Source organism: Cervus elaphus, chromosome 4 (assembly GCF_910594005.1).
Source record: "Cervus elaphus chromosome 4, mCerEla1.1, whole genome shotgun sequence".
NCBI classification, from domain to species: domain Eukaryota; kingdom Metazoa; phylum Chordata; class Mammalia; order Artiodactyla; family Cervidae; genus Cervus; species Cervus elaphus.
The window spans coordinates 63,268,239-63,340,327 of record NC_057818.1 but is presented as its reverse complement, the minus strand read 5'-3'; the positions used below and the strand labels follow the sequence as shown (position 1 = coordinate 63,340,327).

The window sequence follows — 72,089 nt, the reverse complement described above, 5'->3', positions numbered from 1 at the left end:
TGGGAATTGCCAAGTGGCAAATTATTGGTACTGGAGGAGCTGGCACACACTCTGGTAAGCCAGACACACCAAGCGACCCACCTAGGCCATGCTGCCTGCTCACAGGTGAATGCTGCCTCTCGGGGATTCAGACAAAATCCTCCGGGTATTCAGCTGAAAGGCACGCTGCCCCTTGACCACCTGGGAGTGGACTTCACTGAAATGAAACCTCACTGACACTACCATTATCAGCTGGTCATGGTATGTACGTTCCCGAGATGGGTAAAAGCTTTTCCTACCTGGACTGAAAGAACATCAGAAGTAGGCTGGTGCCTGCTTAGGGAAATAGTTCCCAGATTTGGATTTCCTACCAGCATTGGATCAGGCAATGGCCTGGCTTTTGTAACTGAGTTAGTACAACAAATAAGCAAAACTTTAAACATCAAGTGGAAACTGCACACTGCATATAGGCCCAGAGTTCTGAGATGGTGGAATGAACCAACCGGACACTTAGAGACTCTCCAAGTGGATCATACAGACTGACTGCTCCTCGGTGGACTTGCTTCCGATGGCTCTGCTCAGACTAAGGATGACCCCACAGTCCCAAGGCTATTCTCCATACGAAATTGTGTATGGGAGGCCTCCTCCCATAATAAAACAGGTGTCAACAAATTTGCCTCAGGTAAGGGGGGATAGGATTTCACAGCAGATGGAACTGGGTAAGGTAATAAATCGGGTAACTAAGTTTGTACAAGAAAGGGTGCCGTTCCCCCTCGGGGAATAGAGTCATGAGTTCACACTTGGTGACCAAGTATGGGTCAAAGATTGGAAACATGATTTGCTAGCCCTTTGTTGAAAGGGCCGTTATGTTATTCTAACTACCCCTACTGCAGTTAAAGTTGCAGGTATTGTCCCTTGATCCATCATACGAGGGTGAAGAGAGCATACCACGCAGACCCAGAAAACGCTGAGTGGACTGCACAGAGGGACCACATTGATCCTCAAGAGACTAAGACCATCCTTAAGAAGAAGGAAAAGAAGATCCCAGACGAGCCCCTTCGGGATGAAGCCGCACAATCAACTCCTGCTGCTTGGCCTCATCAACGTGATTTTGAATTTATCTTCTGTCAACTCAGGACAACGTTTTCACCTCATGGGCACATTCCTACACGGACTTCCACAACACCTACAACTTCTGGGTATGTAGGACTATGCCTCTGTCTGTGAAGGATGGACTTCCTTGGTGGGTGTCACCGCTCCGCCAAGCAGATTTTAAACCACTCTGTTCTTTTCTGGGATGACAAAGAGACTTTCTCCTCTCTTGTCAATCATAACCGCTCCTTGCTCTCTTGGTGTAAGACCTACAGTCAATAGACTTGGGTCATGGGGTTACATTTGATATAAATGCCAGTGTAACAAAAGCCTAATCTACAACAAGCCCCAGTAAACCGACCTTATTTACATGCTAGGTGGACAAGATCTGTGTTTCAATGGTATGAGTATATTGCTGCCTTTTTCATGCCCTCTGTAGGGACAACAAATATATTATGATTAAAGTAGAGGCCTTGACTAATTTCACAAACAGGCCCTCCTAGATAGAACAGAAGCCATCCAAGCCTTAAATGAAGAGCAAATCTAAATGAGAAAAGCAGTAATTCATAATAAAAAGGCTTTGGACATACTCACAGATGCTCAAGGAGGGACCTGTGCTATAATTAAGGTTGAATGTTGTGTATACATTCCTGACTTATCTGACAATGTATCGACTACTTTAGATGACATGAAAAACCAGGTAAAAGCAATGTCAAATGAGAACATTCCTTTCTGGACTTCGGTCCTATCTTGGGTGAAGAGCAATTGGTGGAAAACTGTATTTACCCCTGTTATAGCTGCCTTGATAGTTCTGCTTTGTGGACCCTGAATTTTACAATGTATTATGAACTTTGTAACCCGAAGGTTGATGTCATTCTCCCTAATTGGCAGTTGGAGAGCCAGGGTGCAATATATCCCTATGAATGATGCTCATAATATGAGTTAAGAGCACCAAGAGGTGGGAATGAAGAAGGAATTCATAGGGCCTGGACTCCATCTCAGGCCTGTCTGTGCTGATCGTGCTAGGCCGCCTCTCCAGTGGACCCTGAACTCTCTGCTTATTGACTGTGGGAATGACAATGGAAGGATAAGACCCCCTCCAGACAGGGGAACCTTGAAGATCACATCCAGGTTACTCATCACCTAAGAGAAAACAGACACTAATCACCCCTGCCTCCAGACAGTATGTATCAGAATGTAAGTACAGGCTTATTGGTTATTAACTGGTTGGAATGTAACCACGGGCTTATTGATTATTAACTGTTTGAACACATAACACATGAATGATGGGGTTATTGTGATTGTATTTACCCTTGCTTTGTAAGCATCAAGGGATTGCGGTGGTGGGTTTGGAGAAGTACACATGGGGTACAAAAGATTTTCACAAATGCTGGTTGGGGTCCTTGGCTAAGAGGAGACTCTGCCTTGGGCCTACTGGTGTAATAAACTGTGCTCCACTATCTGTATTGTCCTTCTGAGTGAGTTTGTTTCCCGGAAAGCATGGCTATAACAAATTCTTCAGCGCTCAGCTTTCTTTATCGTCCAACTCTCACATCCATACATGACCACTGGAAAAACCATAGCCTTGACTGGATGGACCTTTGTTGGCAAAGTAATGTCTCGGCTTTTTAATATGCTGTCTAGGTTGGTCATAACTTTCCTTCCAAGGAGTAAGCGTCTTTTAATTTCATGGCTCCAATCACTATCTGCAGTGATTTTGGAGCCCAGAAAAATAAAGTCAGCCACTGTTTCCATCGTTTCCCCATCTATGTGGCATGATGTGATGGGACTGGATGCAATGATCTGAGTTTTCTGATTGTTGAGCTTTAAGCCAACTTTTTCACTCTCCTCTTTCATTTTCATCAAGACCATTCAGGTATTACCTAAATCAAATCCCTTATGACTATACAGTGGAAGTGAGAAATAGATTTAAGGGACTAGATCTGATAGACAGATTGCCTGATGAACTATGGACTGAGGTTTGTGACATTGTACATGAGACGGGAATCAAGACCATCCCCAAGAAAAAGAAATGCAAAAAAGCACAATGGCTGTCTGAGGAGGCCTTACAAATAGCTGTGAAAAGAAAACAAGCAAAAAGCAAAGGAGAAAAGGAAAGATAGACCCATTTGAATTCAGATTTCCAAAGAATAGCAGGGAGAGATAAGAAAGGCTTCCTCAGCAATCAATGCAAAGAAATAAAGGAAAACAATAGAATGGAAAAGACTAGAGATCTCTTGAAGAAATTTAGAGATACCAAGGGAACTTTTCAAGCAAAGATGGGCTCAACAAAGGACAGAAATGGTATGGACCTAACAGAAGCAGAAGATATTAAGAAGAGGTGGCAAGAATACACAGAAGAACTGTACAAAAAAGATCTTCATGACCCAGATAATCACGGTGGTGTGATCACTCACCTAGAGCCAGACATGCTGCAATGGGAAGGGGCCCTTAGCAAGCATCACTACAAACAAAGCTAGTGGGGGTGATGGAATTCCACTTGAGCTATTTCAAATCCTAAAAGATGATGCTATGAAAGTGCTGCGCTCACTCCAACTAATAAAAATAATTGAAAAAAAAAAAAGAAAGCGCTGCGCTCAATATGGCCCCAAATTTGGAAAACTCAGCAGAGACCACAGACCACAGGAAAAGGTGTTTTCATTCTAATTCCAAAGAGAGGCCATGCCAAAAATGATCAAACTACTGCACAATTGCACTCATCTCACACGCTAGTAAAGTGATGCTTAGAATTCTCCAAGCTAGGCTTCAGCAATACGTGAACCATGAACTTCCGAATGTTCAAGATGGCTTTAGAAAAGGCAAAGGAATCAGCAATCAAATTGCCAACACCTGCTGAATCATCGAAAAAGCAAGAGAGTTCCAGAAAAACATCTATTTCTGCTTTCTTGACTGTACCAAAGACTTTGACTCTGTGGATCACAATAAACTGTGGAAAATTCTGAAAGAGATGGGAATACCAGACCACCTGACCTGCCTCTGGAGAAACCTGTATGTAGGTCAGGAAGCGACAGTTAAAACTGAAGATGGAAGAACAGACTGGTTCCAAATAGGAAAAGGAGCACGTCAAGGCTGTATATTGTCACCGGGTTTATTCAACTTATATGCAGAGTACATCATGAGAAATGCTGGGTGGGAGGAAGCACAAGCTGGAATCAAGATGCCAAGAGAAATATCAATAACCTCAGGTATGCAGATGACACCACCCTTATGGCAGAAAGTGAAGAAGAACTAAAGAGCCTGTTGATGAAAGTGAAAGAGGAGAGTGAAAATGTTGGCTTAAAGCTCAACATTTCGAAAACCAAGATCATGGCCTCCAGTCCCATCACTTCATGGCAAATAGATGGGAAAACAGTGGAAACAGTGGCTGACTTGATTTATCTGGGCTCCCAAATCACTGCAGATAGTGATTGCAGCCATGAAACGAAAAGATGCTTACTCCTTTGAAGGAAAGTTATGACCAACCTAGATAGCATATTAAAAAGCAGAATTACTTTGTCAACAAAGGTCTGTCTCGTCAAGGCTATGGTTTCTTCAGTGGTCATGTATGGATGTGAGAGTTGGCCTATAAAGAAAGCTGAGCACAGAAGAATTGCTGATTTTGAACTGTGGTGTTGGAGAAGACTCTTGAGAGTCCCTTGGACTACACGGAGGTCCAAGCAGTCCATCCTAATGGAGATCAGTCCTGGGTGTTCATTGGTAGGACTGATGTTGAAGCTGAAACTCAAATTCTTTGGCCACCTGATGAGAGGAGCTGACTCATTGGAAAAGACCCTGAGGCTGGGAAAGATTGAAAGTGGGAGGAGAAGGGGACGACAGAGGATGAGATGGTTGGATGGCATCACCGACTCAATGGACATGCATTTGGGTGGACTCCGGGAGTTGTTGATGGACTGGGAGGCCTGGTGTGTTGCGGTTTATGGGGTCGCAAAGAGTCAGACACGACTGAGAGACTGAACCGACCTGAACTGAACTGATGGGGAGTGACTGCTTGGTGGGAATCACCTGGGGCCTTGGGTTGCTGGAAGGATTTTCTCTCAGAATTCTTCCCAAAGATACCCTGCCTGCTGCATGCTAAATTGTTCAGTAGTGTCCAGCTCTTTGGGAATCCATGGAGTGTGGCCCTCCCTGGCTTCTCTGCCCATGGGGAGTCTCCAGGAAAGAATAGTGGAGTGGGTTGCCATGCTCTTCTCCAGGGGATACTCCCAACCCAGGGATAAACCTGCATCTCTGACATCTCCCCACTGGGAGGTGGGTTATTTACCACTAGCGCCACCTGGAGAGCCCCATGATACCTTGAGTACTTAGTTTTTTTCACTCCCCTCTGCAGCCTGGGGGACACAGATTTTCATATAATGATTTGCATTGTGACCACCTGCCTGCAGGTGAGGGACCTCCAGCTTCAGAGACAAGGAGCCTGAAGGTATAGCCATCACAGCTTTCTTTGAAGATAAACCAGGGGCAGCAGTGAACACTGGATTAAAAATGTGTGTGCCTAGACGCTTAGTCATGTCTGAGTCTTTGTGACCCCTTGTACTGGAGTGCACCAGGCCTCTCTGTCCATGCGAATTCCCAGGCAAGAATACTGAAGTGGGGTGCCATTTCCTCCTCCAGGGGATCTTCCCGACCCAGGGATCAAGCCCAGGTCGTTGGGCCTCCTGCACTGACCAGCGGGTTCTTTAGTAGTAGTGCCACCTGGGAAGCCCAGAAGTGTGTATGGGAATGGAGAAATGTCTGCGAAAATGATGCCCTAATTGCATGTCTGATGACCGACAAAGGAAATAATGACCTGTGTTAAGTAATAAGTGACACAAGTCTCGGCTGAGAAAAAAAGACATGCGAGCTCAAAGTTGAGAATAAGGCTGTATTTGGTAGGAATGCTCGGTCTTGACCCCAGGAGACAGCATGTTAAGTGATTTTGAGACAGCTGGCTCTGAGGAGGCAGGGCAGGAGAGAGACTGTATACAAGTTTGCAGCAAGGGGCAGTTAATCTGATTATTAAAGGTTACAATAATTAAAAAAAAGATCCCTCACATGAAGAGATTTAGTGATCTTCTCTGTATGGTAAGAAGCAAGTGTCCAGGCGTATTGAAATAATTTCTTTCATATGCATCTAGCTATCCGGAAGTAATCCTCCTTCCTCGATTGTTCACATCCTAATTCCTTGTATACTATAAGAGATGGCAGATGAGGCAGTTGGACTCCTCTCACATCGCCCTTCTCCCCCCACCCCACCCCCACCAGCAGTTGGGGAGTAGGAAATAGCCCATGGCTTCTGAAGAGCTGGCTTTGTTTAACCCGGGCCCAGAGACTTGCATTTACAAAAGGCTTTTTAGTAGTAGGGCTTTCCTAGTGGCTCGCTTGATAAAGAATCTGCCTGCAATGCAGAGGACTGGGGTTCAATTCCTGGGTCAGGAAGATCCCTTGGAGAAGGGAATGACACCCTGCTCCAGTATTCTTGCCTGGAGAATCCCATGGACAGAGGAGCCTAGTGGGCTGCAGTCCATGGGGTTGCAAAGAGTGGGACAGGAGTGTGCAACCAACATTCACTTTCTTTAGTGGTGGAGTCAAGATTTCCTTGTCAAACATCAACAATCTCAGATATGCAGATGATACCACTTTAATGGCAGAAAGCAAAGAGGAAGTAAAGAAGCTCTTGATAGGGGTGCAAGAAGAAAGTGAAAAATTTGGCTTAAAACTCAACATTCAGAAAAACTAAGATCGTGGCCTTCAGTCCCATCACATCATGGCAAATAGATTGGGGAGAAGTGGAAACAGTGAAGGTATTACTTTCATAGGGCTCCAAAATAAGCTGTGAAAAACCTATGAAAAGCTATGAAAAACCTAGACAGCATATTAAAAAGCAGAAACATCACTTTGCCAGAAGCTATGGTTTTTCTCCTGGTCATGTATGCATGAAATAGTTAGACTATAAGTAAGGCTGAGCACCAAAGAATTGATTCTTTCTAATTGTGGTGCTGGAGAAGACTTCTGAAAGTCCCTTGGACTGCAAGGAGAGCAAACCAGTCAATCCTAAAGGAAATCATCCCTGAATATTCATTGGAGGGACCCATCCTGAGGCTGAAGCTCCAAACTTTGGCCATCTGACAATGAGCCAACTCACTGGAAAACAGTCTGATGCTAGTGTTGAGTAAAAAGATGCTCAACTTGAGATTTGCAAGTTAAGTTTTATTTGGGGCAAAATGCTTCCATTGTTTCCCCATCTTTTTTCCATGAAGTGATGGGACTGGATGCCATGACTTTAGGTTTCTGAATGTTGAGTTTTAAGCCAACTTTTTCACTCTTCTCTTACAGTTTCATCAAGAGGCTCTATAGTTCTTTTTCGCTTTCTTCTTGCTGAAGCTGAAACTCCAATACTTCGGCCACCTGTTGCAAACAAATGATTCATTGGAAAAGACCCTGATGCTGGGCAAGATTGAAGGCAGGATGAGATGGTTGGATGGCATCACCAAGTTGATGGACATGAGCTTGAAGAAGCTCTGGGAGTTGGTGATGGACAGGGAAGCCTGGCGTGCTGCAGTCCATGGGTCGCAAAGAGTGGGACATGACTGAGCGACTGGACTGAATTGGGGCAAAATGAGGACTACCACCCGGGAGGCAGAATTTCAGATAGCTCTGAGGGACTGCTCCAAACTGGCAATGGGGGAAGGTCAATGTATAAGGTTTTGGTGAAGGGGGAGTTCAATGCCATTAAGCACTCATTTTCCAAAAGGTTTCTTGCTAATCATGAGGATCTGATATAACCATGAAAAGATTTAGTGCTCCTCTAGCCATGAGGAGATGCAAGGATTGAGATCATAAAATATATTCCTCAGTCCAGTTCAGTCGCTCAGTTGTGTCTGACTCTTTGCGACCCCATGAATCGCAGCACGCCAGGCCTCCCTGTCCATCACAAACTCCCGGAGTTTACTCAAACTCATGCCCATTGAGTCAGTGATGCCATCGAGCCATCTCATCCTCTGTCGTCCCCTTCTCCTCCTGCTCCCAATCCCTCCCAGCATCAGGGCCTTTTCCAATGAATCAGCTCTTTGCATGAGGTGGCCAAACTATTGGAGTTTCAGCTTCAGCATCAGTCCTTCCAATGGACACCCAGGACTGATCTCCTTCAGGATGGACTGGTTGGATCTCCATGCAGTCCAAGGGACTCTCAAGAGTCTTCTCCAACACCACAGTTCAAAAGCATCAATTTTTCGGCACTCAGCTTTCTTCACAGTCCACCTCTCACATCCATACATGACCACTGGAAAAACCATAGCCTTGACCAGATGGACCTTTGTTGGCAAAGTAATGTCTCTGCTTTTTAGCATGCTATCTGGGTTGGTCATAACTTTCCTCCCAAAGAGTAAGTGTCTTTTAATTTCATGGCTGCAGTCACCATCTGCAGTGATTTTGAAGCCCCCCAAAAATAAAGTCTGACAGTGTTTCCACTGTCTCCCCATCTGTTCCTAAAAACATCCAACTCTCTAAAGACCTGTCCCATCAGATTCCCTGGGGGCAGAGTGCCTCACTCCACCCTGAGCTCCCTCTGGGGTTGTTGGAGGGCAAGAGCTATGCAGCATGGGGTTCAATCTCCATAGAGGCAGACAGCAAATGCCCTTGTGGTTCGGTCATTGGCAATGCTATTGGTAAGTGCCAATTTGTAGTTGACACTGGGAAAGAGTAAAGGCAAAAGGAGAAGGGACCAGCAGAAGACATGCTTGGTGGCATTATTGACTCAATGACCATGAGTTTGAACACACACTGGGAGTTGACCACAGATAGGGAAGCCTGGATTGGTGTATTCCATGGATCCCAATGTTTTGGACACAATTTAGCAACTTACCAACGATAAGAACGAAGAAGATATGTTACATTAGGATAGAAGGTCAGAATTATAAGGACTCATAATGAAATCTTTCTGTCAAATGTCATAAAAACCCATTTTTGCCTAGAAAGCAGGTATGTGAAAGTCTCTTGTAGGAAGCAAAAGATTTCAGGGGACATTCTAGAAATGCAGAAACCAAAACCCTGAGGGTAACTAACCGATTCTGCAAGGAATGATCATCACCCAAGGACAGGAATGAGCCTAAGATGGTGGAGTACAATTACGTGTGCTTTTCTTCTGCAAGAACTCCAAAATTACAACTCACTGCTGAACAACCATTGACAGGAGAATGTTGGATCCCACCAAAAAATGATACCCCATGTCCAAGGGCAAAGGAGAAGTCCCAGAAAGGTGGTGGAGGGGTGAAATCACATTTAGAATCAAACTCCATGCCCGCCAGAGAACCTCGGAGGGCTCAAACAAAACATTTTGCACACCAGGTCCAAACGACCCCAGAGAGACAGAACCAGAACTGTGTTTGGGTGCTCCCGCAGAGGTATGGGTCAGCAGTGGCCTCCCATTGGGGCAGGGGCTCTGGGTGCAGGAGACCTGGTCACACAGCCTGTGGCATAAGCCCTCTTGAAGGAGGTCGACATTAACCTCACCATAGAGCAGCCGAGCAGATGGCCCACAAACTGCAGAACAATTACACCAAAGAAATTCTCACACTGGTAAGAAAGTTTCAGGACTCACAACAGAATTCCCAACCTGGGGATCTGGCAAAGGGACTGAGAACCTCAGGGAATTTGACTTTGCAGGCCAGTGGGATTTGATTATAGAACTTTCACAGGACGGAAGACACAGACTCTTGGAGGACACAGGCAAGACCTTGTGTGCACCAGGACCTAGGAGAAAGGAGCAGTGACCCCACAAGAAACTGACCCAGACTTGCCTGTGAGTGTCCAGGAGTCTCCAGCGGAGATGTGGGTCGGGGGTGGCCTGCTGCAGAGTTGGGGGCACTGAGCGCAGCAGTGCTTGCACTGGACCTTTGGAAGGAGGCCCATTACCTCCAGCATCTTTGGTCTCAGGTCCAACAACAGGAAGGAAACACAGCCCTGCATCAACAGAACATTGATTTAAAGATTTACCGAGCATGGCTCACCTATCAGAACAAGACTCAGTTTCCCCCTCAGTCAGTCCCATGAATCGCAGCACGCCAGCCCTCCCTGTCCATCATCAATTCCCGGAGTTTACTCAAACTCATGTCCATCGAGTCGGTGATGCCATCTAACCATCTCATCTTCTGTCGTCCCCTTCTCCTCCTGCCCCCGATCCCTCCTAGCATCAGGGTCCACTCCAATGAGGTAACTCGTCGCACGAGGTGGCTAAAGTATTGGAATTTCAGCTTCTACGTCAGTCCTTCCAATGAACACCCAGGACTGATCTCTTTTAGAATGGACTGTTTGGAGCTCCTTGCAGTCCAAGGGACTCTCAAGAGCCTTCTCCAACACCACAGTTCAATAGCAGCAATTCTTCGTCGCTCAGTTTTCTTCACAGTACACATCTCACATCCACACATGACCACTGGAAAAACCATAGCCTTGACTAGATGGACCTTTGGTGGCAAAGTAATGTCTCTTCTTTTTAATACGCTACCTAGGTTGGTCATAACTTTGCTTCCAAGGAGTAAGTGTCTTTTAATTTCATGGCGTCCATCACCATCTGCAGTGATTTTGGAGCCCAAAAAAATAAGGTCTGACACTTTCTATTGTTTCCCCATCTATTTCCCATAAAGTGATGGGACCAGATGCCATGATCTTTGTTTTCTGAATGTTGAGCTTTAAGCCAACTTTTTCAATTTCATTAAGAGGGTTTTTAATTCCTCTTCACATACTGCCATAAGGGTGGTGTCATTTGCATATATGAGGTTATTTATATTTCTCCTGGCAATCTTGAATCCAGCTTGTGCTTCCTCCTGCCCAGCATTTCTCATGATGTACTCTTCATATAATTTAAATAAGCAGGGTGACGATATACAGCCTTGACGTACTCCTTTTCCTATTTGGAAGGAGTCTATTCTTCCATGTCCAGCCCTAAGTGTTGCTTCCTGACCTGCATATAGGTTTCTCAAGAGGCATGTCGGGTGGTCTGGTATTCCCATCTCTTTCAAATTTATCTACAGTTTATTGTGATCCACACAGTCAAAGGATTTGGCTTAGCCAATAAAGCAGAAATATATGTTTTTCCAGAACTCTCTTGCTTTTTCAATCATCCAGCGGGTTTGGCAATTTGATCTCTGGTTCGTCTGCTTTTTCTAAAAGCAGCTTCAACATCTGGAAGGTCACCGTTCATGTATTGCTGAAGCCTGTCTTGGAGAAGGTTGAGCATTACTTTGCTAGCGTGTGAGATGAGTGCAGTTGTGCGGTAGTTTGAGCCTTCTTTGGCATTGCCTTTCTTTGGAATTGGAATGAAAACTGACCTTTTCCAGTCCTGTGGCCACTGCAGAGCTCTCCAAATTTGCTGGCATATTGAGTGCAGCACTTTCACGGCATCATCTTTCAGGATTTGAAATAGCTCAACTGGATTGCCATGAGCTCCACTAGCTTTATTCGTAGTGATGCTTTCTAAGGCCCACGTGACTTCACATTCCAGGATATCTGGCTCTAGGTAAGTGATCACACCATCGTGATTATCTGGGTCGTGAGGATCTTTTTTGTACAGTTCTCCTGTGTATTCTTGCCACCTCTTCTTCATATCTTCTGCTTCTGTCAGGTCCATACCATTTCTGTCCTTTATCGAGCCCATCTTTGCATGAAATGTTCCCTGGCTATCTCTCATTTTCTTGAAGAGATCTCTAGTCTTTCCCATTCTGTTGTCTTCCTCTATTTCTTTGCATTGATTGCTGAGGAAGGCTTTCTTATCTCTCCTTACTCTTCTTTGGAACACTACATTCAGATGCTTATATCTTTTCTTTTCTCCTTTGCTTTTCGTTTCTCTTCTTTTCACAGCTATTTGTAAGACCTCCTCAGAGAGCCATTTTGCTTTTTTCCATTTTTTTCCATGGGGATGGTCTTGATCCCTGTCTCCTGTACAGTGTCACGAACCTCCATCCATAGTTCATCAGGCACTCTATCAGATCTAGTCCCTTAGATCTATTTCTCACTTCCACTGTATAATCATAAGGAATTTGATTTAGGTCATACCTCAATGGTCTACTGGTTTTCCGTACTTGCTTCAATTTAAGTCTGAATTTGGCAATAAGGAGTTCATGATCTGAGCCACAGCCAGGTCCTGGTCTTGTTTTTGCTGACTGTTTAGAGCTTCTCCATCTTTGACTGCAAAGAATATAATCAATCTGATGTTGGTGTTGACCATCTGATGATGTCCACGTGTAGAATCTTCTCTTGTGTTGTTGGAAGAGGGTGTTTGCTATAACCACTGCATTCTCTTGGGGAAACTCTATTCGCCTTTGCCATGTTTCATTCCATACCCCAAGGCCAAATTTGCCTGTTACTCCAGGTGTTTCTTGACTTCCTTCTTTTGCATTCCAGTCCCCATAATGAAAAGGACATCTTTCTTGGGTGTTAGTTCTAAAAGGCCTTTCAGGTCTTCATAGAACCATTCAACTTCAGCTTCTTCAGCGTTACTAGTTGGGGCACAGACTTGGATTACTGTGATATTGAGTGGTTTGCCTTGGAAACGAACAGACATCATTCTGTCGTTTTTGAGATTGCATCCAAGTACTGCATTTCAGACTCCTGTTGATCATGATGGTTACTCCATTTCTTCTAAGGGATTCCTGCCCACAGAAGTAGATATATTGGTCATCTGAGTTCAATTCACCCATTCCAGGCCATGTTAGTTCGCTGACTCCTAGAACGTCGACGCTCACTCTTGCCATCTCCTGTGTGACCACTTCCAGTTTGCCTTGATTCATAGACTTAACATTCCAGGTTCCTATGCAATATTGCTCTTTACAACATTGAACCTTGCTTCTATCATCAGTCCCATCCACAAATGGGTGTTGTTTTTACTTTGGCTCCATCCCTTCAATCTTTCTGGAGTTATTTCTCCTCTGATCTCCAGCAGCATATTGGGCACCTACCGACCTGGGGACTTCCTCTTTCAGTATCCTATCATTTTTCCTTATCATACTGTTCCCCTGTTTAGTATCCTCCTAATTCACTTAAATAGAAAGCGTTAGCATTAGAGAGGACAGGATCTCCTAGTTATCTTTTTATTTCTGAAACTTCTCTGAAAAATTCTGGACCACTGAGTCGACTCTATTTACAAGAGCATTTTCTCAGTCCTGTTTTAAAGAGCTGAATTGCATCCAGATGTAAATTCCTCAGGGCATTTCTCCAACTTCTCTGAAGATCCCAACATCGAACTACATCCCAGTGGGAATCTCAGATACCAGTGACTCCCCATGCTGATCTCTCACAAAGGGAGTATTTTCACCAGCAGAAAGTCACGAATTCATGCTGAGAATTCATCCTGCTCCATAGAAAGCCAGGAAGCAGAAAACAGAGGAAAGCTCTGGGACACAAGGGAGTAGTAGTCTAAAGAGCTGGTCTTCAATATTATAAGAAGAAAAGGAAAAAGTAAGTTGATAGCAAAGACCCCGGGCAGAAAAATTGAAGTAGAGAAGTAAAGGTTTGCAGATTCTCACCTCAGGCATTTCCTGAGGAAAAGCAGACACAGCCCCAGGCCTGGGACAGGATATTTACCTGAGAAGCTGCCATTTCGTCTTCTTCTTCCTGCTCTGCATCTTGTCTGGGGAAGTTATGCAGCAAACTCACACCTGCTTATTGAGAAGATACCTTCAAAGGCATCGACACAGCTCTTTAACATGCAACTAATGCACCTACAGACAGAGGACGTTGAAAACCTGAAAAGATCGACCTCTCCTGACCTCTGTCTCAGGAGAGATTCAGGAACAATCATTTCCGACCTGGAGACCAGCCTGTGAACTAATTTCTTGATTGTTCTCTCCTCAGAGAGAGCTCCTAACCCTCTGCTCACACAGACGATGCGACTTGACTGACTTCCCTGGTCCAAATCCATCTAGACCAACCTCTCCGCAGACTGAAGCCTGGTCTCAGCTCTCTCAAATGGATCAGGAGCCACGGCCTTAGGCCGGGCCTCCCCTTAGAATCCCCTGGAGCACATCTTACGAACCACACTGATGCTCCACAGGACCCATAAAGAACTCTGTGGGGAGGGCACTGGTGAAGTTACTGCTTAACACTGGTCATGTGAACTTGATGGGAAACCAGATGGAAACCACTTGGTTAAAGATTCTTGCTGAACCATTTCCGTGAATACAAAGCCCACCAGGTCAGGGTCCCACTCTGAAAGATTATGAATAGGCAGGTCTGAGGTGGGGCCATGAAAAGAGTCTTTCCAGTGGGAACTTCTATACACACAGAAGGCCAGCCTGACTCCCTGGGGAGGGGCTCTTTCTTGGATGGGTGCAGTCCTCCAGGGCCTGGTGCCCTAGGAGGAGGGGAGGTGGGAGGTGAGTGCTTGGTGGGAATTACCTGGTGACCTTGTTTTTGTGAAGGCTCTGGTCTCAGAATTCTGCAAAGATACCTCAAGTCCTTAGCTCTTTTCACTCCCTCCCAAGTCTGGGGCCACATGTTTTCACAAAATGATTTGCATTGTGATCACCTATCTGCAGGTAGGGGGCCTGCATCTTTTAGACCAGGAGTCTGAAGATGATTGCATCACAGCTTTCTTTGAACATAGACCAGGAGCAGCAGAAGACAATAGGTTAAACTTATTCAAACGAAGAAACTCAGACTTCGCAATTGGTGTCCTAAATGCATATTTAGACAATCAAAAGAATGATCTGAGATATAAAATGAGTGATATTGAAGAAAATGAACACATGAGTGTGTAGTTGTTGTTCTATTTAGTGTATGCATCTTTCTAGGGTTTTTTTTAAAATCATCTTGCTGCAGTTTCTTCTCTGCTCCATTTTTGGAGTTATATAACATTTTCTCATATCTTTAAAGGTAATGCTAAGAAAATTAGAAGAAGCATATTCATTTTATTATATTATATGACTTAACTGAATATTTTAAATATTCAGTACAGTACATTCAGTGTGCATGCACCGGGACCAATGACTTTTCTTTTTATTTTAGAGATTTTTTTTTTTTTTTTTTTCATGGATCCTTTCATTTCACAGCACCACTGAGAATAAGGTGCAGAGTTTTCCCTTATAGCTCATGCTCCGCCACATGGAGAGCATCTCTACTTATCTTTCCCTAATAGAGGAGACATTCGTCACCACCACTGAATGTACTAGCATTTAAGCGGGCCTCTGAAGTGGAACCTGGGGTTCAGAAAAACCACTGATCACAAGAAAGGTGGTCATCTACTGCAGGTGTTCAGAGGGCTGGCTGGTGTGAGTTTAACACCTGCAGGCTGCCTGCTCCACACACAGAGGCTGAGGCAGCAACAGCAAGGAGCAGTTCAGGTAAGCTCTCAACAGGACTCTGCATGATCCTTCTTATTAGAACTCTCACAGTGTCCAAGTAGTTACAAAATGGGAGCGGTGGTACAACAGGGATATGGTGGAAAATATATGAAAGTGTTAAAGGTTTAAAGCCAGTAAGGAACCAATTTCTACAGATACCAGCTCTCTGTGCTACCAGATAGTTTGTTATAATCTCTTCTCTATAATTTTAAATAAGGTGGGAGAGGTTAATGGTGGTGGGTTAACATTTAATTGATCACAATCAACCAAAATCCTAAACACCATTCATTTTGATTAACTGTGTGTGCTTAGTCGCTCACTTGTGTCCGAGTCTTTGCGACCCCATGGACTGTAGCCTGCCAGGCTCCTCTGTCCATGAGGATTCTCCAGGCAAAAATACTGGAGGAGGTTGCCATTTCCTTCTTCAGGGGATCTTCCCAACCCCGGAATCGAACCCAGGTTTTGCACACTGTGGGTTGATTCTTTCCTGTCTGAACCACCATGGAAGCCCATATATGTATTAATTTCACACATATTTGACATTTTACAGTTTCACAATTTCACACATTATAACCTTTTACAATCCACTGTGTGATCCGTAATTAAAATACAGAATACAAGCATAGAGAAAAACTTATTTTTCTGATATAATAATACGTAAATTGTGATTTCTGTGGTTTACACAACAGAGGATAGCAAACATTTAGGAAACATGGCCATACACTAATTAGAGGCCTTTTCTAGGAAGGGTTTCCCATACATTTCTCTTTTATCACAGAGGATATATTTCAACATTGTTAACTAATATTCATGACTTGTGTTGATGTTATCATGATACAACAATATTTTAGTGAACTGTCATTGTGTTATCTTCACAAATTAAGTGATATAACTATTGAAAATTTACAACCAACCTCTGTTGCACTTTACATGCAAAGAGTCCATGACCACTTACATCATGGTGACCTCTAGGGATATTTGACATCAAAGACGAACACCTGTGTTTAGATATTCATTGTACATTTTACATTCTGGTTCCATTTTGTAATGGAGAATAGATAGAAATGGTTGCAACACAATATAGAAGGGCTTCTCTTATCTCTAAAGTACAAACCATAGAAATAATCTACATTTGCATACACACTAAAAATGAAGCACAGTATGGATTTCACAGTTGAGTTACATTCATTCTCAAATAATCTCAAATCATGTCATTATAAACAGGATACATTGCTAATAGTTGTAACTTTCTAACCATCAACCCTTCATCTTGTGACCCCTACGAACATATTCACTTTCTATCTGTTGTAATTATGCATTACTCTCCATAGTAATTCTCCTTCAGAGGAAGTTCAGAAAACAGGATTGATGAAATCCTTACTAGTTTTCAGTCTCTGATATGTATTTAGATTTGCGTTTTGATGAAATACATGTGCACATATTGGTTACGTTATTTCCATATGTTTCTTGTATAAACTCTCGTGCTTTCTGATGTATGTTTAGGGCAAACCTCTTCCATCACTTGTTTCATTACTAGGGCTTCTCTCCAGTGTGTGCTCTCAGGTGTTGAGTGAGATCACTGCTCTGACTAAAGGCTTTGCCACATTGCTTACATTTGTAAGGTTTCTCTCCAGTATGAATTTGCTGATGTTTAGAAAAATTTGAGCTCTGGCTAAGGCTTTGCCACATTCTTTGCATTTGCATGGTTTCCCCCCAGTATGAATTCTCTGATGTTGGGAAAGACCTGAGCTATTGGTAAAGGCTTTGCCACATTTGGTACATTTCTAAGGTTTCTCCCAAGTATGAGTTCGCTGATGTTCAGTAAGATTCGAGCAACGGATAAAGGCTTTGCCACATTCTGTACATTTGTAAGGTGTATCTCCAGTATGAATTCACTGATGTTGAGTAAAACTTGACATCTGGTGAAAGCTTTTGCCGCAATCCTTACCTTTATAAGTTTTCTCTCCAGTATGAATTTGCTGATGTTAAGTGAGATTTGAGTTCTCAACAAAGGCTTTGCCACACTTTGTACATTTATAAGATTTCTCTCCAGTGTGAATTTGCTGATGTCGATTAAGATTTGAGCAATAGATAAACACTTTGCCACATTCTTTACATTTATAAGTTTAAAGATTTCTGGCCAGTATGCATTCACTGATGGTGACTAAGATGTGACCTCTTACTAAAGGCTTTGCCAACTATTGTAAATTTGAAGGGCTTCCCATCTGTATGAATTATCTACTTAGATTGGATGAGTGAGTAAAGACTTTTATACATTTCTTACACTTGTTTTCTTTTTGTGGATTCTGAAGAGTCTGCTGTTGTATAAGTTCTGAAGACTGATTAGAAACTTTACCATATTCACTGCAATTCTAAGTCTTCTCTCCAATAGGAGTATCTCTATAGAAAGACCTGATATTTGACAAATGGAACATCATAGTTACTCAGAAATGTGCGCAGTTTTATTAGGACTCTCAAGAAATGAAACAGCAACCAGATTCATGCAGGTTGTCACAAGCCAAGAAGAGCATTTTAGTTCTCACTGTGAGAGAGAAAGGTAATCACCAGACAAGATTTCATCATGGTTTAACAGGAAGAAGGCAGCAGGTGATAGCCGTCTATGACAGAAACAGAAATGAATCCAGACTTCTCCAAAATCGTTTCCAATGAAGCAGATCTTCCGAAAACACAGGATGAAGAATGACTTCCTCGCTGATGCTTGGACCTCTCACCTGAGCCATCGGCTCCATCCATTGACACACACCTGGGTACATGGCCATGTCTCCATTCTCCTTCTACTCCTGGGATCCTTCATTTGCTCCAGAAAAGTGACCAGGTCCACCTTAGAGACCATGAGACCTGTTCATCAGAGAATGGAATATTTGTTTTGCTAGAGATTCATCACTTTCCAATCTAATATGTATCCAGGTGAGAAGAGAACACATGGTAGAATGTTAAGACAGCCTAGAAAAAGATTTCCCCAAATACTTTATTGAAAGCACCTATACAATACTAACTAACACATAAAAATCAGATCCTGACATTCTGGTCACATACTACAAGGCAAAAGTAAGTAGTGGAAATTTGATTTGAAGAGGAGGGTGACACCATTTTATATCACAGAACTTATAGAATTAGCACTTACTTAGAAGAGGCAGATTACATCAAGGAAGAAAAAAAATTAAATCATCATGAAGTCTTTTTAAATTCACAGCTTCCCATTTTCCAATACAAAGCAGAGATCTGAAACGCTGTTAAAAGAAGCAGAAGACTCCAAGAGACATTCTAGAAATGCAGGAACCAAAACCCTGAGAGCAGATAAGAGATTCTGGAAGGAAGCTATCCTCAACCAAAGTGGCCAGGTTCCTATAGTGCTCTAACATCATGTCCCCGTACACTTCCCATTGACTGAGGTCCAGGTAACCCACTCCTCTTGAGTGAAATCTATGGTCATATCCTGGAACATCAGTTGTCCTGGAAATACAGAGTACAGATGACATGTGTCCATGAGAAGAATTCCTAATGCGCCCCAAGATGACAAAAGCAGCTCACAGAACTGCTTTTGATAAAGGAGAGCATTTGGGGTATACTTTTTCCACAGAAATATTTTCTACCGAATTCCTAACCCAAGAAATGATGAGAAGTGACTCACAAACCATTTCAGAAACTATTCTGATCTAGAAGAGAAATGATAAAATTATCAGAACTACATTGGCTTTTTTTTTTTTTTTTTTTTGGCCACACCACTTGGCTTGTGAGATCTTAGTTCCCTGACCAGGGAATGAACCTGGGACCCCGCAGTGAAAGTACCAAGTCCTAACCACTAGGCAACCTAGGAATTCCCAGCATATTTATTTTTGAGTGTTGTATTTGTATGACACAGGATGAATTGTCTATCAGGGAAACAGGTCATATTTTTAAAAAGCACACTCTGATCCAAGGGTTCCTTAGTGGGACAAATGTGCTGTTTATTTTAACAAGCTTAGTTTTTTCTTAGTATTTTTAACAAGCTTCTTTAAACTAGTAATGTTGAAAATTCTGCTCCATGAATGACCGTTTTGAACAGTAATGAAGTACGATAAGTACTTATAATAAGTACTTGTAATAATAAGTAATGTACGCATTCATACTGACTGTTGAAGTTCAAGTGTTTTACAAATTTTACAGTTCTAATAAGATAGCATCCTCAGTAGCAACAATCATTTTAACTATGTACTATATACTATATATCTTTCTGATAGCTTTTATAGAGTCTTGAATGTGCAACAGAAACAATTTAAAATCAATAATGTTGTTGTTCCACCTTTCTGCAAATATATAGCAAACATTCCTTAAACAGCTTAAATTTATTTCACTTCATGTACTCTAAACTTTACTAATAATACACAGACAATTCTGAAGAAAGTTCACAGAAGTTTTTCTAACTGTGAGGAATATAAAAAACAAGAAAAAGAATTGATCAAATAATTTGAACATTTTCGTGTATACATATACTAAAAAGGAACTATTTATTCATTTCGCTACAAGGAAACAATCTAAGGACATGGAAAATATGTAAGAACAATTTTTGAAGGTTGGAATAAATAAAAATATTCATGAAATGATGATGTCTTTTATATATACCCTAGGTTTCTGCCGGAACACACAGATGCACACATAAAGACACTTAAGGGAAAAGGAATCTTCCATAAGTAACAGATCTTTTGGAAGAAACATTCTTAATCTACCTTTTTTTTAAAACTCATGTGTATTTTTGCATTTATGGTAAAAAAAAAAAAAAAAAATCCTAAATTGTGCATGACTGCGTGCTAAGTCACATCAATCATGTCCAATTCTTTTTCACCCCATGGACTGTAGCCATGCAGACTTCTCTGTCCATGGGATTTCCCAGGCAAGAATACTGGAGTGGGTTGCCATTTCCTTTTCCAGGGGACCTTCCCAACCCAGGGATCAAACCCAGGTCTCCTGCATCGGTAGGCGGATTCTTTACCACTGAGCCACCTGGGTTCACTAAAAACAATTTTTCCTCTTTAGTAACAGTAATTAAAAACACAATATGAGAAACAGTCTACATTTTATGAGCAAATATACCATGACACCGATTTAGAACACATTTCCAGACGTATGTGAAGAAACTGTAAATCTTTACTGAAGCACATAAAGCCTGAAAATCACAAGCTTTACTTGGAAGATGTAGTGATCTAAAGACTTCAGTGACTGCAAATTCAAAACAATCAAACTCAAAGCAAACATGGATATTTCAAATATAAGTCTCAGCTGTATCTAGGGGAGCCAACATAATTTTGAATTTAAAAAACAAAAACACCTAAATAAAGGGAACCTGCCAAATTACAGGTGAAGCTATCACTGTATAGACTAGTTGAAATTTCAAAAGAAATGAAGCAAAATACCTTCCAAGGTAGCCAAAGAAGCCCACATAAAGAGAGACTTAGACATTATTTTGAACAATAAAATAGAAGTCTTAAACACAACATAATATTTGGTAATCATGCAACAGGTGAGGTATTCCAAGGTAACATCAAAAATAAGAGGGGGGAAAAAATCAAAGGGCAGAAAGGAAACATTAAGGTTTCAAGGTTGTGTAATAAAGAATTTAAGGACTTGCCTGATGCTCCAATGGGTAGAAATCTGCCTGTCAGTGCAGGGGACACGGGTTCCATCCCTGGTCAGGGGAGATTCCACAAACCTCGGAGCAACTAAGCTAGTGTGCCATAACTGCTGAAGCCTACATCCTCCAGAGCCTGCCAGGGATTAATACAACGACTGAACCCGGGCCTTAGAGCCAGAGCTCCACAACAAGATAGTAGCCCCTCCTAATCATAACAGAGAAAGCCCAAGACCATCAGCAAAATCCCAGTATAGCCAAAACTAAATAAATACTAAAAGTTAAAAAGAATCTCGAAGGCTTTGGTCCCCAGGGTCTGGAAGTTTTTAAACTACTCTTGGAATTTAAGTTTTCTCACTCTTGTAAATTCCTTAGTGACTGCAGTGGCTTTATTACTCTCCGTAGGCCCTGATAATTTATGCTAACAAGATGACTTACGGTGGGCCCCTAGTTTAATAATGGGATGACTCAGGTTGTGAGGCTGGGCATTTCACAAAGACCAATGGAGTGACTAGAGGTTTGGGGCTTTGAGCCAGGTGGCCTTATTAGTCCAATCTCTAAGGAGGGCAGAATGCTGGAGATGTTATCAACCATGGCTACCTGGCTAAACCCCAATAAAAACTCGGGACTTAAAAGCTTGAGTGAGCTTCTTTGGCTGACAATAGTGTTTTCTGTCACACTGATGTGCCAGGAGGGCAACGGGTCCCTTGGGATGATGACTATGGATAAGTCCAAACAAACCCATTCAGAAGTTAAGAAGTTTATCAAGTCCAAAGAAACAGCATTTCAGGAGAGACAAAAGAAACAAATATAGGTCTCTTACCTGGGAACGCGTCATTTTTGACTCCTTGCTTTCCTCTTCCTCTGGGCTTCCTTCTAAGGTAAGATCAGTCTTGCGAAGTGACCCCAGAAAACAGGCCGTTCAATGCTTGGAAAAACACAGCGACCTCCCTGTAACACAGCCTCACACAGAGGGAGGATCTCAGCAGGTACAAATCACAATCCTCTATGGCCACTGACACAGCAGGGATTCTGGAACACAGAATCAAATGAGGTGGTTTTAATTTCATTCTTTTCTTCAGAATCGCGGCCCCTCCTGTGAAAACCACATAATCTACGCTAAACCTCCCCTTCACACTATAGGCGAGGCCCTGACCAACCTGCATACAGAATAGAGCCTCGTTCAACTCTTCATGGATCAGAGACGGAGGGGTTGAGCAATGCAGGACTTTAAGCAGCGGCGTCTACACGTTAGAAGGTAGGACTGCCAGAGAAAGATATGGATCCTAGAACGATATTAACAGAAATGTGATGTGGGCCCCAGGGATCTGGCAGTTAAGATAAGGGATTTCAGAACTTCTCTCAGAGCGATGCTGGGACACACCGGGGGCGGGAAGGTGGGGACAGTAGTTTTAACCTCCACCAGTTCAGTTCAACCACTCAGTCGTGTCCCACACTTTGCGACCCTTGGATCGCAGCAAGTAAGGCTTCTCTGTCCATCACCAACTCCGGGAGCTAACTCAAACTCATGTCCATCCAGTCGGTAATACCATCCAACCGTCTACTCCTCGGTCGTTCTTCTCCTCCTGCCTTCAATCTTCCCCAGCATCAGGGTCTCTTCAAATGAGTCAGTTTTATGCGTCAGGTGGCCAAAATATTGAAGTTTCTGCTTCAGCATCAGTCCTTCCAGTGAATATTGAGGACTGATTTTCTTTAGGATTGACTGGCTGTATCTCCTTGTAGTCCAAGGGAAACTCAAGAGTCTTCTTTAACGTCCAAAGACACCCCGGAAACTCACGTGTGGAGGACAACAGGCTGTGGGACTACGAAATCCGGGTTTTAAACAAACAAAGAGAGTAAACTCACTGGAACTCCTCCATAGCTAGTCTACATTCACTTCCGGGTCTGCAGGCTACTGCGCCTGCGCAGGCGGAGGAAGTGGTACAGAGGGAGGTGATTGGGCTACGCCAGGGCCAATGAGACGGAAAATAAGGGCAGTGGGTGGGACCAGGCCTGAATCGCAATTGCGTAGGGGCGGGACCAGAGGGGGCGGAGCCTTATCTCCCCTCGCCCTGCCCCTGTCCATTTTGGGATCTGTTGATCCTTCTGTTGGGAGAAATATGCCTGAGAAATATCAATGACCTCAGATATGCAGATGACACCACCCTTATGGCAGGAAGTGAAGATGAACTAAACTTGGTGAACTCTTGATGAAAGTGAAAGAGGAGAGTGAAAAAGTTGGCTTAAAGCTCAGCATTCAGAAAACTAAGATCATGGCATCTGGTGCCATCACTTCATGGGAAATAGATGGGGAGACAGTGGAAACAGTGTCAGAATTAAACTTTTTGGGCTCCAAAATCACTGCACATGGTGCCTGCAGCTATGAAATGAAAAGACGCTTACTCCTTGGAAGGAAAGTTTTGAACAACCTAGATAGCATGGTGAAAAGCAGAGATATCACTTTGCCAAACAAAGGTCCGTCTGGTCAAGGCTACGGTTTTTCCAGTGGTCATGTATGGATGTGAGAGTTGGACTGTGATGAAAGCTGGGCACCGAAAAATTGATGCTTTTGAACTATGGTGTTGGAGAAGACTCCTGAGAGTCCCTTGGACTGCAAGGACATCCAACCAGTCCATCCTAAAGGAGATCAGTCCTGGATGTTCATTGGAAGGACTGATGTTGAAGCTGAAACTCCAATACTTTGGCCACCTCATGTGAAGAGTTGACTCATTGGAAAAGACCCTGATGCTGGGAGGGATTGGGGGCAGGAGGAGAAGGGGACGACAGAGAATGAGATAGCTGGATGGCATCACCGACTCGATGGGCATGAGTTTGAGTGAACTCCGGGAGTTGGTGATGGACAGGGAGGCCTGGCGTGCTTCCCTTCATGGGGTCACAAGGAGTCGGACAAGTCTGAGGGACTGAACTGAACTGAACTGATCCTTCTGTCCAACGGTGCTTCATTTCTCTGCTTTTTGATGCTTTTAAATCTCTTTGTTTTCCTCTGGAGCAGAGCACTTCCTGCCTGTTCTAAGTTAGTGTTTCACACAACTTAAGGCAAAAGAGAATTTTGAGAGCCGGCTCTATGGGAAGCCAAGATGCTTTCAGCTAGTTGAAAAAAGGCAAAATTCCTCTTGGTGTGAGTGTTTGAAGATGGGTGTCTCGTAAGTGATGAAAAGTAGAATGCAATCACTTAGATGATCCGTTGGGAGGAAGCCTCAGTAATTGTAACCAGAGACCGGGCTTACAAGAGTACAGCTGGCTTTTCCCTTAGGAAATGATTCCAGAAGGAAAGAGGCAGACTGGAATCCAGTGTCATCTATAACCTAACCACAGAAATGACATACTCCTTAGCCTCCAACTAATAATAAAAAAATTTTTAAAAAAATAAATAAATAAAGGTCAAAACACACACACACACACAAAAAGAAATGACATACTCCTGCCAGAATCTGTTGATACAGAGATTAGGTGCTACACCAGATATCAGTTCCCAATGCCTCCTAATATATCTTACTAATTCTTTTTGAAAAAATATTTACTAATTTGGCTGTACCTGAATCTTAGTTGTGGCATATGGGATCTAGTTCCCTGATGCGGGCTCAAACCTAGGCCTCCAAACTCTTCCACTCCCAACACACATTGGGAATGAGGCATCTTAGTCACTGGACCACCAAGGAAGTTGCAGTATAGTTTTTGTGACAGTGACTGGTATTGTTGAATCCAAGTGATATGGAACCTGATTTATAATGTAACTAATGACTGGAATTGCAGAGCTCTCTCTGAAATCATGAAATCATACATTTTTAGGGTTACTATATGTATGCCAATAGCACCTCCATGATTAATAAAAATAAATTAAATCTATAGAAATGATCTCTTATAGAAACAGCGTATAGAGTTGACAATTGTGTTCTTAGTCCATCAGTCGTGTCTGACTCTTTGCAGTGCCACGGACTGTAGCCCACCAGGCTCCTCTGTCCAAGGAAGGTTCCAGGCAAGAATACTGAAGTGGTAGCCATTTCCTTCTCCAGGGGACCTTCTTGACTCACGGATCGGACCCTGGTCTCCTGCATTGTAGGCATAGTCTTTACCATCTGGGCTTCCAGGAAGCAGTAGAAACACCTTCTCTAACGCTGGAATTTATAAAGTGCTTAACAAAGACATTGTTTTGTACTGAAAACTTCCATACTTGACTGATTTGGGTCAGACCATTTCCCAAAAGTAACTTCAAAAATGGGTTTCAGAGAGCAGCTATCAGACATAAAAGCATAATGTGTCCTATTCTCTGATTTGAAAATATTCTCAAAATTTATAGTTGTATAACTTCATTTTATAAAACAAAAAGACATCACTTTTTAAAAATGGCATTTTCTATAAATGTGATATAATGTTTCTTAATACTTAAAGTGTGACTTAATACTTTTCATGTCACATTAATTAACAGATCACTTTATGATTTACAGTTAGTCACTTTTATTTTCAATGTCATACCAGTTTATCACACTGTTATTTCCAGTATCATAGTTTAGGTTATAGTCTTCCATGATTCCTGATAAAGGTTTATTCAATACCTTTCAAAAAACCAATTAGTATTTCTGTTGCCAAGCAAGTAAAGAGCTTAGAGTGCCTTTGAAAAACAAAATTTGTCAAACAAAATATTTTTTAATTTTAAAAAAATTGTTTATATTTATTTGAAAGAGAATAGGTTTAAAGAATTTTATTGTTTACTGTCAAACCTCAACATGAATTAGCCGTGGGTATACATATATCCCGTCCCTCCTGAACTACCATCCCATCTCCTTCCCCCATCCCACCCCTCTAAGTTGATAAAGTGAAAAGTGAAAGTGAAGTCACTCAGTCGTGTCCGACTCTTTGCGACCCCATGGACTGCAGCCCACCAGGCTCCACCTTCCATGGGATTTTCCAGGCAAGAGTACTGGAGTGGGTTGCCATTTCCTTCTCCAGGGGCTCTTCCCAACCCAGAGATCGAACCCGGGTCTCCCGCATTGCGGGCAGACGCTTTACCGTCTGAGCCACCAAAGGAGCCCCTATTTGAGTTTCCTGAGACATACAACAAATTCCCACTGGCTACCTATTTTACCTGTGGTAATGTAAGTTTCCATGTTACTCTCTGCATAGATCTCACCCTCTCCTCTCCACTTCCCATGTCCATGAATCGGTTCTCTGTCTGTTTCTTCAATGCTGCCCTGCTAATAAATTTCTTGGTACCATTGTTCTAGATTCCATATATATGCATTGGTATATGATATTTATATTTCTCTTTCTGACATACTGCACTCTGTATAATTTATAATATTTTTCATTTGCATATAAATTATATGTACCTACATAATTTATATTTAAGGTTATATAATTGTATAACTTTTAATAAAAAATAAAATTTGTCATAGAAATGTGAAAGTCAATCAGTCATTTCAGGCACTTTTCAACCCCATGGACGACACAGTCCATGGAGCTCTCCAGGCCAGAATACTGGAGTGGGTAGCCTTTCCCTGCTCTAGGGGATCTTCACAAGCCAGAAATCGAACCGGGATCTCCTGCATTGCAGGTGGATTCTTTATCAACTGAGCTATCTGGAAGCCCTGTCATAGAGCAGGCCTCTAAAGCAGACTACAATGAGGGCTTCCCTGGCAGTTCAGACAGTAAACAATCTAACCGTGGTCCAGGAGACCCACGTTCAACCCCTGGGTCAGGAAGAGCCCCTGGAGTAGAAATGGCAACCCACTCGAGTATTCTTCTCTAGAGAATTCCATGGACAGAGGAACCCAGCGGATTACAGTCCATGGGGTCACAAACAGCTGGACACGACTGAACACGGCTGAATGGCTAATACTTTCTACTTCTTTCAATATACCTACATTTGATTAGATGCAAAAAATTTATTCTTACTCCCTATTGACTTAATAGCAAGAGTTTCAAGATAAAGAGAAACTTGCTACCCAAATAATACATTTAGAAATGCTACCAAACTTAAAATTAAATGACAAGGCATGATATGTTTTATTTTAAAACATAACTACTTTTGTAAAATACATTAATATCATCATTATTAAATACAATTATTTTATAAATCAAGTAACGTTCACAATAAAGGACAGAAACGGTGTGGACCTAACAGAAGCAGATGATTTTAAGAAGAGGTGGCAAGAATACACCAAAGAACTATACAAAAAAGATCTTAATGACCCTGATAACCACGATGGGTATGATCATGCACCTAGATCCAGACATTCTGAAGTGCAAAGTCAAGTGATCCTTAAGAAGGATCACTTACAAACAAAGCTAGTGGAGGTGACGGAATTCCAGCTGAGCTATTTCAAACCCTAAAATATGATGCTGTTAAAGTGCTGCACTCAATATGGCAGCAAACTTGGAAAACAGCCCTGGCTGCAGGACTGGAAAAGGTCAGTTTTCATTCGAATCCCAAAGAAAGGCTATGCCAAAGAATGCTCAAACTGAGACACAGTTTTGCACTCATCTCACATGCTAGGAAAGTCGTGCTCAAAATTCTCCAAGCCAGGCTTCAATAGTATGTGAACCAAGGACTTCCAGATATACAAGCTGGATTTAGAAAAGGTAGAGGAACCAGAGATCAAATTGCCAACATCCCTTGGATCATAGAAAAAGAAAGACCATTCCAGGAAAACATCTATTTCTGTTCCATTAATTATGCTAAAGCCTTTGTGTGGATCACAAGAAACTGTGGAAAATTCTTAAAGAGATGGGAATACCTGACCACCTGACCTGCCTCCTGAGAAATCTGTATGCAGGTCAAGAAACAACAGTTAGAGCTGGACATGGCACTACAGACCGGTTCCAAATTGGGAACGGAGTACATCAAGTCTGCATGTTCTCACATTGCTTATTTAACTGAAATGCATGGAAGGTCATGTGAAATGCTGGGCTGGGTGAAGCACAAGCTGGAATCAAGATTGCTGGGAGAAATATCAATAACCTCAGATATGCTCTCCCATCAGAAAGGTTCCATAAGCCTCTAACCCTTCTCCATCAGAGGGCAGACAGAATAAAAACCACAATCACAGAAAACTAGCCAATCTGATCACATGGACCACAGCCTTGTCTAACTCAATGAAACTATCATGTTTGTCATGTTTGGCCAAAGTCATGTTTCTCATGACTTTGACATACATTGAATGCAATATATAAATATCTGAAAGAATATGTGTTATATAATTTATGTAACACACATTGAATACAATAAATATATATCTGAAGATATACAGGCAGTGAGAACATGTGAGTGTGTGAGTATTCATACATATTTTCTTAAAGAATTTAAAAATTCTAGTTCATAGCTGGTCATTTCAGAATTGCAGATGATTTACTAAAAACTGCAAATCTTATAAATTTGTCAATTAATCTATTTTGTCTACTATTCTGGGAATTCATTTCCTTTAATGTCAGGAGGTTATATTTTTTAAGGAACTTCCACACTGTCCTCCCAAGTGACTGCACCTGCTTATATTCCCTCCAGCCATTCAGGAGGTTCCCTGATCTCCAAGCCTCTTCCGCGTTTATGACATTATTAGTGGGCTTTCTGCTAGTTGTTATTCTGACTGTCAGGAGGTGATGTATCACTGTCGTTTTGTTCTGCATTTCTTATTATTTAACGATGCTGAGCATCTCTCTTTTGGCTCCTGCCCATCTGAAGGATCAAGATGCCCCCCCCACCCAGCCTCAGCAGCTGAGGCGCACAGGCTGTCTCCCCAGAGCGCGTGGAGTATTCCTGGACCAGGGACGAGGCCCGAGGGCCCCGCACTGTCAGGGGGGTTCCTAAGCACTGCGTTATGTCTGGTTTTTCTTTTTTCTTTTGAGATGAATATATATTTTTTGGAATATAATTGCTTTACAATGTTGTGTTAGATTCTGCTGGACAATTTCATCAATCATCCATAGGTATATGTACACCCACTCTGTCTTGAACCTCCCTCCCACGATCTCCGTCTCCCCCCTCTAGCCAACACAGAGCCCCACGCTGAGCTGTCTGTGCTATGGAGCAGCTTCCCACCTGCTACCTGTTTTACACATTGTGGTGAATATATGTCAAGGCTCTTCTCTCAATTGGGCCCCCTCTCATTCTCCCACTGTGTCCACAGGTCTATGCTCTATATTTGTGAAAATAAGTTTTAACATATATACATATGGAATCTAGAAAATGTTATTGATGATATTATTTAAAAAGCAGGACTAGTCGTGCTGACATCGATTTTAAACATTTTTATATTAAGCTTTCAAGGTATAAAATACATGGACAATCGTTACATGCATTTTACTATGTGAAGGAAGCCCATCTGAAAATGCTACAAAAAGGAAGATTTTTACAACATGGCATTTTGATGTAGGTCAATGTTCTTATGTGCTGCATTGTGTCTGAGTCTTTGGGACCGAATGGATTGTACCTGCCAGGTACCTGTGTCCCTGAGATTTCCCAGGAAAGAACACTGGAGTGGGTGGCCATTTCTTCTTTCAAAGTATCTTCCTTACTCAAGGATTGAACCCACATCACTCGGATCACCTGCATTGCCAGGTGCATTCTGTACCACGGAGCCACATGAGAATCTACTCGGAAATGTAGAAGAGATTAAAATGGTCAGTGGTTGCCATGGGTTGCAAAGGAGGGGCTATGAATATCCTGAGTTCAGGACCATGAACTGTTTTAATGGTCCTGAGTTCAGGACCATGAACTGAAATTGTTTTAATGCACACAAGTCATTAAACATTTGCCCAGATCCTTAGAGTGAACACCCCCACAAGAGAAACATAAGGTGAAACTAGAAACTTTGTTTAATGTCTATGTATATTCATCAGTGGTAACAAATGTATACCCTGGTGGGGACATAAGTAGGGAGATTGGCCTCGTGAGGGAACAAAAGGTATATGGGAAAGCTCTGCACCTTACTGTCAATTCTGCTGTGAAACTAAATTGTCTAAGATAGTGGTACTGGTGCATGCACAGTGATTATTTCTTAGAATATATACCACTAGAAAAACGGATATGCTATCTTTAATTTTTCCTTAGTCAATTATCCTTTAAAGATATGAAAAATAGAACTCTCCATAAAGAGCAGAGAACAAACTGTAGCAGATGATTCATAAAGCCTGGAAATACAAACAAGAAGTAGAGCAGCAACATTTTTCTGTGTTGAAAGTGCAGATGAAGTCGCTCAGACCATGTCTGATTCCTTGGGACTCCATGGACTGTAGCCCATGGGATTTTCCAGGCAAGAATACTGGAAAGGGTTGCCATTTTCTTCTCCAGGGGATCTTTCTGACCCAAGGATCAAACTGGGGTCTCCCTATTGCAGGCAGACTCTCCTGTCTGAGCCACCAGAGAATCTGTTTCATGTGTTAATTTATGGGTAAGTTCACTTATGACTTAACGTTGATCATTATGTCCTTGGTTGGTCACCGGATAGATTTTAGGGCATCATTTTCAAATGCATCGGTCCCTGCACATACACACAGTTAACCCGACGTCCACTGCTGCCCCTGGTTTATTCTCAAAGAAAGCTGTGATGGAAACACCTCCCGGATCCTGGTCTTGCTGTATGTAGCAGACCCCCCACCTGCAGAGAGGTGGTCACAGTGCAAATCATTTTGTGCAAACCTGTGTCCCAGGTTACAGAGGGGAGTAACAAACAAACCAAAATTAAGGACTCAGGCCATCTTTCCTAGAATTCTGAGAGCAAAGCCTTGCAGGAACCCAGGGTCCCCAGGTGATCCCCACCAAACACTCACCCCTCCCCCAAGGGCACAGGCACAGACCTTGCAGGGCCACATCCATCTGAGAAAGAGCCCCTCCTCAGGAATCAGGCTGAGGTTCTTTGTTTCTAGAAGATCCCGAACTAAACCCTCGCTCCAGAGCTCTGGGGCAGGCAGAGCTGAGGGCTCAAGCTCAGGGCTCCTGGAAGCGGGTCTTCCTGCTGCATTGTTTCAAAGACTGTCAGAGGCAGAGTCAGGTAGCCCAGAAGCTGGGTTCCTTGTCTCTTGTGAATTTTTCTGAGGCTTGATCTCTCTATTGCGGAAAGAAAGAGAACTCTCGGGGTGGTCTGCAAAGAGAGTGGGGAAAGTGAGCACCAAACCCAGGATGTGATTAGCATATCAGCTTAATCTTGATTACCCACTACAGCTCTGGGACAGACGAAGCCAGAAAAGAGCTCAGAAAAGGGAGATAGACAGAAGAAGTCATTCTCTTCTTTATCACGGCAGCAGTTGAAGGTGAAAGAGCTGTGTGGATACCTTTAAAGATATTTTCTTAGCATGTATATGAGTTTGGGACATAATATCCCCAAAGAAGATGCAGAACAGGAGGCAGAAGAGGAGGGAATGGCAGCTTCTCAGGTAAACGTCCTGCCCGGGTCGGGGGCTGTGTCTGCTTTTCCTCCTGAAACGGCCGGAGTGAGAAGCTGCACACCTTTACTCTCTGATTCTAATTTTTCTCCTGGGGGGTTTGTTGTTGTCAACATCTCTTTTTCCTTTATTTCTTATAATGGTGAAGACCGGCTCTTAGCCTGCTTCTCCCTTGTGTCCCACAGCCTTTTCTTCACACTCTCCTGGCTTTCTGTAGACCATGATGAATTCTCAAGAAGAATTAGTGACTTCCCTTTGTGAGAAATGAACATGGGGGGGGTCACTGGTATCTGAGATTCCCAATGGAAATGTTTTAGCCATGCGTTCCAGGAAACAAACTCACTCAGAAGGACAATGCAGATAGTGGAGTGCACTTTATTACACAGCGGGGGGCCCAAGACAAAGTCTCCTCTTAGACAAGGACCCCGACCAGCATTTGTGAAAATCTTTTATACTCCATGTGTACGTGTCCAAACCCACTGCCCCAAATTCCTTGAGACTTACATAAATTAGGGAAGGGTAAATATAATCTCAATAACCCCATCACTCATGTGCCATGTGCTCAGACAGTGAAACAATTAGCCAATAATCAATAAGCATGAGTTTATACTGGACAGTTACAGAAAAATGTATGGCCTGTCTGGAGGAAGGGGTGATTAGTGTATGTGTTCTCTTAGGCGAGGAGTAACCTGGATACATATTATTAGGTTACAGGTCATGGGAGGAATATATGCAGCGGAATAGCATAATTATTATTTTTCATAGTAGATTGAGATAATGGCTTTCATAATGTTGCCAAAATACCTGGCATTTCCCCATGTACTTCTTACACCATGACCTCAGATGTTCATTGGTTCCTGTGCTTCTGTGTGATTCCCACGCTATGAAGTTCTTTTTTGTTTTCTTTCTTCAGAAAAGGTCCCTGGAGAAGGGAATGGCTACCCATTCCAGTATTCTTGCCTGGAGAATCCCATGGAAGGAGGAGCCTGGCAGGCTACAGTTCCCGAGGTTGCAAAGAATAGGAAAGGACTGAGTGACTAACATGTTTCTTGCTTTTAGTATTATTTAGGAATACAGAATTTTCTGTAAACTTTCAGCAGAGTTGTCTCTGTATATTTGTCTGTGTTTTATTACTGTCTAGAGTCCATAAACTGATGTAAAATTTCAGCTCTGCCATTTTAAAAAAATGTTTGTTAAAATATCTTCTAGAGGATGCAAGAGCAACATTATTGATTTTAAATTATTTCTGTTGCACATTGAAGATTCTGAAAAACTGTCAGAAATATAGTTCAGTTCAGTCTCTCAGTCGAGTCTGACTCTTTGCGACCCCTTGAATCGCAGCACGCCAGGCCTTCCTGTCCATCAGCAACTCCCAGAGTTTATTCAAACTCAAGTCCATAGGGAGTTGGTGATGCCATCCAGCCATCTCATCATCTGCTGTCCCCTTCTGCTCCTGCCCCCAATCCCTCCCAGCCTCAGGGTCTTTTCCAATGAGTCAACTCTTCGCATGAGGTGGCCAAAGTATTGGAGAGTCAGCTACAGCATCAGTCCTTCCAATGAACACCCAGGACCGATCTCCCTTAGGATGGACTGACTGGATCTCCTTGCAGTCCAAGGGACTCAGGAGTCTTCTCCAACACCACAGTTCAAAAGCATCAATGCTTCGGCACTCAGCTTTCTTCACAGTCCAACTCTCACATCCATATATGACCACTGGAAAAACCATAGCCTTGATTAGATGGGCCTTTGTTGATAAAGTATTGTCTCTGTTTTTTAATATGGTATCTAGGTTGCTCATAACTTTCCTTCCAAGGAGTAAGCGTCTTTTAATATCATGGCTGCAATCACCATCTTCAGTGATTTTGGAGCCCCAAAAATTAAAGTCTGACACTGTTTCCACTGTTTCCCCATCTATTTCCCATGAAGTGATGTTAGCAGATGGCATTATCTTAATTTTCTGAATGTTGAGCTTTAAGCCCACTTTTTCACTCTCTTTCACTTTCATCAAGAGGCTTTTAAGTTCCTCTTCACTTTCTGCCATAAGGTTAGTGTCATCTGCATATCTGAGGTTATTGATATTTCCCCTGGCAGTCTGGATTCCAGCTTGTCCTTCCTCCAGCCCAGCCTTTCTCATGATGTACTCTGCATATAAGTTAAATAAGCAGGGTGACAATATACAGCCTAGACGTACTCCTTTTTTCTATTTGGAACCAGTCTGTTGTTCCATGTCCAGTTCTAATTGTTGCTTCCTGACCTGCATATATAGTAGGTGCTAAATAGTTAAAATGATTCTTGCCACCAAGGTTACTACTCTGAGACCTGTAAAATCTGTAGAAAACTTGAAGTTCAAAGTTAAGGATCAATTCTTTCCTTACTATTCTACCTAATAGCTCTTCAAATTGGTCATTCATGGAGCAGAATTTTAAACGTTACTAGCTCAAGTAAGCTTGTTAAAAATGTGGCACATTGGTCCCACTCCAGAATGTTTGGAATGGAATGTGTTTTTTAAAAAATATTTCCAGTTTTTTTGTTTTTGTTTTTGTTTTTTGTGGTTTTTTTTGATAGACAGTTTATCCTGTGTCACATGAGTACAACAGTCAAAAATAAGTATGCCAATATTTACTTTATAATTCCTCTTCCTAGTCATGCTACTTTCTGTAGTAGTTTGTGGATCATATCTCATCCCCTTTTCTTGGGGTTAAAAATACGGTGAAAATATCACTGTGTAAATGCTATATTCTTGTGTAAGAGCAGGAACTCTCCTAAAGGAAAACCAGTTCTCTGAATTTGCTGTTTCCAACTTGGGTCACATAAGGAAGTCTTCCTACGGCCCCATGCCCTCTGTACTTTGTATTCCAGGGACGGCTGACCTTCCGGGATGTGGCCATAGACTTCACTCAAGAGGAGTGGGAATGCCTGGACCTCGGTCAGCGGGACTTGCACAGGGAGGTGATGTTAGAGAACTATGGGAACCTGGCCTCCTTGGGTGAGGAGAACTTCCTTCCAGAATCGCTTACCTACCCACGAGGTTTTGGTTCCTTCATTTCTAGAATGTCTTCTGAAATTATCTGCTTCCCACAGTGGTTTCAGATCTCTGCTTTCTAGGGTAAGTGAGTGTCTGTGAGTTTAGAGAGGAAGGCTTCATGATGGTTTGCTATGCTGGTAAGCTTTTTATTCCCTGATGTACTCTGCCTGCTTCATTCTAGCTGAGTGGTAATTGTATACGTTCTGTGGTATTAAACAGTTGCACGCTCTGTTAATTTCACGTTTACACACTTACTTTTGCCTTAGCAGCATGTGACCAAAATCTCAGGATTTGATTGTTACCTATTTATTAGTGTTGTAGAGGTGCCTTGAATATAGTATTTGGGGAAATAATTTTCTAGGCTTTATCAACATTCTCCAATGCATTCCCGTCTCACTTGAATACATACAGGATTGGACACGGATGAATCTCTAAGAACACAAATATTCCTTTCTCTGATGAACAGGTCTTGTGGCCTCTAAGCCGAACCTGGTCACCTTTCTGGAGGAATTGAACGACCCCAGGAGTATAAGGAGAATGGACACAGCAGCCATACACCCAGGTAGGTGTGAGTGGACTCAGATGAGAGGTCCAAGGAGCAGAGAGGAAGTCAGCCTTTGTCACGTGGTTTAGGAAGATGTGCCTCAGTGGAAATGATTTTGGAAAACCTGGCTTTATTTTTACTACTGTGAAAGAAATGGATCACCTGCCCCATTCTCTCTCTTAAATCATGCATGAATTCATCTCGTGATTACTTTTCTCCATCACAGTGCAAACTAAAAGTCTTCTCTTAGCTTGTCACAAACTGCATTCATTGGTCGTTCTTCCATTTCTTGGGGATCCTAGGAAAATTGTGCCATTTATGAGTAACTGTATGACTGTTCTTTGAAAGTTTCTTTCTACCTCTAGAGAAAAATGTGTGAGTAAAGTGGTAGAGAAACTGCTAAACTTCTAGGAATACTGGGGACAGGTTCTTGTTGTCTGATTTATAACTTCCTATCCACTGGGAGCTAGAGATAGGACCTTCTAAATAAATTTCAAATTCAATTAATTTTTTCACTGCAGAAAGCAAAACCTTCTGAAAATCAAAGAATGCACATCTCAGGTTTACTTCCAAGCTTCTCTTTTCCCTTTATGATTTCATATTAAATATCTGAAGTGTATCAGGCCTGATTCTAAAATGCTAAACTACTTTATTTTTATTTTTTAAACCACTTTAATATATTTATTTACCTCATAGAATTTTAAAATAAATTGGCATAAAAGCCTAGCACACACACACACACAAAAGCCTAGCACATTTTCCACCCATATGATTAATGGTTGATTGAAACTATAAGAATTTCTAGATTATACAAAGAAATCTTTTGAAAAAGTTCCAATTGGAATACAGCTGATTTATAATTTTGTACTACTGTACACCAAAAAGAATCAATTATACCTATCAGTCAGTTCATTCAGTCTCTCAGTTGTGTCCCATTTTTGCAAACCCATTGACTGCAGCACACCAGGCTTCTCTCTCCATCACCAACACCTGGAACCCGGTCAAACTGATGTCCATCAAGTCAGTGATGCATACAACAATCTCATCCTGTGTTATCCCCTTCTTCTCCTGCCCTCAATGTCCCCCAGCATCAGGGTCTTTTCTGGTGAGTCAGTTCTTTGCCTGAGGTGGCCAAATTATTAGAGCCTCGGCTCCAGCATCAGTCTTTCCAATGAATATTCAGGACTGATTTCCTTTGGGATGTAGTGATGTGATCTCCTTGCACTCCAAGGGACTCAGAGTCTTCTCCAACACCTCAGTTCAAAAGCGTCAGGTTTTCGGGACTCAGCTCTCTTTATGGTCCAACTCTCACATCCATACATGACTAGTGGAAAAACCATAGCTTTGACTAGACAGACATTTTTTCAGCAAAGTAATGTCTCTGCTTTTTAATATGCTGTCTAGGTTGCTCATACTTTTCCTCCCAAGTGAAAGGCTGTTGCTGAATCATGCAAAGACGCCAGGGTTCTTGGCGTCCGGAGGAGAAAAATTCAATCTGGGGTCAGAGAGAGGCTTGATCGCTCAGAGCTTCTGTGTAATAAAATTTTATTAAAGTATAAAGGAGATAGAGAAAGCTTCTGACATAGACATCAGAAGAGGGCAGCAAGGGTACCCACTTGGTATTGTTAGCAATGGAGTTATATACTCTTCAATGAATCCAAAGAATATCTGGAGCTTGTAAAGGCCTCACCAAACCTATTCCCATAATTTACATTTTAAAATATCAGAATTAGCCACATGGTTTAATGTGGAGACTGTCCTCAGGCAGGGCACATTGTTATATAATCCTTGTAAAGACTAGACCTACTCCCATAATTTACATTGTAAAATAACAGGACTAGCCAGAAGGTTTAATCCAGAGACTGTCCTCAGGCAGGATACATTACTGTTATATAATCCTAAGGAATGTAGAGGAAAAGAATTAAAAAGTCTGTCCTTTCTTCCTCCTTGAGTATTCCAGACCTCTCTCTCCTTGGGGACGCCTAGATTTCTTATCAACCTACCTAGGAAATGGCTCTCACACAAGGAGCAAGTATCTTTTAATTTCATGGCTGAAGTCAACATCTGCAGTTATTTTGGAGACCTGAAAAATAAAGTATGTCAGTGTTTCCATTGTTTCCCCAACTATTTTCCATGAAGTGATGGGACTGGATGCCGTGATCTTGGTTTTCTGAATGTTGAGTTTGAAGGCAGCTTTTCACTCTCCTCTTTCAGTTTCATCAGGAGACTCCTCAGTTTCTCGTTGCTTTCTGCCATGAGCATGGTGTCATCTGTATATCTGACGTTGTTGATATTTTCCCTGTATCTTGATTCCAGCTTGTGCTTCTTCCAGTCCACCATTTAGCATGATGAAAAGTGAAAGTGAACGGTGCTCAGCCATGTACGACTCTTTGCGACCCCACAGACTATGCCGTCCATGGAATTCTCTAGGCCAGAATCCTGGAGTGGGTAGCCTTTCCCTTCTCCAGGGAATCTTCCCAACCCAGGGCTCATTCATCATGTACTCTGCATATAAGTTAAATAAGCAGAGTGACTATATACAGTCGTGACATACTCCTTTCCCAATTTGGAACCAGTCCGTTGTTCCATGTCTGGTTCTCACTCTCTTTTCTTGACCTGTATAGCGATTTGTCAGGAGGCCGGTAAGGTGGTCTTGTATCGCCATCTCTTTCAGAATTTTCCAGTTTGTTGTGATCCACACAGTAAAAGGCATTGATATAGTCAATAAAACCAAAGCAGATGTTTTTCTGGAACTCTATTGCTTTTTCAATAATCCAAGGGATGTTGGCAATTTGATCACCGGTTCCTCTACCTTTCCTAAATACAGCTTGAACATCTGGCATTTCTCAGTTCACATTCTGTTGAAGCCTTACTTGGACAATTTTGAGCCTGCCTTTGCTAGTGTGTGAAATTAGTGTAACTGTGTGGTCATTTTAACATTTTTGTGCATTGCCTTTCTTTGAGTTTTGAATGAAAACTGACGTTTCCAGTCCTGTGGCCACTACTGAGTTTTCCAAATTTGCTGGCATATTGAGTGCAGCATGTTCATAGCATCATCTTTTAGATTTGAGATAGCTCAGCTGGAATTCCATCACCTCCACTAGCTCTGCTGGTAGTGATGCTTCTTTAGACCCACTTGATTTCAGACTCCAGGATGTCTGTCTCTAGGTGAGTGATCACACCATCCTGGTTATCACGGTCATTAAGATATTTTTGTATAGCTCTTCCACGTATTCCTGATACCTTTTGTTAAGAACTTCTGCTTCTGTTAAGCCCATAACATTTATGTCCTTTATTGTGCCCATCTTTGCATGAAATGTTCCCCTGGTATCTTTAATTTTCTTGAAAAGATCTCTAGTCTTTCCCATTCTATTTCCTTCCCATTTAGGTAATGGGAAGAGTAATGAGCAGAATTTCCAGTGTTCCAAGGATATTTTCAAAGTCTCTCTTTCATTTAATTTCTTAAGAAATTATTTTTTAAAAAAGAAATTAATAATTTATCTTATGTGTAATGAGCTTCCTCAGATATTTTCCTATGTGTCTTCACTTTATGATTAGTTCTCTGTCAATATCATGTGTTATTTTTAGGTTGAAGCATCTAGTAGAACATTCTTTGAAACATGTTGGACAAGAAGTGGACTAAAGAATTATTAGGCAGCTAGGATTTGTGAAAATGTTTGGTGTCTCCACTTTGGATGACTAAAATCAAGAAGTAATCTTTAAATTGCCCATTTCCTCTTCATTTAGTGGTTCCTGTAGGTTCTTAGCCTGCTTCTCCCTCTGTCACACATTCCTTTGCCATCTCATTTTGTCCAGTTTTCTGCTTGTAGTCTCTGTTTTGAAGGCTACGGGCACCTCGTTAGTCATCCTTCTGGTGCCTACACCTTGGTGCAGAGATTGGTCCAGAGATTTGTGCTCTGCTCTGTGGTGGTTCAGGCTTCCTCCACAAGCATCCCGTTTACAGAGCCCTCCCTCACTCCCGTCCCCTCAGGATGTCTCCTCACTGCCAACCGCAGTCCTCTGCCTGGGTCTGCTGTCCGAACCCCACATTTCAGTGCCCAGCCCTTGTCTGCAGCAGTGGACATGCCGCTCAGGCTGGGTGGGCAGGGCAGGGGTCAGCACCCCATGTGCAGGTCTAACTCTGTCCTGCTGCCACACGCGGGTTGCCATGTTCTCTCCCACAGAGAATGAGGCTCTCCTCCTCTCCAAACTGAGCTCCCCAACGAGGGCCTTCCCTGGATGTGCAGACCGCTCCTCACTTTCATGTCCCCCCAGGGCTGCAGGCCCCATCCCACTTCTCTCCTCTTCCTTTTCCTTCTTCTTTCTCTTGTCCTACCTGGCTCAGCAGGAATGTAACTGTCCTTTTAGATTTCCAAGGGCCTCTGCTAGTGTCCAGCTTGGCTCTGTGAGAAGAGTTCCATTTCTGATGTATTCTTGATGATTTTGGGGAAAGAAAAGTCTGTGTCCTCCTAATACTCTGGCATCTTGATCCTCCCTTCTCTATTTTATTTTTGAGCTAGTAAAGGGTTCATCAGTTTTCTCTAAATCTTTAAGGATATTCACTGAGGATAGCAGGCAAAATTACTTATTATTTGTTATCTTTCAGCTATGTCTCCACAAGACACCTGGGATTTGATGCCACCAAAATCAAGGATAAAAGATTTGTTTCCAAAAGCAAACCTAGGAATATATGAAAGACTACACCTCAGAAATGTCAATTTAAGAAAACACTTAGAATATATGAGGGCATATGAAAGACAGAGAAGATGTTTATATGGACATAAAGAAATTGAGACAGTTACACATAAGGCAAACCTTACTGCAAAAAGAAATGAGGAACATGATCCAAACTGGGAGAAACATGAATATCAGTCTTCAACATCTGCTGAGAAGTGTAAGTTTTCTAAAAAAGATTTACATCACCTTTTGAAACATACATGTTCTCTGAAAGGAAACGTGATATATTTGGAAGGTGATTTAGTCTCTACTGCAAATACTCATGCAAACAATTCTGAATGTAGCCTTCATTTAAGCATACATTCAAGCATGTCTGAACACCTGAAATTTAAAAGTGAGGGGCAAAACTCACATTATACTCAATTTCAGGGATCTGTGAGCAGGAAATCATTATTTTTCCAGCAAAAGATATTTCCTCTCCTTTCCACAGTGTATAATGTTGATGATAATGGAAGATATGTAGTCCAACTGTCATTGTTCAATACACATCATGATATTGCTAATACGGAACTGCTTTCCACATGTAATAAAATTAGTCAGGCCTTCATTATGAGTTCCAGCCCCAGTAATTACAAGAGTATTTATGGTGGAGTGAGAAGGTATTCAAGCAATGAAACTGGGTATAAGGTTGAAGGAGACTCAAACCTTATGAAACATCAGGTACCTGAATCATCATACAGGGATTCTAAAAGTAATAAATGTAGAAATATCTTTTATAAGATGTCATTTCATTCTGTAAAGAGTTTTCCCACTGGAGAGAATACTTATAATTGTAGTGAATATGGTAAAGCTTCTAATCAGTCTTCAGAACTTGTACAACAGCAAACTATTCAAAATTCACAGAAAGGACACCAATGTAAGATACATGGGAAAGTCTTTAGTACCTCATTCAATCTAAGTAGACGTAGGAAAATTCATACAGGAAGGAAATCTTTCAAATGTACAGAATGTGGCAAAACATTTGTCCGTCGCTCACTTCTTACCCAACATCAGCTTACTCACACTGGAGAGAAATGTTATAAATGTTCAGAATGTGGCAAAGCCTTTATTGCGAGTTCAAATCTTAGTAAACATCACCGAATTCATATGGGGGAGAAGCGTTATAAGTGTCCAGAATGTGGGAAGACCTTCATAAACAGTTCTGCACTTACTAGACATCAGCGAATTCATACTGGGGAGAGACCGTATAAGTGTATAGAATGTGGCAAAGGCTTTAATCAGAAGATCCATCTTACTACACATCTGCGAGTTCATACTGGAGAGAAACCTTATAAATGTACAGAATGTGGCAAAGGCTTTAATCAGAAGATCAATCTTACTGAACATCTGCGAGTGCATACTGGGGAGAAACCATATAAATGTACAGAATGTGGCAAAACCTTTAATCAGAAATCAATTCTCACTAAACATCTGCGAGTTCATTCTGGAGAGAAACCTTATAAATGTACAGAATGTGGCAAAGCCTTTAATCAGAACTTCAATCTTACAACACATCTGCGAGTTCATACTGGAGAGAGACCGTATAAATGTACAGAATGTGGCAAAGCCTTTAGTCAGAAATCAGGTCTCACTAGACATTTGCGAGTGCATACTAGAGAGAAATCATATAAATGTACAGAATGTGGCAAAGCCTTTAGTCATTACTCAACTCTTACCCATTATCAACGAATTCATACTGGGGAGAAACCTTAAAATGTAAGGAATGTGAAAAAGCCTTTATCAGTTGTTCAGAGCTTACTTGACATCAGCGAATTCATAGTGAACAGCGACCTTATCACTGTACAGAGTGTGGCTGAGCCTTTTTTCAGAGTTCAAATTTAATTGCACATCATCGAATCCACACTGGGGAGAAAGCATGCCAATGTACAGAATGTGGCAAAGCCTTTAATCACAAATCAGTTCTCAGTAATCATCTGCGAGTGCATACTGGAGAGAAACCGTATAAATGTACAGAATGTGGCAAAGCCTTTAATCAGAAATCAATTCTTACTACACATCTGCGAGTTCATATTGAAGAGAAACCTTAAAAACATGAACATTGTGGCAAAGGTTTTAGTCATCGTCGTCATCTCACTAAACAGCTGAGAACACACACCGGGGAAAAACGGTAGTAATGGAACAAGTGATGAAACGTTTATCATAAATATGCTTCAGAAAACTTGAGAGTTTATACACAAAACCTATGGGAATAATGTAATAAATATGAAGAAAAGTATTTAATCAAAAGTCAGATATAAAGAAACATAAGAGACTGCCTATTAAAAAGTATTTCATCAATCCTCTTTTCCAAAGTTTCTCTGAAGGAAAATTACTATAGGGAGTACTCCATAGTTAAAACTCACAGAAAATGGATATATTAGCATGGATCATGCGATGAAGATTGACGTTTAGAAAGTTAGAATTATTAGCAATGTATGCTTGTTTATAATGACATGATTTGGGATTATTAGAAGTGAATGTAATTCAATGCTCAAATAATCCATACTATGCTTCACTTCTATAGTGTGTATGCAAACATAGGTTTTGGATGGTTTATGCTTGAAAGATTAGCCTTTTCATATTGTGTTGCAACCATTTCTATCTATTATCCATTAGAAGATGAAGGATACCATAATGTAAAATGGACAATGAACATCTAAACGGAGGTGCTTGGCATTGATGTGAAATATCGGGAGGTTGCCATGATGTAAGTGATCATGGAATGTTTTCATGTATTAAAGTAAGACAGAAGTTGGTTATAAATTTTCAATAGTTATATGAGTTGATTTGAAAGAGGAACACCATCACAGTTCACTACAATACTGATGTACCTTTATAATTTCAGCACGTCATGAATATTACTTGACAGTGCTGGAAGAGACAGCTTCTGTGATAACCTAGAAATGTATTGGAAACCCTTCTGGGAAAGGCAGGCAATTAGTATATATCATGTTTACTAATTGTTTTGCTAGGCTTTGTTTAACACACCATAAAAATCAGAAAAATGATATCTTTCTCTGTACTTTTGAAATGTATTTAATCATGCATCATTCCATGGATTATTAAGGTTTTATTTCAACTATGTATGAAATTCATACAAGACCATTAGTAGAAGTGAATGGTTTTAAGTGTTTTAGTTGGTTGTAATGAATGAAGTATTAACCCACAACCAACAGTAACCTTCACCAGAAACTGTGGAAAATTCTTAGAAAAATGGGAATACCAGATCACCTGATCTGCCTCTTGAGAAATCTGTATGAAGGTCAGGAAGCAACAGTTAGAACTGGCCATGGAACCACAGACTGGTTCCAAATAGGGAAAGGAGTACCTCAGGGCTGTATAGTGTCACCCTACTTATTGAACGTATATGCAGAGTACATACTGAGAAATGCTGGGCTGGAAGAAGTACAAGCTGGAATCAAGATCGCTGGGAGAAATAAAATAACCTCAGCTATGCAGATGACACCACCCTTATGGCAGAAAGAGAAGAAGAACTAAAAAGCCTCTTGATGAAAGTAAAAGAGTAGAGTCAAAATTTGGCTTAAAGCCCAACCTTCAGGAAACTAAGATCATGGCATCTGTTCCCATCACTTCATGGCAAATAGATGGGAAAACAGTGGAAACAGTGGCAGAGTTAATTTTTTTGGGCTCCAAAATCAGTGCAGATCGTGACTGCAGCCATGAAATTAGAAGAGACTTACTCCTGGGAAGAATAGTTATGACCAACCTAGACAGTGTATTAAAAAGCAGAGATATTACTTTGCCAACAAAGGTATGTCTAGTCAAGACTATGGTTTATCCAGTAGTCATGTATGGATTTGAGAGTTGATCTATGAAGAAAGCTGAGCCCCGAAGAATTGATGCTTTTGAACTGTGGTTGTTGGAGAAGACTCTTGAAAGTCCGTTGTACTACAAGGAGATTCAACCAGTCCACCCTAAAGGGAATCAGCCCTAAATATTCATTGGAAGGACTAATGTTGAAGTTGAATCTCCCAATACTTTGGCCACCTAATGGAAAGAAGTGACTTATTTGAGAAGACCCTGATCCTGGGAAAGATTGAGGGTAGCAGGAGATGGAACAACAGAGGATGAGATGGTTGGATGGCATCATGACTCAATGGACATGAGTTTGAATAGACATTGGGAGTTGGTGATGGACAGGGAGGCCTGACGTGCTGCAGTCCATGGGGTTGTAAAGAGTTGGACATGACTGAGCAACTGAACTGAACTGAACTGAATGAAGAAAGAGATTATTCTTGCCTGGAGACTTCCACGGACAGAGGAGCCTGGCAGGCTACAGTGCATGGCGTTGCCAAGAGTCAGACACGATTCAAAGACTAAGCACAGAATTGTCAACTGTATACACTGTTTCTATTAAAGACAGATCATTCCTATAGTTTTAATTTACTTTTATTAATCATGGAGCTGCTATTGGCACACGTACAGTAACCCTAAAGATGCATGTTTTCTGTAAGGTACTCCATGATTTCAGATCTATCTATGCAATTCCAGTCACTAGTTACATTAAACATCAGGTTTCATATGGCTTGGATTCAACAGTAAAAATCACTGTCACAAAAATTACACTGTGACTTCCTTGGTGGCCCAGTGACTAAGACTCCTCCTTCCCAATGTGGGTGGCGGGTGGGGGAGGTTGGGTTTGGAGACCTAGGTTTGATCCCTAGTCAGGGAACTAGATCCCATATGCCACAAGTAAGATCCCGTACAGCCAAATAAATATTTTTTCAAAAAGAATTACACTAAGATACATTAAGAGGCATTGGGAACTGATATCTGGTGTAGCACCCAATCTCTCTTTAATAGCTCCATTTAATTTTTTGAATTATTCTTCCTTCCCATGTTGCTTTGGCGCTGGATTACTTTGAGTCAGAACACTTCCTTTTTCCTGTATGGTCACCAACCAAGACTCCCCGAAGCACCTGTTTCTTGCAGATTCTTGCCCTCAGGCTGAAACAGAAACTACTCACTTGACGTCCTCCCATTTCCCGGATAGTGGGTCTGGTCACAGTAAGCTGCTCCTGTGGCAGGGAGGGAGGCAGCCAGACCCCTAGATAAGGGCTTGTCATCCTGTGATTCATGTCCCCTCAGAACAGCAATTATCTTTTCACCTGTAGTTTCGATGTGACACAGGCTTGGGGAACTGAGATTGTTTCTGAAAACCTTTATTGCTCAGTTGCTAGTGATAAAACAATTAAAAGTTTATGCCGATCATCTCCAAAGAGACTATCGAAATGCTTGCGGAAGGTTTTACTCCCCTTGGTCCCTGGAGACAGACAGGGACTCAAATGGAAGCAGTAGGAAATACTGAGGCCTAAGAAAGGAAGGGAGTTTCATGTGTCTGCTTGTATAGTTTGTCACCATGAGAAGTGTTTCTACCAAAAATTAGTTGACTACTGAACTGTGCCTCCCTTCAGATTATGAGTAGTGACATGGAGCCAAAGTACCTGAGAAGGATTTTCAATTTGAGGGAATTTCAAAATGAGAGGGAATTTCTCCATCTGCCATTTTACAGAGGTGAAATTTTCATACCGCATTGCCTGAAATGTCATAGAACTTCTCAAAAAGTCTCGAGGCAAATACTCCCTGTGTATACTGTTAGGATTCAAAGTCTGTTAGACATAAATTCCCGCATGATTCTCACTGTAGTCTGCAAGAGCAGGTACACCTTAGTGCCAACTCCCTAGAGAATGTTCTCCTAGTTCTTAGTGACCAAAGTCATATTCAGAACCAGAGGTTCCAGCAAGGAACCAAGAGATTTGAGCTACTGATACTTTAATCATGAAAATCAGTATCAATACGACCAACTTAGAATTTGTCCCCACTCACAAATACTTCAGAAACATATTTTCATTTTTGTTCACAGCCCAAAGCGTTTGGGATTGTAGTTCCCCTGCTAGGGAAGGAACCACAATCACTGCATCAGAAGGTGGGGTCTTAACCATTGGAACACCTAAACACATTTTATTTAATAAGTAATTGATTAACTTGATATATATTTTCCGTTATATTATACTGATTAATGCTTTCTGTGTAAGAAATGATTAAATCTTCAACTCTGAGATCTTAGGTCCCCCACCAGGGATTGAACCCACATAACCTTCAGTGGAAAAAAGCACAGCATCTTAACCACTGGACCACCAGGGAAGTTGCTAATCTCACATTTAAAGAGAAAGGTGTACTCTCTTTGGACACAGTTGTCTGTGGCACTCTCTTTCCTGTCTTGTTAGCTCTTCTCCAGAATATCCTTTCAGGGACTGCGTGAGGAGATTAGGAAAGAAAGCCAGCAGTGGGGAGGGTGTTTGGGAAGCAAACTGACTGAAGAGCAGTTTAAGTGTTCGACCCACCCCACTGGGCTAGTTTCCTGCTCAGCTTTAGCATAAAAGGTCCTGCTTCTTGGAAACTTGTTCAGTCCTGGTTGAAGGAGGGCAATTGGTTACTTCAGCACCAGCAGCAACAAGAATTACCAGAATAGTCTTTATGTCAGCAGAATGTGGCAGGGGTAATGGCATATCATTTCTGTGATTGTTACAGATGACACTGGATTCCGGTCTTCCTCTTTCTTTCTAGAATCACTTCCTAAGGGAAAAGCCAGCTGCCTCATTGTAAGCAGGTCTCTGGTTACAATTACTGAGGTTTCCTCCCAACGGATCATCTGAGGGATTATATTCAACTTTTCAGCACTTACGAGACACCCATCTTCACACACTTGCACAAAGAGCTGTTGAATTTTGCCTTTTTTCAACTTGTTGAAAACATCTCGGCTTCCCATCGAGGCAGCTCTCAAAATTCTCTTTTGCCGGGACTTCCCTGGTGTTCCAGTGGCTAAAGCATTGGTCCAGTTCCCAATGCCCAGGGCCCAGGTTCAATCCCTGGTCAGGGAACTAGATCCCACATGCTGCAACAAAAGACCCCACACAGCTAAATAAATAGCTGTGTATAAGGAAAAAGAAAAAAGAAATTATCTTTTGCCTTAAGTTGTGTGACACACTTACAACAGGCAAGAAACAGCTCTGCTCCAGAAGAAATCAAAGAGATTTAAAGGCAGCGAAAAGCAGAGAAAGGAAGCACAGTTGGGCAGAAGGACCAACAGAGCCCCAAACAGAAAGGGGTGGGGTGAGAGGAGGCGAGGCTCCACCCCCACTGGCCATTCTGACCGATGTGAGGTGATATCTCCTTGTAGCTTTGATTTGCATTTCTCTAGTCATGAGTGAGGTTGAGAATCTTCACGCGTTTGTTAGCCATCTGTAAGTCTTCTTTGGAAAAATGTCTGCTTAGGTCTCTTTCCCACTTTTTGATTGGGTTGTATGTTTTTCTGGTATTGAGTTGTATCAGCTGTTTGTATATCTTGGAAATTAATCCTTTGTCAATTGTTTCAGTTGCTATTCTTTTCTCCCACTCTGAGGATTGTCTTTCCCCCCTGTTTATAGTTTTCTTTGCCAAGAAAGGTACATCTAGTGAAGGCTATGGGTTTTCCAGTGGTCGTGTATGGATGTGAGAGTTGGACTGTGAAGAATGCTGTGTGCCGAAAAATTGATGCTTTTGAAGTGTGGTGTTGGGTAAGACTCTTGAGAGTTCCTTGGACTGCAAGGAGACCCAAGCAGTCCATTCTAAATAGATCAGTCCTGGGTTTTCACTGGAAGGATTGATGTTGAAGCTGAAACTCCAATACTTTGGCCACCTGATGCAAAGAGCTGACTCATTGGGAAAGACCCTGATGCTGGGAAAGACTGAGGGCAGGAGGAGAAGGGGACAACAGGGGATGAGATGGTTAGATGGCATCACCAACTCAATGGACATGGGTTTGGCTGGACTCCAGGAGTTGGTGATGGACAGGGAGGCCTGGTGTGCTGCGATTCATGGGGTTGTAAAGAGTCGGACATGACTGAGCAACTGAACTGAACTGAACTGAATGAATGCATAGGAAAAAATAAAACTTTTGTCCTTTCTTCCTCCTTGAGAATTCCAGACCCCTCTCTCCTTGGGGACCCCTGGACTTATCAACCTCCCTAAAAATTAACTCTCTCAGTGTGATTGACGGGGGGCCTAAAAAGTAGGCCCTGGGGTTCTGCAAGACTGCTGAATCACAGATCCCTCAAATTGATTAGATTGTGAGTTTTCCCACCCACAATTTTAAATTGTTAAATTTTAGGTGTTCAGATATGCTTGAATGAATGGTTACTTGAAGCTTACATTCAGAATGAGTATTTGCATTAGAGACTAGATTACCTTCCAGATTTTCCACGTTTCCTTTTAGAGAATATGGAAACCTTTTCATAAACACTTACACTTCTCTGCAGATGTTGAAGACTGAAGTTGGTGTTTTTCCCATTTGACTCATGTTGCTGATTTTTTGCAGTAATTTTAGCATTATGTGTAACTGTCTCCATTTCTTTACGTCCGTATGAGCATCCTCTCTGTCTTCACATACCCTCGTATATTCCCAGTTTTTCATTAAATTTAAATTTCTGAGGTGAAATATTTGATATATTCCTAGGTTTGCTTTTGGGAATACATCTTCTGGAAGATGACGCTGTGAAAGTGCTGCACTCAATATGCCAGCAAATTTGGAAAGCTCAGCAGTGGCCACAGGACTGGAAAAGGTCAGTTTTCATTCCAATCCCTAAGAAAGGCAATCCCAAAGAATGCTCAAACTATCACACAACTGCACTCATCTCACACGCTAGTAAAGTAATGCTCAAAATTCTCCAAGCCAGGCTTCAGCAATATGTGAACCTAGAACTTCCAGATGTTCAAGCTGTTTTTAGAAAAGGCAGAGGGAAAAAAAAAAAAAAAGAAAAGAAAAGGCAGAGGAACCAGAGATCAAATTGGCAACACCCGCTGGATCATCAAAAAAGCAAGAGAGTTCCAGAAAAACATCTATTTCTGCTTTACTGAGTATGCCAAAGCCTTCAAAAGTGTGGATCACAATAAACTGTGGAAAATTCTGAAAGAGATGGGAATACCAGACCACCTGACCTGCCTCTTGAGAAACCTGTATGCAGGTCAGGAAGCAAGAGTTAGAACTGGACATGGAACAACAGACTGGTTCCAAATAGGAAAAGGAGTACGTCAAGGCTGTATATCGTCACTCTGCTTATTTAACTTACATGCAGAGTACATCATGAGAAAGCCTGGGCTGGAAGAAGCACAAGCTGGAATCAAGATTGCTGGGAGAAATATCAATAACCTCAGATATGCAGATATGCAGACAGCACCCTTATGGCAGAGAATGAAGAGGAACTGAAAAGCCTCTTGATGAAAGTGAAAGAGAAGAGTGAAAAAGTTGGCTTAAAGTTTAACATTCAGAAAACAAAGATCATGGCATCTGGTCCCATCACCTCATGGGAAATAGATGGAGAGACAGTGGAAACAGTGTCAGACTTTTTTTTTTTTGGGGGGGGGGTTGCAAAATCAGTGCAGATGGTGACTGCAGCCATGAAATGAAAAGACGCTTACTCCTTGGAAGGAAAATTATGACCAACTTAGAGAGCTTATTAAAAAGCAGAGCCATTACTTTGCCAACAAAGGTCCATCTGGTAAAGGCTATGGTTTTTCCAGTGGTCATGTATGGATGTGAGAGTTGGACTGTGAAGAAAGCTGAGCACCGAAAAATTGATGCTTTTGAACTGTGGTGTTGGAAAAGATTCCTGAGAGTCCCTTGGGCTGCAAGGAGATCAGTCCTGGGTGTTCATTGGAAGGACTGATGTTGAAGCTGAAACTCCAATACTTTGGCTACCTATTGCGAAGAGTTGACTCATTGGAAAAGACCCTGATGCTGGGAGGGATTGGGGGCAGGAGGAGAAGGGGACGACAGATGATGAGATGGTTGGATGGCATCACCGACACGATGGGCATGAGTTTGAGTAAACTCTGGGAGTTGGTGATGGACAGGGAGGCCTGGTGTGCTACAATTCATGGGGTCGCAAAGAGTCGGACATGACTGAGTGACTGAACTGAACTGAACTGAAGAGGAACTGAGGAGTCTCTTGATGAAACTGAAAGAAAAGGCTGAAAAAGCTGGCTTCATACTCAACATTCAAACAGCTGGTGACAGCTCTCTATGACAACAACAGAAATAAATCCTGACTTCTCCATGATTTCCAATGAAGCAGACCTTCCCAAACCACACGACAAAGAATGACCTCCTCACTGATACTTGGACCTCTCACCTGAGCCATCGGCTCCATCCACTCACACACACCTGGGTATACGGCCACTGTCTTCGTTCTCCTTATACTCCTGGGCTCCTTCATTTTCTCCAGAAAAGCGACAAGGTTTGGCTGAGAAACCACAAGACCTGTTTATCAGTAAGGAATATTGGTTTTGCCAGAGATTCATCACTTTCCAATCTAGTACGTATCTAGGTCAGGAGAGCATGCATGATAGAATGTTAAGACAACCTAGAAAATTATTTCCTCACAACACTAGGGAGATGGAAATGGCAACCCACTCCAGTGTTCTTACCTGGAGACTCCTACAGACGGGGGAGCCTGGTGGGCTGCTATCTATAGTGTTGCACAAAGTCAGTCACGACTGAAGTGACTTAACAGCAGCAGCAGCATACAACACTCACTACATAAAAATCAAATTCTGAGATTCTGGTGATGTGCTACAAGTCAAAAGTGAGTAGTGGAAATTTGATTTGAAGAGGAAGGTAGCACCATTTTATACCATGGAACGTACAGAATTAGCACTAACTTAGAGGAAGCAGGCAGATGACATCAAGGAAGAAATAAATTAGAATCATAATAAATCATCATGAAGTCTTCTTTCTAAACTCACAAATTCCCATTTTCCCATTGAAATTAGGGATCTGAAATGCTATTATAAGAAGTAGAAGATTCCAAGAGACATTCTAGAAATGCAGGAAGCAAAACCCTGACAGTAGATAAGGGATTCTGGAAAGACATGGTCCTCACCCAAAGTGGCCAAGTTCCTATACTTCTCTAACATCACATCCCTATACAATGCCCCTTGACGGAGGTCCAGTCACTCCTCTTCAGTAAAATCTATGGTCACATCCTGGAATATCAGCTGTCCCTGAAATACAAAGCACATATGCCATGTGACTGTGAGAAGACTTCCTAATGTGCCCGAAGACGACAACAGCAAGTTCACACAGGACTGGTTTTGATACAGGAGAGGGTCTGGTGTTATACTATACTATGACTTTTACACAGTAATAATTTCACCATATTTCGAACCCAAGAAGAAATGAGCTATGGCCCACAAATTCAGAAACTATTCTGATCTGGAAGAAAAATCTTAAAATAATCAGATCAGCAAAGGCATATTTATTTTTGAGTGTTGTATTTGTATAACACAGAATGAATTGCCTATCAAGGAAACAGGTTATTACCTGCTGCTCTTTAAAAAGCATACTCTGATCCAAAAGTTCATGAGTGGGACAAATGTGCCGTTTATTTTAACAACCTTATTTTTTTTCATAGTATTTTTAACAAGCTTCTTTTAATTAGTAATGTTGAAATTGTGTTTCATGAATGACCACTTTGAACAGTAAGGAAGTACAATACTAAGGTAAGCATTCATACTTACTTTTGAGCTTCAAGTGTTTTACAAATTTTACAGATCTAATATGATAACATCCTCAGCAACAACAATCATTTTAATTATTTAGGATATATTATATATCTTTCTGAAAGTGTTTACAGAGTCTTGGATGTGCAACCGAAATAATTTAAAATCAATAATGTTGTTGCCCCAACTTTCTGCAAATATTTAGCAAACATTCCTTAAATAGCTTAAATTTACTTCACTTTATGTACTCTAGACTTTAATGAATAAAACATAGACAAATACACAGGAACAACTCTAATGAAAGTTCATAGAAGTTTCTCTAATTGTGAAGAATACAAAAAATAAGGAAAATAATCAATCAAATCATATGAACATTTTCATGCATATATATATTAAAATGGAACTATATATTCATTTCATAAAATGAAACAATCTAAGGCCATGGAAAACATGCAAGTACAATTTTCAAAGGTTAGAATAAATAAAAATATTCATGAAATGATGATGTCTGTAATATACACCCTAGGTGTTGCTTGTACACACACATGCACAGAAACACACATAAGTTAAAAGCCGTCTTCTGTAAATAACACATCTTCTGGAAGAAACATTTTTAATCTACCTTTTCTTTTGAACTCATGTGTATTTTAGCATGTATGGTAAAACAACTATTTCTAATTGTGCATGAATGTGTTTTAAGTCACATCAATCATGTCCAACTCTTTTTGACCCCAAGGGCTGTAGCCCTCCAGGTTTCTCCATCTATGGGAGTTCCCAGGCAAGAATACTGGAGTGGGTTGCCATTTCCTTCTCCAGGGGACCTTCCCAAACCAGGGATCAAACACAGGACTCCTGCATTGGGAGACAGATTCTTTACTGCTGAGCCAACTGGGTACACTGAAAAGATCTTTACCTCTTTAGTAATAGGAATTAAAAACACAATATGAGAAGTAGCCTACATTTTATTAGCAAATATACCATGACACCTATTTAGAACACATTTCCAGACCTATGTGAAGAAACTGTAAATCTTTACTGAAGCACATCAAGTCTGAATATCACAAGTTTTACTTGGAAGATGTCGTGAAATAAGGACCTCAGTGACTCCAAATTCAGAACAATTCAAACTCAAAACAAACATGGATATTTCAAGTATAAGTCTCAGCTGTATCTAGGAGAGCCAACATAATTTTGAATTTAAAAATGAAAAAAACATAAATAGAGGGAAATTACAGATTTCTGTAATTACAATCTGTAAATCTGTAATTCTACCAAATTACGGATGAAGTTTTAACTGTATAGACTAGTAAAACTTCAAAATAGATGAAGCAAAATAGTTACAAGGTAGCGAAAGAAGCTCACCTAAAGAGAGACTTAGACATTATTTTGAACAATAGAAGGTAAACACAACAAAATATTTTTTAATATTGAAACAGGTGAGATATTCCAAAGTAAGAAAAATCAGAGGGGGGAAAAAAAGTCAAAGGGCATAAAGGAAAGATTTAGGTTTCAGCGTTGTGTAATAAAGAATTTAGGGAGAAAAAAAAAAAAAGAATTTAGGGGCTTGCCTGATGGTCCACTGGTGAGAAGTCTGCCTGTCAATGCAGAGGACACGGGTTCCATCCCTGGTCAGGGTAGATCCCACAAGCCTCAGAGCAACTAAGCTAGTGTGCCACAACTGCTGAAGCCCACATCCTCCAGAGCCTGCCAGGGATTAATACAACCACTGAACCCGGGCCTTAGAGCCAGAGCTCCACAACAAGATAGTGGCCCCTCCTAATCACAACAGAGAAAGCCCAAGACCATCAGCAAAATCCCAGTATAGCCAAAGCTAAATAAATACCAAAACAAAACAACAACAAAAAAAGAATTTGGCAGGCTTTGGTCCCCAGGTTCTGGAAGTTTGTTAACTACTCTTGGAATTTAAGGTTTTTTCTTTTTTTTTTCCCCTCTTGGAATTTCCTTAGTGACTGAAGTAGCTTTATTACTCTCCGTGGGCCCTGATAATTTATGCTAGCAACATGACCTACGGTCGGCCCCTAGCTTAATAATGGGATGACTCAGGTTGTGAGGCTGGGCATTTCACAAAGACCAACGAAGTGACTAGAGGTTTGGGGCTTTGAGCCAGGTGGGCTGATTAGCCCAATCTCTAAAGAGGGGAGAATGCTGGAGATGTTATCAATCCCACCTATGTAGCTAAACCCGAATAAAAGCTCGGGACTTAAAAGCTTGAGTGAGCTTCTCTGCCTGGCAATACTGTATTCTGTCACACATGCCAGGAGGGCAATGGGTCCCTTGGCATGATGACTCTGGGTAGGTTCAAACAAACCCGTTCAGAAGTTAAGGAGCTTATCAAGTCCAGAGAAACAGCATTTCAGGAAAGAGAGACAGAACAAACACGGACTATGCCTCTCACCTCGGAAGGAATCATTTCTGACTCCTTGATCTCCTTCTCCTCTGGTCTTCCTTCTCAGGTAAGATCAGTTTTGGGAAGCGACCCGAGGGTTGAAAATAGGCTGCTCAATACTTAGAAAACCACAGCGAGCTCCCTGTAACACAGCCCCACACAGAGGGAGAATCTCAACAGGTACAAATCACAATCCTCCATGGCCACTGGCACAGCAGGGATTCTGGAACACAGAATCAAACGAGGTGGTTTTAGTTTTATTCTTTTCTTCAGAACTCGCCGCCCTTCCTGTGAAAACCACGCGTTGGCCCCAGGGTCCCGGCAGCTAAGCTAACGGACCTCTGAACTTCTCACGGCGATGCGAGGACACACTGGGGACGGGAAAATGGGGGCGGTACCTTGAACCTCCACAGAGACTCCCGAAACCCACGTGTGAAGGACAACAGGCCGTGGGACGACGACATCCGGGTTTTTTTTTTTTTTTTTAAATATTTATTCATTTATTTGGCTGCACCAGGTCTTAGTTGCAGCATGTGGGATCTAGTTCCCTGACCAGGGATCGAACCTGGGCCCCCTGCATTGGGAGCTCAGAGTCTTAACCACTGGGCCAGCAGGGACATCCGGGTTTTAAACTAACAAACAAACTCACCAGATCTCTCTATCGCTCATTTAAACGCAACTCCGGTCTGCAGGCTACTGTGCACGCGCGGGCGGAAAATCCGGTACAGAGGAGGGTGAGTGCGCTACGCCGCGGCCAACGAGAGGCGACGTAAGGGGGGAGGGTGGGAAGAGGCCGGAAGCGCAGGTACGTAGGGGCGGGGCCAGTGGGGGCGGAGCCTTACCTCCCTTCACCCCTCCCCAGTCGGGTTTGGGTCCGTTGGTCCTTCCGTCCAGCTGTGCTTCCTTTTTTTACCTTTTGATGTCTTTAAATCTCCTTGACTTCCTCTGGAGCGGAGCTGCTTCCTGCCTGTTCTAAGTTAGTGTTTCACACAACTTAAGGCAAAAGAGAAGAATTTTGAGAGCTGCTTCTATGGGAAGCTGAGATGTATTCAGCAAGTTGAAAAACAGGGAAAATTCAAAAGCCCTTTGTGTGAGTGTGTGAAGATGGGTGTCTCCTCAGTGACGAAAAGTACAATGTAATCAACTCAGATGATCCGTTTGGAGTGTCATGTGAGTGTATGCTCCTCGGCTGTGTCTCGAGACAACAAAGATTTGGAGTGTCACAGCTCTCGGGTCTTGGACAGACAGGGTTATAGCTGTTAGACAAGGATGACTTCCTCTCTGCTCCTTGGACCTCTCATCTGAGTTCATTCCTACCGACCTGGGTATATGTCTGTTGTCTCCATTCTCGTTATACTCCTGGGATCGTTCGGTTGCTCCAGAACAGTGACCAGGTCCGGCTTAGAGGCCAGAAGACCTGTTCATCACAGAAAGGAAGGTATTGGAGTTTCAGCTTCAACATCAGTCCTTCCAATGAACACCCAGGACTAATCTCCTTTAGGATGGACTGGTTGGATCTCCTTGCAGTCCAAGGGACTCTCAGGAGTCTTCTCCAACACCATAGTTCAAAAGCATCAATTTTTCGGTGCTCAGCTTTCTTCACAGTCAACTCACATCCATACATGACCACTGGAAAAACCATAGCCTTGACCACATGGACTTTTGTTTGGCAAAGTGATATCTCTGCTTTTTACCATGCTATCTAGGTTGTTCATAACTTTCCTTCCAAGAAGTAATCGTCTTTTCATATCATAGCTGCAGTCACCATGTGCAGTGATTTTGGAGCCCCAAAAATGTAATTCTGACACTGTTTTCACTGTCTCCGCATCTTAGTTTTCTGAATGTTGAGCTTTAAGCCAACTTTTTCACTCTCCTCTTTCACTTTCATCAAGAGTTCATCAAGTTTAGTTCATCTTCACTTCCTGCCATAAGGGTGGTGTCATCTGCATATCTGAGATTATTGATATTTCTCAGGCATATTTCTCCCAACAGAAGGATCAACAGATCCCAAAACGGACAGGGGCCGGGCGAGGGGAGATAAGGCTCCGCCCCCTCTGGTCTCGCCCCTACCCAATTGCGCTTCAGGCCTCGTCCCGCCCACTGCCCTTATTTCGCTGCTCCTTGGCCCTGGCTTAGCCCAGTCACCTCCGTCTGTACCACTTCCTCCGCCTGCGCGGGCGCAGTAGCCTGCAGACCCGGAAGTGAATGTAGACTAGCGACGGAGGACTTCCAGTGAGTTTGCTATATTTGTTTGTTTAAAACCCGGATTTGGTAGTCGCTCAGCCTGTTGTCCTCCACACGTGTTTCTGGGGTGTCTATGGACGTTAAAGAAGACTCTTGAGATTCCCTTGGAATACAAGAAGATACAGCCAGTCAATCCTAAAGGAAATCAGTCCTCAGTATTCATTGGAAGGACTGATGCTGAAGCAGAAACTTCAATACTTTGGCCACCTGACGCAAAAAAACTGACTCATTTGAAGAGACCCTGATGCTGGGGAAGATTGAAGGCAGGAGGAGGAGGGAACGACAGAGGAAGAGATGGTTGGATGGTATCACAGACTGGATTGACATGAGTTTGAGTTAGCTCCCGGAGTTGGTGATGGACGGGGAAACCTTACATGTTGCAGTCCATGTGTCGCAAAGTGTGGGACACGACTGAGTGATTGAACTGAACTGGTGGAGGTTAAAACTACTGTCCCCACCTTCCCGCCCCCCGTGTGTCCCAGCATCGCTCTGAGAGAAGTTCTGAAATCCTTTATCTTAACTGCCGGATCCCTAGGGCCCACATCATATTTCTGGTAAGATCGTTCTAGGATCCATATCCTTCTCTGGCAGTTCTACCTTCTAACGTGTAGACGCCGCTGCTTAAAGTCCTGCATTGCTCAACCCCTCCGTCTCTGATGCATGAAGAGTTGAACGAGGCTCTATTCTGTATGCAGGTTGGTCAGGGCCTCGCCTATAGTGTGAAGGGGAGGGTCAGCGTAGATTATGTGGTTTTCACATAAGGGGCCGCGAGTTCTGAAGAAACGAATGAAACTAAAAACACCTCGTTTGATTCTTTGTTCCAGAATCCCTGCTGTGTCAATGGCCGTGGAGGATTGTGATTTGTACCTGTTGAGATCCTCCCTCCGTGTGGGGGCTGTGTTACTGGGAGCTCACTGTGTTTTTCTAGGTATTGAACGGCCTGTTTTCTGGGGTCACTTCGCAAGACTGATCTTACCTTAGAAGGAAGCCCAGAGGAAGAGGAAAGTAAGGAGTCAGAAATGACTCGTTCCCAGGGAAGAGGCCTATATTTGTTTTTTTGTCTCTCTTTCCTGAAATGCTGTTTCTTTGGACTTGATAAGCTTCTTAACTTCTGAATGGGTTTGTTTGGACTTAACCATAGTCATCATCCCAAGGGACCCTTGCCCTCCTGGCATATCAGTGTGACAGAAAACACTATTGTCAGCAAAGAAGCTCACTCAAGCTTTTAAGTCCCGAGTTTTTATTGGGGTTTAGCCACATAGCCGTGGTTGATAACATCTCCAGCATTCTCCCCTCCTTAGAGGTTGGACTAGTAAGCCCACCTGGCTCAAAGCCCCAAACCTCTAGTCACTTCGTTGGTCTTTGTGAAATGCCCAGCCTCACAACCTAAGTCATCCCATTATTAAACTAGGGGCCCACCGTAAGTCATCTTGTTAGCATAAATTATCAGGGCCTATGGAGCGTAATAAAGCCACTGCAGTCACTAAGGAAATTCCAAGAGTGAGAAAACTTAAATTCCAAGTGTAGTTTAAAAACTTCCAGAACGTGTGGACCAAAGCCTGCCAAATTCTTTTTTTTAACTTTTAGTATTTATTTAGTTTTGGCTATACTGGGAGTTTGCTGATGGTCTTGGGCTTTCTCTGTTGTGATTAGGAGGGGCCACTATCTTGTTGTGGAGCTCTGGCTCTAAGGCCCGGGTTCAATCGTTGTATTAACCCCTGGCAGGCTCTGGAGGATGTGGGCTTCAGCAGTTGTGGCACACTAGCTTAGTTGTTCTGAGGCTTGTGGGATCTTCCCTGACCAGGGATGGAACCCATGTCCCCTGCACTGACAGGCAGATTTCTACCCACTGGAGCATCAGGCAAGTCCTTAAATTCTTTATTACACAACCTTGAAACCTTAATGTTTCCTTTCTGCCCTTTGATTTTTTTCCCCCTCTTATTTTTGATGTTACTTTGGAATACCTCACCTGTTGCATGATTACAATATATTATGTTGTTGTTTAAGCCTTCTATTTTATTGTTCAAAATAATGTCTAAGTCTCTCTTTAGGTGAGCTTCTTTGGCGACCTTGTAAGCTATTTTGCTTCATTTCTTTTGAAATTTCAACTAGTCTATACAGTGATAGCTTCATCTGTAATTTGGCAGGTTCCCTTTATTTAGGTGTTTTTTGGTTTTTAAATTCAAAATTATGTTGGCTCCCCTAGATACAGCTGAGACTTATATTTGAATAACCATGTTTGCTTTGAGTTTGATTGTTTTGAATTTGCAGTCACTGAAGTCTTTATATCACTACATCTTCCAAGTAAAACTTGTGATTTTCAGACTTTATGTGCTTCAGTAAAGATTTACAGTTTCTTCACATAGGTCTGGAAATGTGTTCTAAATAGATGTCATGGTATATTTGCTAATAAAATGTAGACTGTTTCTCATATTGTGTTTTTAATTCCTGTTACTAAAGAGGAAAAATTGTTTTCAGTGAACCCAGGTGGCTCAGTGGTAAAGAATCCGCCTACCGATGCAGGAGACCTGGGTTTGATCCCTGGGTTGGGAAGGTCCCCTGGAGAAGGAAATGGCAATCCACTCCAGTATTCTTGCCTGGGAAATCCCATGGACAGAGAAAACTGCATGGCTACAGCCCATGGGGTCAAAAAGCGTTGGACATGATGTGACTTAGCACACAGTCATGCACAATTTAGAATTTTTTTTTAACATAAATGCAAAAATACACATGAGTTTAAAAAAAAAAAAAGGTAGATTAAAAATGTTTCTTCCAAAAGATCTGTTGCTTATGGAAGATTGCTTTTCCCTTAAGTGTCTTTATGTGTGCATCTGTGTGTTCAGGCAGAAACCTAGGGTATATATAAAACACATCATCATTTCATGAATATTTTTATTTATTCCAACCTTTGAAAATTGTTCTTACATATTTTCCATGTCCTTAGATTGTTTCCTTTTAGCAAAATGAATAAATAGTTCCATTTTAGTATATGTATACATGAAAATGTTCAAATAATTTGATCAATTCTTTTTCTTGTTTTTTGTCTTCTTCACAATTATAAAAACTTCTGTGAACTTTCTTCAGAATGTCCCTGGGTATTTGTCTGTGTATTATTAGTTAAAGTTTAGAGTGCATGAAGTAAAATAAATTTAAGGTGTTTAAGGAATGTTCACTATATATTTGCAGAAAGGTGGAACAACAACATTATTGATTTTAAATTGTTTCTGTTGCACATCCAAGACTCTATAAAAGCTATCAGAAAGATATATAGTATATAGTATATAGTTAAAATGATTGTTGCTACTAAGGATGCTATCTTATTAGAACTGTAAAATTTGTTAAACACTTGAAATTCAAAAGTCAGTATGAATGCATACATTACTTTTTATTACAAGTACTTATTATAAGTACTTATCGTACTTCATTACTGTTCAAAACGGTCATTCATGGAACAGAATTTTCAACATTACTAGTTCAAAGAAGCTTGCTAAAAATACTAAGAAAAAACTAACCTTCTTAAAATACATGGCACATTTGTCCCACTCAAGAACTCTTGGATCAGAGTGTGCTTTTTAAAAATATTGTCTGTTTCCTTGATAGACAATTCATCCTGTGTCATACAAATACAACACTCAAAAATAAATATGCCGGGAATTCCTAGGTGGCCTAGTGGTTAGGACTCGGTGCTTTCACTATGGGTTCCCAGGTTCATTCCCTGGTCAGGGAAGTAAGATTCCACAAGCCAGGTGGTGTGTCCAAAAAAAAAAAAACATGGCAATGTTGTTCTGATTATTTTATCATTTCTCTTCCAGATCAGAATAGTTTCTGAAATGGTTTGTGGGTTACATCTCATCATTTCTAGTGTTAGGGATTCGGTAGGAAATATTTCTGTGTAAAAAGTATACTTCAAACACTTTCCTATATCAAAACCAGCTCTGTGAGCTTCTTTTGTCATCTTGGGGCACATTAGGAAGTCTTCTCACGGACACATGTCATCTGTACTCTGTATTTCCAGGACAACTGATGTTCCAGGATGTGACCATAGATTTCACTCAAGAGGAGTGGGTTGCCTGGACCTCAGTCAATGGGAAGTGTACGGGGACATGATGTTAGAGCACTATAGGAACCAGGCTACTTTGGTTGAGGATAGCTTCCTTCCAGAATCTCTTATCTGCTCTCAGGGTTTTGGTTCCTGCATTTCTAGAATGTCTCTTGGAGTCTTCTGCTTCTTTTAACAGCATTTCAGATCCCTCCTTTGTATTGGAAAATGGGAAGCTGTGAATTTAAAAAGAAGACTTCATGATGATTTAAATTTTTTTCTTCCTTGATGTAATCTGCCACTTCTAGGTTAGTGCTAATTCTATAAGTTCTGTGATATAAAATGGTGTCACCCCCCTCTTCAAATCAAATTTCCACTACTTACTTTTGCCTTGTAGTATGTGACCAGAATGTCAGGATCTGATTTTTATGTATTAGTTAGTGTTGTATAGGTGCTTTCAATAAAGTATTTGGGGAAATCTTTTTCTAGGCTGTCTTAGCATTCTACCATGTGTTCTCTTCTCACCTGGATACATATTAGATTGGAAAGTGATGAATCTCTAGCAAAACAAATATTCCATTCTCTGATGAACAGGTCTTGTGGTCTCTAAGGTGGACCTGGTCACTTTTCTGGAGCAAATGAAGGATCCCAGAAGTAGAAGGAGAATGGAGACATGGCCATGTACCCAGGTGTGTGTCAATGGATGGAGCCGATGGCTCAGGTGAGAGGTCCAAGCATCAGCAAGGAAGTCATTCTTCATCCTGTGTTTTCAGAAGATCTGCTTCATTGGAAACGATTTTGGAGAAGTCTGGATTTATTTCTGTTTCTGTCATAGACGGCTATCACCTTCTGCCTTCTTCCTGTTAAACCATGATGAAATCTTGTCTGGTGATTACCTTTCTCTTTCACAGTGAGAACTAAAATGCTCTTCTTGGCTTGTGACAACCTGCATGAATCTGGTTGCTGTTTCATTTCTTGAGAGTCCTAATAAAACTGCGCACATTTCTGAGTAACTATGGTGTTCCATTTGTCAAATACCAGGTCTTTCTATAAAGATACTCCTATTAGAGAGAAGACTTAGAGTTGTGGTGAATATGGTAAAGTTTCTAATCAGTCTTCAGAACTTATTCAACAGCAGACTCTTCAGAATCCACAAAAAGAAAACAAGTGTAAGAAATGTATCAAAGTCTTTACTCACTCATCCAATCTAAGTAGAGATTGGATAATTCATACAGATGGGAAACCTTTCAAATGTACAATAGTTGGCAAATCCTTTAGTAAGACTTCACATCTTAGTCACCATCAGTGAATGCATACTGGCCAGAAATCTTTACACTTATAAATGTAAGGAACGTGGCAAAGTGTTTATCTATTGCTCAAATCTTAATCGACATCAGCAAAGTCATACTGGGGAGAAACCTTTTAAATGTAGAAAGTGTGGCAAAGCCTTTGATCAGAACTCAAATCTTACTTAACATCAGCAAATTCATACTGGAGAGAAAACTTATAAATGTAAGGATTGTGGCAAAACCTTTCACCAGATATCAAGTTTACTCAACATCAGTGAATTCATACTGGAGATACACCTTACAAATGTACAGAATGTGGCAAAGCCTTTATCCATTGTTCGAATCTTACTGAACATCAGCAAACTCATACTTGGGAGAAACCTTAGAAATGTACCAAATGTGGCAAAGCCTTTACCAATAGCTCAGGTCTTTCCCAACATCAGAGAATTCATACTGGGGAGAAACCATGCAAATGCAAAGAATGTGGCAAAGCCTTAGCCAGAGCTCAAATTTTTCTAAACACCAGCAAATTCATACTGGAGAGAAACCTTACAAATGTAAGCAATGTGGCAAAGCCTTTAGTCAGAGCAGTGATCTCACTCAACACCTGAGAGCACACACTGGAGAGAAGCCCTAGGAATGAAACAAGTGATGGAAGAGGTTTGCCCTAAACATACATCAGAAAGCACGAGAGTTTATACAAGAAACATATGGAAATAATGTAACCAGTATGTGCACATGTATTTCATCAAAACACAAATCTAAATACATATCAGAGACTGAAAGGTAGTGAGGATTTCATCAATCCTGTTTTCTGAACTTCCTCTGAAGGAGAATTACTATGGAGAGTAATGCATAATTACAACAGATAGAAAGTGAATATGTTCGTAGGGGTCACAAGATGAAGGGTTGATGGTTAGAAAGTTACAATTATTAGCAAGGTATCCTGTTTATAATGACATGATTTGAGATTATTTGAGAATGAATGTAATTCAACTGTGAAATCCATACTGTGCTTCATTTTTAGTGTGTATGCAAATGTAGATTATTTCTATGATTTCTACTTTAGAGATAAGAGAAGCCCTTCTATATTGTGTTGCAACCATTTCTATCTATTCTCCATTACAAAATGGAACCAGAATGTTAAATGTGCAATGAACATCTAAATGCAGGTGTTCGTCTTTGATGTCAATATCCCTAGAGGTCACCATGATTTAAGTGGTCGTGGACTCTTTGCATGTATTAAAGTGCAACAGAGGTTGGTTGTAAATTTTCAATAGTTATATCACTTAATTTGTGAAGACAACACAATGACAGTTCACTAAAATATTGTTGTATCATCATAACATCAACACAAGTCATGAATATTAGTTGACAATGTTGAAATATATCTTCTGTGATGAAAGAGAAATGTATGGGAAACCCTTCCTAGAAAAGGCCTCTAATTAGTGTATGGCCATGTTTCCTAAATGTTTGCTATCCTCTGTTGTGTAAACCATATAAATCACAATTTACATACTATTATATCAGAAAAATAAATTTTTCTCTATGCTTGTAGTCTGTATTTTAATTACGGATCACACAGTGGATTGTAAAAGGTTATAATGTGTGAAATTGTGAAATTGTAAAATGTCAACTATGTGTGAAATTAATACATATATGGGCTTCCATGGTGGTTCAGACAGGAAAGAATCAACCCACAGTGTGCAAAACCTGGGTTCGATTCCGGGGTTGGGAAGATCCCCTGAAGAAGGAAATGGCAACCTCCTCCAGTATTTTTGCCTGGAGAATCCCCATGGACAGAGGAGCCTGGCAGGCTACAGTCCATGGGGTCGCAAAGACTCGGACACAAGTGAGCGACTAAGCACACACAGTTAATCAAAATGAATGGTGTTTAGGATTTTGGTTGATTGTGATCAATTAAATGTTAACCCACCCCCAACATTAACCTCTCCCACCTTACTTAAAGTTATAGAGAAGAGATTATAACAAACTATCTGGTAGCACAGAGAGCTGGTATCTGTAGAAATTGGTTCCTTACTGGCTTTAAACCTTTAACACTTTCATATATTTTCCACCATATCCCTGTTGTATCACCGCTCCCATTTTGTAACTACTTGGACACTGTGAGAGTTCTAATAAGAAGGATCAGGCAGAGTCCTGTTGAGAGCTTACCTGAACTGCTCCTTGCTGTTGCTGCCTCAGCCTCTGTGTGTGGAGCAGGCAGCCTGCAGATGTTAGACTCACACCAGCCAGCCCTCTGAACACCTGCAGTAGATGACCACCTTTCTTGTGATCAGTGGTTTTTCTGAACCCCAGGTTCCACTTCAGAGGCCCGCTTAAATGCTAGTACATTCAGTGGTGGTGACGAATGTCTCCTCTATTAGGGAAAGGTAAGTAGAGATGCTCTCCATGTGGCGGAGCATGAGCTATAAGGGAAAACTCTGCACCTTATTCTCAGTAGTGCTGTGAAATGAAAGGATCCATGGGAAAAAAAAAAAAAATCTCTAAAATAAAAAGAAAAGTCATTGGTCCCGGTGCATGCACACTGAATGTATTGTACTGAATATTTAAAATATTCAGTTAAGTCATATAATATTATAAAATGAATATGCTTCTTCTAATTTTCTTAACATTACCTTTAAAGATATGAGAAAATGTTATATAACTCCAAAAATGGAGCAGAGAAGAAACTGCAGCAAGATGATTTTAAAAAAACCCTAGAAAGATGCATACACTAAATAGCACAACAACTACACACTCATGTGTTCATTTTCTTCAATATCACACATTTTATATCTCAGATAATTCTTTTGATTGTTTAAATATGCATTTAGGGCACCAATTGTGAAGTCTGAGTTTCTTCGTTTGAATAAGTTTAACCTATTGTCCTCTGCTGCTCCTGGTCTATGTTCAAAGAAAGCTGTGATGGAGTCATCTTCAGACTCCTGGTCTAAAAGATGCAGGCCCCCTACCTGCAGATAGGTGATCACAATGCAAATCATTTTGTGGAAACATGTGGCCCCAGACTTGGGAGGGAGTGAAAAGAGCTAAGGACTTGAGGTATCTTTGCAGAATTCTGAGACCAGAGCCTTCACAAAAACAAGGTCACCAGATAATTCCCACCAAGCACTCACCTCCCACTTCCCCTCCTCCTAGGGCACCAGGCCCTGGAGGACTGCACCCATCCAAGAAAGAGCCCCTCCCCAGGGAGTCAGGCTGGCCTTCTGTGTGTATAGAAGTTCCCACTGGAAAGACTCTTTTCATGTCCCCACCTCAGACCTGCATATTCATAATCTTTCAGAGTGGGACCCTGACCTGGAGGGCTTTGTATTCACGGAAATGGTTCAGAAAGAATCTTTAACCAAGTGGTTTCCATCTGGTTTCCCATCAAGTTCACATGACCAGTGTTAAGCAGTAACTTCACCAGTGCCCTCCCCACAGAGTTCTTTATGGGTCCTGTGGAGCATCAGTGTGGTTCGTAAGATGTGCTCCAGGGGATTCTAAGGGGAGGCCCGGCTTAAGGCCGTGGCTTCTGATCCATTTGAGAGAGCTGAGGCCAGGCTTCAGTCTGAAGAGAGGTTGGTCTAGCTGGATTTGGACCAGGGAAGTCAGTCAAGTCACATCGTCTGTGTGAGCAGAGAGTTAGGAGCTCTCTCTGAGGAGAGAACAATCAAGAAATTAGTTCACAGGCTGGTCTCCAGGTCAGGAATGATTGTTCCTGAATCTCTCCTGAGGCAGAGTTCAGGAGAGGTCGGTCTTTTCAGGTTTTCAACGTCCTCTGTCTGTAGGTGCATTAGTTGCATGTTAAAGAGCTGTGTTGATGACTTTGAAGCTATCTTCTCAATACGCAGGTGTGAGTTTGCTGCATAACTTCCCCAGACAAGATGCAGAGCAGGAAGAAGAAGACGAAATGGCAGCTTCTCAGGTAAATATCCTGTCCCAGGCCTGGGGCTGTGTCTGCTTTTCCTCAGGAAATGCCTGAGGTGAGAATCTGCAAAGCTTTACTTCTCTACTTCAATTTTTCTACCTGGGGTCTTTGCTATCAACTTACTTTTTCCTTTTCTTCTTATAATAGCGAAGACCAGCTCTTTAGACTACTGCTCCCTTGTGTCCAAGAGCCTTTTCTCCGTTTCCTGCATCCCAGCTTTCTATGGAGCATGATGAATTCTCAGCATGAATTAGTGACTTTCTGCTGGTGAAAATACTCCCTTTGTGAGAGATCAGCATGGGGAGTCACTGGTATCTGAGATTCCCACTGGGATGTAGTTCGATGTTGGGATCTTCAGAGAAGTCGGAGAAATGCCCTGAGGAATTTACGTCTGGATGCAATTCAGCTCTTTAAAACAGGACTGAGAAAATGCCCTTGTAAATAGAGTCGACTCAGTGGTCCAGAATTTTTCAGAGAAGTTTCAGAAAGAAAAAGATAACTAGGAGATCCTGTCCTCTGTAATGCTAACGCTTTCTATTTAAGTGAATTAGGAGGATACTAAACAGGGGAACAGTATGATAAGGAAAAATGATAGGATACTGAAAGAGGAACTCCCCAGGTCTGTAGGTGCCCAATATGCTACTGGAGATCACAGGAGAAATAACTCCAGAAAGAATGAAGAGATGGAACCAAAGTAAAAACAACACCCAGTTGTGGATGGGACTGATGATAGAAGCAAGGTTCAATGTTGTAAAGAGCAATATTGCATAGGAACCTGGAATGTTAAGTCTATGAATCAAGGCAAACTGGAAGTGGTCACACAGGAGATGGCAAGAGTGAGCGTCGACGTTCTAGGAGTCAGCGAACTAACATGGCCTGGAATGGGTGAATTGAACTCAGATGACCAATATATCTACTACTGTGGGCAGAAATCCCTTAGAAGAAATGGAGTAACCATCATGGTCAACAGGAGTCTGAAATGCAGTACTTGGATGCAATCTCAAAAACGACAGAATGATGTCTGTTGGTTTCCAAGGCAAACCACTCAATATTACAGTAATCCAAGTCTGTGCCCCAACTAGTAACACTGAAGAAGGTGAAGTTGAATGGTTCTATGAAGACCTGAAAGGCCTTTTAGAACTAACACCCAAGAAAGATGTCCTTTTCATTATAGGGGACTGGAATGCAAAAGAAGGAAGTCAAGAGACACCTGGAGTAACAGGCAAATTTGGCCTTGGGGTATGGAATGAAACATGGCAAAGGCGAATAGAGTTTTGCCAAGAGAATGCGGTGTTTATAGCAAACACCCTCTTCCAACAACACAAGAGAAGATTCTACACGTGGACATCATCAGATGGTCAACACCAAAATCAGATTGATTATATTCTTTGCAGTCAAAGATGGAGAAGCTCTAAACAGTCAGCAAAAACAAGACCAGGACCTGGCTGTGGCTCAGATCATGAACTCGTTATTGCCAAATTCAGACTTAAATTGAAGCAAGTACGGAAAACCAGTAGACCATTGAGGTATGACCTAAATCAAATTCCTTACGATTATACAGTGGAAGTGAGAAACAGATCTAAGGGACTAGATCTGATAGAGTGCCTGATGAACTATGGATGGAGGTTCGTGACACTGTACAGGAGACAGGGATCAAGACCATCCCCATGGAAAAAAATGGAAAAAAGCAAAATGACTGTCTGAGGAGGTCTTACAAATAGCTGTGAAAAGAAGAGAAACGAAAAGCAAAGGAGAAAAGAAAAGATATAAGCATCTGAATGTAGTGTTCCAAAGAAGAGTAAGGAGAGATAAGAAAGCCTTCCACAGCAATCAATGCAAAGAAATAGAGGAAGACAACAGAATGGGAAAGACTAGAGATCTCTTCAAGAAAATGAGAGATACCAAGGGAACATTTCATGCAAAGATGGGCTCGATAAAGGACAGAAATGGTATGGACCTAACAGAAGCAGAAGATATGAAGAAGAGGTGGCAAGAATACACAGGAGAACTGTACAAAAAAGATCCTCACAACCCAGATAATCACGATGGTGTGATCACTTACCTAGAGCCAGATATCCTGGGATGTGAAGTCACGTGGGCCTTAAAAAGCATCACTACGAATAAAGCTAGTGGAGCTCATGGCAATCCAGTTGAGCTATTTCAAATCCTGAAAGATGATGCCGTGAAAGTGCTGCACTCAATATGCCAGCAAATTTGGAGAACTCTGCAGTGGCCACAGGACTGGAAAAGGTCAGTTTTCATTCCAATTCCAAAGAAAGGCAATGCCAAAGAAGGCTCAAACTACCGCACAACTGCACTCACCTCACACGCTAGCAAAAATGCTCAACCTTCTCCAAGACAGGCTTCAGCAATACATGAACGGTGACCTTCCAGATGTTGAAGCTGCTTTTAGAAAAAGCAGACGAACCAGAGATCAAATTGACAAACCCGCTGGATGATTGAAAAAGCAAGAGAGTTCCGGAAAAACATATATTTCTGCTTTATTGGCTAAGCCAAATCCTTTGACTGTGTGGATCACAATAAACTGTAGATAAATTTGAAAGAGATGGGAATACCAGACCACCTGACATGCCTCTTGAGAAACCTATATGCAGGTCAGGAAGCAACACTTAGGGCTGGACATGGAATAATAGACTCCTTCCAAATAGGAAAAGGAGTACGTCAAGGCTGTGTATTGTCACCCTGCTTATTTAACTTCTATGCAGAATACATCATGAGAAATGCTGGGCAGGAGGAAGCACAAGCTGGATTCAAGATTGCCAGGAGAAATATAAATAACCTCATATATGCAAATGACACCACCCTTATGGCAGTATGTGAAGAGGAATTAAAAACCCTCTTAATGAAATTGAAAAAGTTGGCTTAAAGCTCAACATTCAGAAAACAAAGATCATGGCATCTGGTCCCATCACTTTATGGGAAATAGATGGGGAAACAGTGGAAAGTGTCAGACCTTATTTCTTTGGGCTCCAAAATCACTGCAGATGGTGATGGATGCCATGAAATTAAAAGACACTTACTCCTTGGAAGCAAAGTTATGACCAACCTAGACAGCGTATTAAAAAGAAGAGACATTACTTTGCCATCAAAGGTCCATCTAGTCAAGGCTATGGTTTTTCCAGTGGTCATGTGTGGATGAGAGATGTGTACTGTGAAGAAAACTGAGCGACGAAGAATTGCTGCTATTGAACTCTGGTGTTGGAGAAGGCTCTTGAGAGTCCCTTGGACTGCAAGGAGCTCCAACCAGTCCATTCTAAAAGAGATCAGTCCGGGGTGTTCATTGGAAGGACTGATGTAGAAGCTGAAATTCCAATACTTTAGCCACCTCATGTGACGAGTTAGCTCATTGGAGTGGACCCTGATGCTAGGAGGGATCGGGGGCAGGAGGAGAAGGGGACGACAGAAGATGAGATGGTTAGATGGCATCACCGACTCGATGGACATGAGTTTGAGTAAACTCCGGGAATTGATGATGGACAGGGAGGGCTGGCGTGCTGCGATTCATGGGACTGACTGAGGGGGAAACTGAGTCTTGTTCTGATAGGTGAGCCATGCTCGGTAAATCTTTAAATCAATTTTCTGTTGATGCAGGGCTGTGTTTCCTTCCTGTTGTTGGACCTGAGACCAAAGATGCTGGAGGTAATGGGCCTCCTTCCAAAGGTCCAGTGCAAGCACTGCTGCGCTCAGTGCCCCCAACTCTGCAGCAGGCCACCCCCGACCCACATCTCCGCTGGAGACTCCTGGACACTCACAGGCAAGTCTGGGTCAGTTTCTTGTGGGGTCACTGCTCCTTTCTCCTAGGTCCTGGTGCACACAAGGTCTTGCCTGTGTCCTCCAAGAGTCTGTGTCTTCCGTCCTGTGAAAGTTCTATAATCAAATCCCACTGGCCTGCAAAGTCAAATTCCCTGAGGTTCTCAGTCCCTTTGCCAGATCCCCAGGTTGGGAATTCTGTTGTGAGTCCTGAAACTTTCTTACCAGTGTGAGAATTTCTTTGGTGTAATTGTTCTGCAGTTTGTGGGCCATCTGCTCGGCTGCTCTATGGTGAGGTTAATGTCGACCTCCTTCAAGAGGGCTTATGCCACAGGCTGTGTGACCAGGTCTCCTGCACCCAGAGCCCCTGCCCCAATGGAAGGCCACTGCTGACCCATACCTCTGCGGGAGCACCCAAACACAGTTCTGGTTCTGTCTCTCTGGCGTCGTTTGGACCTAGTGTGCAAAATGTTTTGTTTGAGCCCTCCGAGGTTCTCTGGTGGGCATGGAGTTTGATTCTAAATGTGATTTCACCCCTCCACCACCTTTCTGGGACTTCTCCTTTGCCCTTGGACATGGGGTATCATTTTTTGGTGGGATCCAACATTCTCCTGTCAATGGTTGTTCAGCAGTGAGTTGTAATTTTGGAGTTCTTGCAGAAGATAAGCACACGTCCTTGTACTCCACCATCTTAGGCTCATTCCTGTCCTTGGGTGACGATCATTCCTTGCAGAATCGGTTAGTTACCCTCAGGGTTTTGGTTTCTGCATTTCTAGAATGTCCCCTGAAATCTTTTGCTTCCTACAAGAGACTTTCACATACCTGCTTTCTAGGCAAAAATGGGTTTTTATGACATTTGACAGAAAGATTTCATTATGAGTCCTTATAGTTCTGACTTTCTATCCTAATGTAACATGTCTTCTTCATTCTTATCGTTCGTAAGTTGCTAAATTGTGTCCAAAACATTGGGATCTCATGGAATACACCAATCCAGGCTTCCCTATCTGTGGTCAACTCCCAGTGTGTGTTCAAACTCATGGTCATTGAGTCAATAATGCCACCAAGCATGTCTTCTGCTGGTCCCTTCTCCTTTTGCCTTTACTCTTTCCCAGTGTCAACTACAAATTGGCACTTGCCAATAGCATTGCCAATGACCGAACCACAAGGGCATTTGCTATCTGCCTCTATTGAGATTGAACCCTATGCTGCATAGCTCTTGCCCTTCAACAACCCCAGAAGGAGTTCAGGATGGAGTGAGGCACTGTGCTGCCCAGGGAATCTGATGGGACAGGTCTTTAGATAGTTGGATGTTTTTAGAAACAGATGGGGAGACAGTGGAAACACTGTCAGACTTTATTTTTGGGGGGCTCCAAAATCACTGCAGATGGTGATTGCAGCCATGAAACTAAAAGACGCTTACTCCTTGGAAGGAAAGTTATGACCAGCCTAGACAGCATATTAAAAAGCAGAGACATTACTTTGCCAACAAAGGTCCATCCAGTCAAGGCTATGGTTTTTCCAGTGGTCATGTATGGATGTGAGAGTTGGACGATAAAGAAAGCTGAGCACCGAAGAATTTGTTATAGCCATGCTTTCCGGGAAGCAAACTCACTCAGAAGGACAATACAGATAGTGGATTGCAGTTTATTACACCAGTAGGCCCAAGGCAGAGTCTCCTCTTAGCCAAGGACCCCGACCAGCATTTGTGAAAATCTTTTGTACCCCATGTGTACTTCTCCAAACCCACCACCGCAATCCCTTGATGCTTACAAAGGAAGGGTAAATACAATCACAATAACCCCATCATTCATGTGTTATGTGTTCAAACAGATAATAATCAATAAGCCTGCAGTTACATTCCAACCAGTTAATAACCAATAAGCCTGTACTTACATTCTGATACATACTGTCTGGAGGCAGGGGTGATTAGTGTCTGTTTTCTCTTAGGTGATGAGTAACCTGGATGTGATCTTCAAGGTTCCCCTGTCTGGAGGGGATCTTATCCTTCCATTGTCGTTCCCACAGTCACTAAGCAGAGAGTTCAGGGTCCACTGGAGAGGCGGCCTAGCACGATCAGCACAGACAGGCCTGAGATGGAGTCCAGGCCCTATGAATTCCTTCTTCATTCCCACCTCTTGGTGCTCTTAACTCATATTATGAGCATCATTCATAGGGATATATTGCACCCTGGCTCTCCAACTGCCAATTAGTGAGAATGACATCAACCTTCGGGTTACAAAGTTCATAATACATTGTAAAATTCAGGGTCCACAAAGCAGAACTATCAAGGCAGCTATAACAGGGGTAAATACAGTTTTCCACCAATTGCTCTTCACCCAAGATAGGACCGAAGTCCAGAAAGGAATGTTCTCATTTGACATTGCTTTTACCTGGTTTTTCATGTCATCTAAAGTAGTCGATACATTGTCAGATAAGTCAGGAATGTATACACAACATTCAACCTTAATTATAGCACAGGTCCCTCCTTGAGCAGCTGTGAGTATGTCCAAAGCCTTTTTATTATGAATTACTGCTTTTCTCATTTAGATTTGCTCTTCATTTAAGGCTTGGATGGCTTCTGTTCTATCTAGGAGGGCCTGTTTGTGAAATTAGTCAAGGCCTCTACTTTAATCATAATATATTTGTTGTCCCTACAGAGGGCACGAAAAAGGCAGCAATATACTCATACCATTGAAACACAGATCTTGTCCACCTAGCATGTAAATAAGGTCGGTTTACTGGGGCTTGTTGTAGATTAGGCTTTTGTTACAATGGCATTTATATCAAATGTAACCCCATGACCCGAGTCTATTGACTGTAGGTCTTACACCAAGAGAGCAAGGAGCGGTTATGATTGACAAGAGAGAGGAAAGTCTCTTTGTCATCCCAGAAAAGAGCAGAGTGGTTTAAAATCTGCTTGGCGGAGCGGTGACACCCACCAAGGAAGTCCATCCTTCACAGACAGAGGCATAGTCCTACGTGCCCAGAAGTTGTAGGTGTTGTGGAAGTCCGTGTAGGAATGTGCCCATGAGGTGAAAACGTTGTCCTGAGTTGACAGAAGTTAAATTCAAAATCACGTTGATGAGGCCAAGCAGCAGGAGTTGATTGTGCGGCTTCATCCCGAAGGGGCTCGTCTGGGATC

General features: G+C 42.0%; 1 protein-coding gene and 1 long non-coding RNA gene across 2 annotated transcripts; one reads left to right on the top strand and one right to left on the bottom strand.

Annotated features, from left to right (window-relative positions):
- The first annotated feature begins 31,370 nt into the window (after window positions 1-31,370).
- Window positions 31,371-62,168, top strand: LOC122689980 (zinc finger protein 501-like). The gene is given in 6 exon segments (XM_043896886.1): window positions 31,371-31,413; window positions 34,282-34,408; window positions 34,914-35,009; window positions 40,651-41,292; window positions 41,460-41,731; window positions 61,772-62,168. Coding segments are annotated over 6 exon segments (1,263 nt in total). The 5' UTR covers window positions 31,371-31,398; the 3' UTR covers window positions 61,883-62,168.
- LOC122690413 lies at window positions 48,229-50,841 on the bottom strand. The gene is made up of 3 exons (XR_006340048.1): window positions 50,648-50,841; window positions 49,930-50,025; window positions 48,229-48,348 (listed from the first exon to the last, which is right to left on the bottom strand). It is a non-coding gene; the product is annotated as an uncharacterized LOC122690413 (long non-coding RNA).
- Window positions 62,169-72,089: the final 9,921 nt, after the last annotated feature.